The sequence below is a fragment of the Gavia stellata genome, chromosome 21, assembly GCF_030936135.1.
Source record: "Gavia stellata isolate bGavSte3 chromosome 21, bGavSte3.hap2, whole genome shotgun sequence".
NCBI lineage: Eukaryota > Metazoa > Chordata > Aves > Gaviiformes > Gaviidae > Gavia > Gavia stellata.
Window position 1 is genome coordinate 1,474,074 of NC_082614.1, and position 59,180 is coordinate 1,533,253.

The 59,180-nt window shown below is 66.1% G+C and overlaps 7 protein-coding genes across 10 annotated transcripts; 3 read left to right on the forward strand and 4 right to left on the reverse strand.

The window, feature by feature from the left end:
• Nucleotides 1-2,163: 2,163 nt before the first annotated feature.
• SLC35E4 (solute carrier family 35 member E4) lies at nucleotides 2,164-7,228 on the reverse strand. Its single transcript, XM_059827891.1, has 3 exons — nucleotides 6,616-7,228; nucleotides 4,475-4,898; nucleotides 2,164-2,272 (listed from the first exon to the last, which is right to left on the reverse strand). The coding sequence occupies exons 1-3, from the start codon at nucleotides 7,226-7,228 to the stop codon at nucleotides 2,164-2,166; spliced, it is 1,146 nt and encodes a 381-aa protein (XP_059683874.1).
• Nucleotides 7,229-8,342: 1,114 nt separating this feature from the next.
• On the reverse strand, nucleotides 8,343-11,634 carry TCN2 (transcobalamin 2). Its single transcript, XM_059827892.1, has 9 exons — nucleotides 11,512-11,634; nucleotides 10,629-10,815; nucleotides 10,195-10,337; nucleotides 9,926-10,087; nucleotides 9,669-9,844; nucleotides 9,168-9,342; nucleotides 8,861-9,053; nucleotides 8,547-8,668; nucleotides 8,343-8,446 (listed from the first exon to the last, which is right to left on the reverse strand). The coding sequence occupies exons 1-9, from the start codon at nucleotides 11,567-11,569 to the stop codon at nucleotides 8,385-8,387; spliced, it is 1,278 nt and encodes a 425-aa protein (XP_059683875.1). The 5' UTR covers nucleotides 11,570-11,634; the 3' UTR covers nucleotides 8,343-8,384.
• A 2,020-nt stretch (nucleotides 11,635-13,654) lies between these two features.
• Nucleotides 13,655-21,340, forward strand: PES1 (pescadillo ribosomal biogenesis factor 1). Of its 3 annotated transcripts, none has more exons than XM_059827557.1 (15): nucleotides 13,655-13,681; nucleotides 14,213-14,292; nucleotides 14,569-14,722; nucleotides 14,821-14,930; nucleotides 15,942-16,113; nucleotides 16,370-16,459; nucleotides 17,528-17,644; nucleotides 17,809-17,886; nucleotides 18,316-18,405; nucleotides 18,614-18,744; nucleotides 18,911-19,036; nucleotides 19,202-19,404; nucleotides 19,509-19,669; nucleotides 20,025-20,177; nucleotides 20,665-21,340. In XM_059827557.1, exons 1-15 carry the CDS (start codon nucleotides 13,658-13,660, stop codon nucleotides 20,749-20,751), a joined length of 1,776 nt encoding a protein of 591 aa, XP_059683540.1. In that variant the 5' UTR covers nucleotides 13,655-13,657; the 3' UTR covers nucleotides 20,752-21,340. The 3 variants fall into 3 exon arrangements, with proteins under 3 accessions (XP_059683540.1, XP_059683539.1, XP_059683541.1); XM_059827556.1 differs by having other exon boundaries at nucleotides 19,202-19,386; nucleotides 19,509-19,654; nucleotides 20,010-20,177; XM_059827558.1 differs by having other exon boundaries at nucleotides 18,629-18,744.
• An 8,617-nt stretch (nucleotides 21,341-29,957) lies between these two features.
• Nucleotides 29,958-32,668, forward strand: GAL3ST1 (galactose-3-O-sulfotransferase 1). The gene is made up of 2 exons (XM_059827851.1): nucleotides 29,958-30,067; nucleotides 31,498-32,668. The coding sequence occupies exons 1-2, from the start codon at nucleotides 29,958-29,960 to the stop codon at nucleotides 32,666-32,668; spliced, it is 1,281 nt and encodes a 426-aa protein (XP_059683834.1).
• Nucleotides 32,669-39,418: 6,750 nt separating this feature from the next.
• On the reverse strand, nucleotides 39,419-41,655 carry MTFP1 (mitochondrial fission process 1). Its single transcript, XM_059827866.1, has 4 exons — nucleotides 41,603-41,655; nucleotides 40,297-40,424; nucleotides 39,985-40,217; nucleotides 39,419-39,636 (listed from the first exon to the last, which is right to left on the reverse strand). Exons 1-4 carry the CDS (start codon nucleotides 41,652-41,654, stop codon nucleotides 39,561-39,563), a joined length of 489 nt encoding a protein of 162 aa, XP_059683849.1. The 5' UTR covers nucleotide 41,655; the 3' UTR covers nucleotides 39,419-39,560.
• A 1,022-nt stretch (nucleotides 41,656-42,677) lies between these two features.
• SEC14L2 (SEC14 like lipid binding 2) lies at nucleotides 42,678-47,070 on the reverse strand. 2 transcript variants are annotated; one of them, XM_059827687.1, is made up of 12 exons: nucleotides 47,017-47,070; nucleotides 45,582-45,657; nucleotides 45,427-45,470; nucleotides 45,155-45,214; nucleotides 44,865-45,053; nucleotides 44,270-44,365; nucleotides 43,947-44,007; nucleotides 43,786-43,869; nucleotides 43,484-43,590; nucleotides 43,263-43,402; nucleotides 43,000-43,169; nucleotides 42,678-42,911 (listed from the first exon to the last, which is right to left on the reverse strand). In XM_059827687.1, the coding sequence occupies exons 1-12, from the start codon at nucleotides 47,068-47,070 to the stop codon at nucleotides 42,760-42,762; spliced, it is 1,233 nt and encodes a 410-aa protein (XP_059683670.1). In that variant the 3' UTR covers nucleotides 42,678-42,759. The 2 variants fall into 2 exon arrangements, with proteins under 2 accessions (XP_059683670.1, XP_059683671.1); XM_059827688.1 differs by lacking the exons at nucleotides 44,865-45,053; nucleotides 45,155-45,214.
• Nucleotides 47,071-53,000: 5,930 nt separating this feature from the next.
• RNF215 (ring finger protein 215) lies at nucleotides 53,001-57,884 on the forward strand. Its single transcript, XM_059827836.1, has 10 exons — nucleotides 53,001-53,273; nucleotides 54,938-55,066; nucleotides 55,405-55,476; nucleotides 55,554-55,639; nucleotides 56,319-56,373; nucleotides 56,694-56,798; nucleotides 56,948-57,064; nucleotides 57,140-57,277; nucleotides 57,554-57,656; nucleotides 57,793-57,884. The coding sequence occupies exons 1-10, from the start codon at nucleotides 53,001-53,003 to the stop codon at nucleotides 57,813-57,815; spliced, it is 1,101 nt and encodes a 366-aa protein (XP_059683819.1). The 3' UTR covers nucleotides 57,816-57,884.
• Nucleotides 57,885-59,180: the final 1,296 nt, after the last annotated feature.

Below are 59,180 nucleotides of genomic sequence, written 5' to 3' on the forward strand. Positions count from 1 at the left end.
CTACGTGGTTAACCCCGGGCAATGGCATCTCAGGGGTTAATGAGCCCTGGCATGGGGATGCCCCAGCCTGTCTGCGGTTGGGCGTTATTTAGAAAGAGGTGAAAACCCAGAGGATGCTTGGCAGGGGCTGTGGAGAGATGCATGGGCGAGGAAAGGCCCCCACATTTGGGAGCACAAGAGCTGCAGGGGCTTCAGAGGCAGATTCGTGCCCCTTAGACCAGGGCGATAATCCACCTCGGTACCCTCACCACCCCGAAACCAGGCTCGGGGAGGCAGGGCCAGCGAGGGGAACTGGACCCCAGCAGGGACTGGGAAGCTGCTGCCTGCCAGGATGCCGAGGCATGGGGACACACGTGCGGGCTGTCCCTGTCCTTCTCTGCTGCTGCTGGGGCTTGTCCTGCCTCGTGCTGCAGAGACATGTCTGCCACGGAGCAGAGGTGTCCCAGTCTGCTCCCCACCCGCGAAGCAGCCGGGACTGGGATGCCTTTCCCTCATCTGGCTTAGACGGAGCAGCACCGGACCCGGCACATGGGCAGCTGCCCCCGTGGTGCCCCCGTGCCGAGTGGAGCCTTGGGGAAACGCGATCCGACCCGCAGCCGGCGCGGAGGGATGGCCGGAGCAGAGGGATGCCACCGGGCTGAGATCATGGCCTGAAATACCTGGAGAGAGGGCCACCGTGCCAGGCCAGCCCGCCGGCCGCTGCCAGGCCCTTCATGGGCAGCGTCAAAGCCCGCAGCCCCAGCACAAACACTGCCCACGGGACCCCCGTGCCCAGCCCGGCTCCAGCCACCAGCCTGCACAGGGACACCCGGCAGCGGCTGGCCACACTCCCTGGAGCAGCAGGGCACGGCGCCAGCACCATGAAGCACTCAAACCGGGGTGAACGCAGCAAAGCCACGGACGCAGGCAGGATCCGGCTAGACCTTGGCACCAGTAAATGAGTCAGGGGGCCTGGACGGCCGGGCATTCCCCAGGGAAGGGCTCCTCGACCCAGCGATGCCGCAGGTGGGCTGGTTTGCAGGTTCCACTCCTCCAGTCCCCCGGCAGGGAAGATCGCGGGTGGGAGGTCCCCGGAATGCCTGGGAGGGGAGTTTCCCCCAGCCCCCTCCCTGGGGCCACACTGGGACTCGCCTTTTGGAAGGAACTGGAAAACCAAAACCACTTTCAACCCTCCCTATTATGGAAAAGCCTCTGAAATGTGAGCCCGGAAAGCAAACAGGCTTGTGGCTGCCACGCTCTTGGCCAGAGCAGGAGCTGTTTGCTGATAACTCGGGGCCCTTTGAGTCCTTTGCAGGATGGGCACCGCTCCAGCCGAGACCCTGGGGCACCCCGGAGAAGGTGGCACCGGCGGTAGGCACACCGGCACACCGCAGCGGCCCGGCGAGCTGCCCTTTGCTGTGTGCTGGGGAAGGAGCTGTTCCTGGGATGCTTCTGGAAGCGGCCTCAAAACTTACCGCCCTGATGAATGGAAGAAAATTGCTGTATAGGAAAGAGGGCAGGAGCGAGCGGGGAGTTTCCAGGGGGAGCGGGTTGTGCTTGCGGGGTGACGTGAGTCATGGGGCTGGAGAAGGACCAGACGGGTGACACGAGGGGACAGGATGTTCCCCAGTGTCACACTGCCCTGGGGCAGGGCAAAGCCACTCTGCAGGTGGACGGCGCTGGCTCCCAGCAGGATTGGCCCTTCTCTGGAAACGTGTGGCCAGTGACTCCTCTCCCAGTCACCATGTCCCTCCTGTGTCCTGCACGAGGGACCCAGTGCCATCCCTGGGGCTGCTAAACCGCGGCTGTCCCTGCACTGGAGCATGGAGACACCAGCCATGGTGGGCATGGTGGCCCCAGCTTCACCCAAGGAGCTGGGGCTTCCCAAGGCATTTCTGTGCCTCAGTTTCCCATCCCTACACCCAGTGGTTCCTCCCTTCCTGCCACAATGCCAGCGTGAGCTTTGGGTGGGAGATCGCCCCTGGAGTCAAGGGTGGAGTACGACAAAAATAGAGCTTTATTTTGGGACAAGTGCAATCAGAGCTGGGTCCTTCAGCCCCGGCGCGGAGACGGTGAGCGTAGCAGCAGCCACCGTGAACGCCGCGTGCGGTGGTGCCGGTGCGCCCATCAGGGCGTGCACGCTGGTGTGTGCCGGCGTCGGTGCCAGGGCGTGTGCACACTGGGTCATCTCTTTGCCAAGGTGAGCGTATGCCGTGCCACAGCCCGGCACTGTCCTGGAGGGATGGCGGGTGGGTCTGAGCCGTCCCCATCCCCGTCCCCTTCGCTGGGCTCTCTCCATCTCTGCGAGGGAGCCCCGGGGACGGGCAGGCAGCCCTGCCCGCGCCTGCCTGCTCCAGCCATGGCAAGCTGGGAGGGACGGGGCCAGAGCTGGAGCCGTGGTGGCCGGGAGGGCATGGAGGGGACGACAACAAGACCAGCTGCACCACTGGCAGCCCCATGGGATCGGCACGACACAGTGGGGCTGGGGACAGGAGAGGGGACACTCACCTGCCCCATCCCCGGGCGTCTTATTCAGCCAGGAGAACCGTGTATACACACAGCCCTGGGTTTGCTCCAGCCAGCAGAGCTCAGTAGTGATGTACACGCATGTGTACACACATGCATACGTGTGCACACATGCACACGCACACGCACACACACGCTGCTCTGTGTTTCCCCAGGCAGGAAAATAGTCGGCTGCACGGAGTCATGTATCCACAGCCACGTCCCTGAGCGTGCCCAGCCTGCGTGTGCACACGGGGACACGCGTGCAGAGCTGGCACACGCAACTGCACACACCCCCAGGTACCTGCTCACCTGCACAGAGCCTGTGTGCACACCGGTACCTGTCAGCCTGCGCGCGCGCGTGCACACACACTCCCCCCTGAGCACAGAGCTGTGCACGCGCGGAGGTGCATTTGCACACACGGAATCCGTGCCCACGTGCACGCAGAGGCTGTGCACAGCAACACACCTGTGCACACCTGCACGTAAGGCTCTGCACAGAGACACCCTTGTGCACGCAGTACCTGCGCGCAGCAGCACACCCCTGCCCACACGGGTGAGATCTGCTTGCACACGCAGAGCCTGTGCGCACCAACACACGTGTGCTCCCAGGCATAGAGCTGTCCGCAGGGATGCACGCGCAGAGCCTGTGCGCACAAATACACGTGTGCACACCTGCACGTAAGGCTCTGCACACACAGCAACACGCTTGCACACACAGAACCTGCGCACAGCAGCGCATGCGTGCCCACATGCACACCTGTGCACACAAACGTGCTCATACGTACAAAGTCTATACCAATGCACACGTGCCCACATGTGTGAGACCTGCTTGCATACACAGAGCCTTCACACACCAACACACGTGCCCCCATGCACGCATAGCTACACGCAGAGACCCACTCACACTTGCAGAGCCTGCGCACACCCAGACGTGCCCCCACGCACACAGAGCCTGTGCACATCAACACACACGTGTGCACAGAGCTGTGCACACCAAGACACATGTGTGCACACAGAGCTGTGCACACCAGCACACATGTACGCACGGTGCCATGCACATCAGTAGACACGTGCACACAGAGCTGTGCACACCAAGACACACGCGCACACACGGTGCCATGCGCAGCAGCACACACATGTGCACAGAGCTGTGCACACACACGTGTGCACAAAGAGCTTGTGCACACCAGCACATGCATGTGTGCAGTGGTGTGCACACCAGCACACGTCTACACACAGAGCTGTGCAAACCGGCACATGTACACACAGATCTGCGTGCACCAGAAAGCACACGTACGCACAGAGCCGTGCACGCCGGCACACCCGTGTGCACACAGAGCTGTGCAAACCAGCACACATGTGCACACAGGGCCATGCACACCGTCACACCCGTGTGCACACAGAACACATGTGCACACAGGGCCATGCACACCGTCACACCCGTGTGCACACAGAACACATGTGCACACAGGGCCATGCACACCGTCGCACCCGTGTGCACACAGAACACATGTACGCACAGGGCCATGCACACCGTCACACCCATGTGCACACAGAACACATGTACACACAGGGCCATGCACACCGTCACACCCATGTGCACACAGAGCTGTGCAAACCAGCACATATGTGTGCCCACAGGGCCAAGCACCTCAGCACGCCTGTGTGCACAGAGAGCCGTGCAAACCAGCAAATGTGTGCACACAGAGCCGTGCACACCATCATTCCTATGTGCACAGTACTGTGCAACTCAGCACACCCGTGTGCACAGAGCCATGCACACCGGCACACATGCACACAATACCATGCACACATGCACACCCGTGTGCACAATACCATGCACCACAACACGCCTGTGCGCACACAGAGCCGCGCGCACCAGCACACCCATGTGCGCGCTACCATGCACACCAGTCCTCCCGTGCACCCACAGAGCCATGCTCACCCCTGGCTTCCCATCCACCCCTGTCCCTGGTGGGGACCCTACTCCCTCCTGGGGGGGCCCCGGCCCGGCCGTGCCGCCCAGCGTGCCGCGATGAGGTCCGGCTGGTGGTACATGAACATCCCGGCCAGCATCAGCCCGATGCCCAGGTAGCTGAGCCCGCTCAGGTGGCTGCCGAAGAGGAGGCGGGAGAGCAGGAGGTTGCCCACCACGGTGATGTTGCCCAGGACGTGGACGGTGAGGGCGGAGGTGAGGGAGAGGATGCAGAAGGTAGCCAAGTTGTAGAGGACGGAGCCCAGGCAGCTGAGCAGGACGCAGGCCCAGAGGGTGCCATCGTAACGCAGGACACCCTCCCAGGAGGGACCCACCTCCAGCGCCACGGCCGCCCCAAAGAGCAGGCAGAAACTGGGCAGGGAGGTCAGGCAGAGCAGGGAGAGGGCGTCCAGCCGGTCCTCCTGCAGCAGCAGACCTGGGGAGGGGGGACGGGGACACTCAGCAGGACACCCGGACCGTGCCAGCGGTGACACCCAGCACCCACGGGGACACCCACTGACACGAGCCCCCCCGCTCGGTGCCCAAGCGGTTAAGAAATCCCAAACATCACTGGGAAGGGGGAAATGAAGGGGGCAGCCCCTGACATGGGGCTGGGGGGGTGCTCTGGTTCAGGGGCTGTCTCACTTTGGAGGTGCCCCAGTTCAGGGGGTCCCCTGGTTCAGGGGTGCCCTGGTTTAGGGGGTGTCCCGGTTTAGGGGGTGCCCCAGTTTGGGGGTCCAGCGTGCCGCAGGGCAGGGTTGGACAGGGCAGTTTCACCCCTCTGTTTTGGAGCAAACGTGGCTTCCACCCCCCCCACTCCCCCATCCTCTTTTTTCCCCGCTGATTTTGCAGCCAGCGGCAATATTTCTGGGCGTGTGGCCTCTCCCCTCTGTGTCCCCATGTCCCCCCGAGTCATCCAGGGACAGCGGGCACGGCGGGCTCGGCTGGGCCGGCTGCCACGCACAGGCGTGCGTGGGGGGGCCACATGCTGTGTCCCTGGGGGGACAGAGCAGCCTCCAGCCTCCCTGGGGCCACTTTCCGTGTCCCACGGGTGACAAAGGGACCAGGGTGGGTGCTGGCGTCCCTTGGGTGGCCACAGCACCCCTGGTACAGCCACCGGCGGTGCCCCCGGGGACCTTGGGGATGGCACAGGGTGTGCGCCTGGCACTCTGCCCCATGCCAGAGCCCGTCCCTCACGGTGCCCGCCTGAGTCACCGACTCGGGAGGAAACGCTCCGGACGAAAAACAACCCGGCCGGATCCTCTCCGCCGCCTGCCAAGGACATCGCGGCCCGGGCGGCACCGCGGTTGCTGGAGTCCCCGGGGGAAGCAGGGCCTGGCGTGGGGGTGATGCCGCTCGGTGTGTGGGGCCGCCGCCGCTCGGCACGGGGACTCGCAGGGGAGCCGGCCACCCACAGTGCTGGAGCGGGGATCCCACGGGGATGGGGCAGCCTGGGTGTCCCTGTGCCAGGCTAAGGCACTGCCACCCCCCCATGGCCCCAGGACACAGGACAGTGTCACTGGGAGCCAGCAGTGCCTGTGTGCCACTGCAGGGACACCAACATGTTTGCTTGTCACCAACAAACCGGGGTCACCTCAGGGCCAGAACCACGGCACAGCACCGAGGCGGGGCAGCCGGGTGGGCAAGGGTGGCACTGGGGTGCATCAGGGAGAGGGTGGGCAAGAGGTGGCGCTGGGGCTGGGGTGACACTAGGGTGGCACCAGGGACAGGGTGGGGAGGGGGTGGCACTGGGGTGACACTGGGATGGCACCAGGGACAGGGTGGTCAGTGGGTGGCAGTGGGGTGGCTCTGGGGTCACACTAGTGACAGGGTGGGGCTGACACCGGGGTGACACCAGACCCAGGGTGGGCAGCGAGTGATACCAGGGCCAGGGTGGCACCGGGGCTAAAGGGGCATTGGGGTGGCACCAGGGCCAAGGGGGGCAGCGGGTGGCACTGGGCCTGGGGTGGCACTGGGGGCCAGAGTGCCACAAGGGTTGGGTGGCAATGGAGTGGCACTGGTGCCAGGATGGGCAACGGGCAGCACCAGCACGAGGGTGGCACTGGGGTGACACCAGCACCCCTGTGCCCCAGGGACCATGCCAGGGGAGGGAGGGCAGGCGTGCAGGACGGGGACAGGCGGGTGGCACTTACTCTGCTGTATGGACTTGAGGGCGCGGAGGACGGTGGCGGCCAGGAGGAAACCGCAGCCGGGCTGGTGGAAGCGGAGCCCGCCGGCGATGCTGCAGGCAGCCCCGGCGCAGACGGGCCCCATGGCGGCGTACTGCAGCGGGTGGTGCCGCCGGCCCCCCAGCAGCCCCGACAGCAGCAGGGTGACCAGCGGGGTGGTGGTGGCCACCGCCTGCGCCACGTCCAGCTGCACGTAGCTCAAACCCAGGTTGCCCAACGCCACGCTGGTGCAGAAGGTGAGGCTGAGCAGGTAGATCCTGGCGCGGGGCCGGGGGGCCAGCGGCGACGGTCCCCGTGCCCAGCCCAGCGGGTACCCCACGGCCACCCCTGACAGCATGTGCAGGGACGACAGCAGCAGCGGGTAGCGGAAGCCGTGGGTGGCGAAGATCCATTTGTTGAGGCCGGCCATGGTGGTGCCGGTGCCCAGCCAGGCCAGGACGGTGAGGGTCAGGGGCAGCGATGGCCCCGGGGGCGGCCGACCCCCCTCCACCTGCCCCGGGTCGGGTTTCCAGGGCCGGAGGGTCCCCTCTCCGGCCGTCATCGCTGCTTCATCGCCCCGCCGGGACCGCAGGCACATGGGCACCGGCTCCGCTCCCCCCTGCTGCCACTCTCCGCTCTGCCCCGTCCTCCCGCGCCGTGCCGAAAGCCGCTGGCTCTGGGAGTTGGCGGTGGTGACGGTGGTGACGGTGATGGCGGTAGCAGATCCCCGGCTCCTGCCGGCGGTGGCGGTGGCGTCGGTGTCACCTACCCCAGGGGTGGTGGCAGGGCTCAGCCCCAGGGTGCCGGTGCCATGTGCGAGGAAGGCAGCGCCGGCAGCCAGGAGCAAGCGGAAAGTTTGGCGATGGCGGGGAGCGGAGGGAGGGAGGCTCCTCCCCGCGGGGCCGCCACCGCGTCACGGCCGCCTGGGTGCGGGGGTACGGGTGTGCAGGGGTGTACGGGGGGTGCGTGTGGTGGTACACGCCCAGGGATGCCACCCGGCGCAGTGGGGCCTGCTGGGAACCGGCGGCCGTGCATCCCCGGCGGAGCGGCTGGGCCAGCGGCAGCCGGAGCACGGGCAGCCTCCATGGTGACGGCGGCGGTGGGACTACGTCAGAGCCCCCGGCTGACTCACGCCGGGCGGTGGTGTAGGCGCCATCGCTCCCCACCGCCGGGAGCATCACCCGCCCTGGTATCGTCACCCTGACCCCAAACCACAGCAGCACCTGCCACCCCAGGCACCGCCTTCCCCGGCTCCGTTCACTGCCAGCTGCCCCTGGGCGGGTTTTGGGCTTGGATTAAATCCCAGGGGGGGATCACGCAGGTTTGGGACACACCCAGGGGGTCCCCCTCAGGCTGCATGTGGCACTGGGGCCACCGTGGTCCCCGAGCGCTCGGGATGGGTGGGGACTCAATGGGGAGGGCCAGGGGTCCCCCCCAGAGGGTTCACAGAGGAGGGCGGCCCTGGCTGGCAGCTTGCCGGGGACAAGCAGCACTGACTCAGACTCCCCAAAACTGACTGCTTTGGGCACCCCAAAACCGGCCGCTCCCAGCGGCTGCCTGCCCCATCCCCGATCGGGGCCAGGACTGGAGGAGCCGGTGGTCTGGGCGCTCCCATCCCACCGTCGTCCCTCCTCCTCCTCCCCGGGCAGATTTGGGGTGCTGGCACATGAGGCGCAGTGAAAGCAGGAGGCAAGGTGCCGGCAGGTCCTGCACCCAAGGCAGGCGTTTCATTGCCATCAGCCCCCCCACACCCTCTACCACTCGCTCAGGCGCAGGATGAGGGTCTCCCCGTCATGAGGTCTGTAGTCAGCGACACCTGCGGAGAGAGGGACACCAGCCCCGGGTGGGAGAGTGGCCATGGGGACTGCCCGGGACCACCGCCGCCACCTCCTCCGGGACCCCCACCCATCACTCACCCATCTGCAGGCTGGTGCTGGGGGCGGTGAGGAGCTGCCAGTAGCTCCGCTTCTGCTGCCGGGCCTCCAGCCCCATCACCCAGCTCAGAAAGGGACCCTGGGGGGTGTCCTGGGTGTCAAACCTGGCAGGTGGGAGAGGGCGGTGAAGGTCCGGCCCCGGCGCTGCCGGCAGTGGGGCAGGCCTGCTGCCAAGGGAGCCGGGACATGGAGACCGGGATGAGCCCGTGGCGTGGGTGCAGGGCACGTGGCCACCCCGGGTGTGATGCCCAAGGACCCCAAAGGGTCCCCCTGCCCCAGCCCGCGGGGCCACGTACGTGAAGTTGTGGGGTCCCTGCGCGGCGGCTGCCCTGAGCACGTCCAGGAGGGAGGCGCCAGCGGGCGCGAGCACCGGCCGGTCGTAGAGCCGGTGCTGGGGACACCACAGCTTGGGGCACTCCACCACCAGCCGCACCGTCATGTTCCCCAGCATCTCGGGCGGCGGCTCAGGGCCGATGGGCGTCAGCGTGTCTGCAAGAAGGAAGCCACCACGACGCTGACGGACACCAACACACCACCGCGGTGGCATCTGTGCCAACCCCATCCCAGATCCCCCCCATCTCCCCGTGCCGCCCTGGCTCCTACCTGGCTCCTCCTGGCAGCGCATGGAAGCGATGTCCACGTAAGAGCGGCCGTGCAGCACCGGCAGTGCCTGGGCCATGGTCGCGGTGGTGGTGAAGGCGTCCAGGTTCTCCAGCAGCGCAGCCATGGCCCGGTCGTACGCCGGCTCTGTCCGACATGTGTTGGTGGCGATGAAGACCTGGGAGCAGGAGGGAGGAAGGTGGTGTATGTGCCTGCACCTCCATCTGTGCTCATACCCACGCTTGCACCCATGCTCGTGCTTGCACCCAGCATGCACCTGCACCCAGGCCTGCACTCATGGCCGTGCCTGCACCCACAACTGCACCTGCACCCGTGCCCACACCTGAGCACCCACCCAGTCCTGCACCCACGCACCCACTCACACCTGTGTCCCAAAACTCCATCCCTGCCTGCGGCCACACCTGCACCCCCACTCCCACCCATGCCTGCACCTGTGCCTGCACCCACACCCCACCCCGGAGGCCCCCCGCACGTGGCACCCACCTGCATGGCCCACGGGGTGCTGTAGACGTTGCCAAAGAAGCCGTCCTGGCCCTGCGCCTCGACCATCCTCCTCCTCACCCCACTTGTGGCCGTCCGCAGCTGCGCTGCCAGCCTGGCCCCCACCAGCCGCTCCCGCTCCAGGCAGGCAAAGGCCAGCGCCGCCACCGCCTCCGTGTCTGCGAGGACACGGTGTCACCCCAGCTGCCACACGCCTACCCTGCGGTGCCACCACCCTACCTGTCCCCGGGGACCCTTACCCGCGGCGCTACCACCAGCATGCCCGAACCTGCCATGCTGCTCGGCTGCCAGGAGCCGGTGGATCACCTCCTCCCGCACCCGCTTGCGGTGGACACAGAGCGCCAGCACGCCCAGGCTGTACTGGTAGTAACTGGTGAGAGGGTGGCCGTGCTTCCGGGAGCCTGGGGACGAGGTGTCATGTCACCAGGGCAAGCCAGCGGCCCCGCGGCTGGACGTGCCGGCACACGGGTGGGTGCCCGTCGCGGTTGCCCCGTGGGGATGTTCTCACCTGCCCAGTCTTCCTCCAGGTAGTACTTCAGCCATGTCACCAGTGAGCGCTGGGGACCGGGCTCTGGCAGGGGACAAGTGGCCCGCAGCCCCAGCAGGTACAGGGCCAGCCGCCCCGTCTCCGGCCACTGCGCCTCGGCGCTCCTGCAAGCCGCTGCGTCAGCTCTCGCCAGCAGCCAGAGCCCCCACACCGTGCTGGGGGGCTGTCACCCCGCCCATGGAGGGGACCATCCCCGTGGGACACACACGTACATGCTGTGCTTGGCGGCCGCAGCGTCCCGCTGGGGGTGGCTGTGGGGCACACCGTGGGGCCGGCCGGCTGCCTGCAGGCTCCTGTGGGGACTTGGCATCAGCAGGTTGCCAGCGTGGCTTGGGGGACAGGGGACATCCCCCAGAGGCACATGGTGGGGACCCAGGGTCCCCCTTGGGACCTACCGGCCGTAGCGGTGCTGGAAGGCATCCCGCAGCCGTGCCAGGTACCGCTCCTCCCCACGCAGGTCGTGGTCGCTGGCCAGGCGAAGGGCCAGGTAGACGCTGGGGTCGGGGTCCCGCGCCAGGTCCGCTGCCAGCCCCAACAGCCGGGCGCTCAGCGCCCGCACTGCCGCTGCCTCCCCTGGGGCTTCTACCCGCCACGGCCCCGGGGAGAGGGAGCGGAGGGTGAGGGGGGGGCAGGTGGGGGCTGAGCCCACCCCAAGCACCAGCCCCGCAGCGTCTGGGACCCTCAGCACCGGTTGCATTAGGCCACGGTGGTGATGGAGACTCAGCACCCCAACCCTGCCGTGCGCCCCGTGCCCTCTGCGTTCCTCCCTCAAGTCCCAAAACCTCAAGTCTCCCCTCCCAAAAAAGGGGAAGAAACAAAATAAGAGACGTGACACGAGCCAGGAGCAAAGACAGCCCAAAGCCCAGGCACGCCCACCCGCCCACTGCACCCATGGGGCTGGCAGGGTGCTGGGGTGGCAGCCCCATCCCCAGGGGACCCCGTGGGACCCATGCGGTGGGGTGGCTGCACAAGCAGGAGCAGGAGCAGGGCAGGTTGGCCCTCGGAGGGTGCTGGGGAGAGCTCAGCCCTGGAAAACTCATCACCGAAGGAGCTTCACGAGGCCAACGTCCTCCCTGGGGCCGGGGCACGGGGCTGGAGCAGTGAATGGTGCCGGTTCCCCCCAGCCCCACTCCTCCGGGACCTCTCAGCCACCGCAGCCAGCTCAGGGACCTGCTCCGGGCACCATCCCGCACGGGCGAGACCCCTGGCTCCAGCGGGGTCCCCCGGCAGGACGTGGGGGTCTGGGGGCTGCAGGTGGCGGCCGGCTGCCGTACTCACCGCAGAGCTGGGCAGGCAGGACCGCAGCCTGCAGCAGGACAAGGAGCAGCAGCCACATGCCGGAGTTGGGTGGTGGGTGCTGCGGTATGGCTGGCAGCACGGCTGGCAGCCCAGCAGAGGCAGGCAGAGCCCGGCCGAGCCGAGCCGGGACACTGCCGGGGACGGGAAGGCGTTGCAAGAGGCTGTTTCCGCAGACCGGGGCCAAGTCAGCAGAAACGGGAAAGGACTTTGGCTGGAGACGAAGCAAAGGGAAGCAGGGCTGCCCCACAACAGGGCAGAGATAAGGTGCTCACAGCTGCTCTTCCCTCCTGGCTCCCTGACCTGGCACGAACTGTGCGAGCACCAAGGTCTCCCTGCCCTCCGCACCGCAGCCGGGGCAGCGAGACCCAAACTGCCACGTTTGGGTCAAAATCACCCGTCAAATTCAGCCAAAAAAAAAAAGGGGGGATGAAAACCCCAAAAATTCTGCGCCCTCCATCCCCATAGCCTTTGAAAGAAGTAACTGCTGGTCGCCTGGAACTGGATTTTTATTGAAAAGGAGAAAGAGGACTAATCAGCCCAGCTCGGCAGACAAGGGGTGGGTATGGGGTGCTGAACCCCAAAAGGTAAATGCCCGCAGCCAAGGAGAGGGGGGTCCCGGGGCACTGCTGGGGCTCAGGTCTCCATCTGCCAGGGGACACCCGGGCTCAGAACGGGGTGACGGGCAGTGGGGACTCCCTCCTGCCCCCCATCCAACCCCTGGCAGGGGCTGAGGATGGGGCTCCCCACCTCCACCGCCCCCCTGGGACACAGCGGGGACCCTCACTGGGCACAACTCAGCTGGGGCGCACCCATGGGCGTCCCACCGGTGACGCTGGGCATGGAGGTGACCGGTCGCTGACTGCCGCCGAGGTCAGCTGCTCTCTGGAGGGCGCTGGGGATGGATGGGGGATGCAGGAGGGCATGTGGCACCGATCAGCACCCAGAGGCATCGCGGGGTGGATGAAGCACCCAGGGAGGGCAGCGCACGTCACTGCGCCAGCTGCAACGCCGCAGGGGGTCCAAGTCCCACCCGGGAGCAAACAAGGAGCTCCAGCGACCCACCATGGGTCAGGTCCACGCTCACATTACCCGCAGCCCCATGAGGCATCGGACAAACTCACATCCCACCCTTGGGATCCGGTTGGAAACCAACGGCCACGAAACCCTCCGGAGACACCTCACCAACCCCAACCCAGGGGTGCGCGCCCAAAACTCCTGTGAGGGCTCGCTAATGCCGTCACGGCAGCACTGGGGCCAGGGGTCCCCGGTAGGCCGGGACAGACAAACCCCTTCACGCACGTCTGTCACCCTCCGGGAGATGCCCTGGAGCCCAGAGACTCGCCGCGCAGGGACACGGGGTCCGGCTGCCCCCGAGATGGGGGAAACACTGGGGAGAAAGGAGCGGCTGTGGGACGGCCAGGAGCGCCCAGAGCTCGGTGAAGGAGGCCGAGACAGCCGGGCCTTCCCCCCAGGAACCACCCGCCCTCGCCCCACAGGCGGCTGCCAGGCCCCAGGGGACAGGGACCCCCGGGGACAGGGACCCCCGGGGCCCGGCGCTCTGGGCCAGGGGGGCCGGAGCGGGGACTGTGCCCCGGCCCCCGCTGCTGCCTCCAGCTGGGGGGGGGGGGCCACGGGAACCCCCAGTGCCTGAGCAGCGCCAGCCAGGGCCCTGCGAACCCGCTGTCCCTGTGGGTGACCGGGGACCCCGCAGGGCCACCCCAGGGTCCCGTCCCCGCGGCTGGCCGAGTACCCGCGGGCCGCCCCGGCCCCGCCAGGCCCCTGCCTCGCTACATCCCGGCATGCCCCGCGCCGCCCCGCAATATCCCAGCGTACCCCGCGCCGCAGGACCCCCTCCTGCCAGGCCGCGCGGGCTGCCCGCGGCGCGCCTGATCTAGCCTGGCCTCGCCGCCTGCCCGCCCTGCCCGCCCTGCCCGCTCTGCCCGCTCTGCCCGCCCTGCCCACGCTGCCCACGCTGCCCGCTCTGCCCCCATGACCGGCGCGGGGCGGCTCCGGCGGGTGCGGGCCCGGGCCCCCGACCCGGGGCGCAGGCAGGCCGCGGGCAGGCCGGGGGCCTGCGGCGCACCGGAAGCACGCGGGCAGCGGCGGTAGCGGCGGCAGCGGCGCCATGGGCGGGCTGGAGAAGAAGAAGGTATCGCGGGGGGGCCCGGCCGCCTCCATACCCCCCCCCCCGCGCCCCGGCACCGGAGCCTCCCCCTCCTCTTTCCGTGCCCCCCCGCTCGGTGGCCACGTTCACACTCCCCGGTGCCCTCGCCCCGCCCCCCCCCCCCCGCCTCCGGTGCCCTCCGGTGCCGTGCCCCCTCCCCCTCTGGTATCTGTGCCCGCCCGTGTCCTGCCCGCCCCCCCCTTCCACCTCCGGTACCGGTGCCCGCCCGTGTCGTGCCCCTCCACGCCTCCCCCCGGTACCGGTGCTCATTCCCCCTCCTCCGGTGCCGCTGCCCCCCCCCACCCCCGCCTCCCCGGTGCTAGTGCCCATCCATGCCTTGCCACCCGGTGCCCGGTCTCCCCGCCCCCCCCCGGTTGGCCGTGCCCGGTACCCTCCCCCCCCGCCGGTTCCCGGTGGCTCGGGGACTGCCCCTCCCGCCCCTCTCCCGGTCGCGGGGCTCCCCGACCCCCCCGCCGTGCCGAGCTCCCCCCCCCCGACGCCCCCGTCTCTCCCCAGTACGAGCGAGGATCTGCCACCAACTACATCACCCGCAACAGAGCGCGGAAGAAGCTGCAGCTGAGCCTGCCCGACTTCAGGTGTGCCCGGGACCCCCCCCCGGGTGCCCCGGGACCCCCCCCGGACCCCCCCCAGACCCCCGCACCCCGCCCGGGGGAACAGTAGGAGATCGAGCCCATGGGGCAGCCCTTTCCGTAGGGAGCGGGGTGGTGTGTCCTGCCTGTCCTGGGGTTTCGGGCTGCTGAGTTTTGGGGGTTCCCCCTGCCCCAAGGGGTGGCAAAGGGTCCCGGGGTGTTTCACGTTCGGGTACGCGGGTGCTGCGGCCCGGCGTGTCTCACCCTCGTCGCCGTTACCAGGCGACTCTGCATCCTGAAAGGGATTTACCCCCACGAGCCCAAACACAAGAAGAAGGTGAACAAAGGCTCCACCGCCGCCAGGACCTTCTACCTTCTCAAGGATATCAAATTCCTCCTTCACGAGCCCATCGTCAACAAGTTCCGGGAGTATAAGGTAATTCTCCTTCACAAGACCCCCGGGGTGGTACCCGAGGGGCCGCTCGGGACTCGTCCTCTCCCCGCAGAGCCCCCAGCCTCCTCCTCTCCCCGCAGGTGTTTGTCCGGAAGCTCCGGAAGGCGTACGGGAAGAGTGAGTGGAGCACCGTAGAGCGGCTGAAGGACAACAAGCCCAGCTACAAGCTCGACCACATCGTGAAGGAGAGGTGAGCCACCGGCCGAGTCCCAGCAGAGCCGTCCTCTTTTGGGAGGAGCTTTCCCTGTAGTCGCCTGGACCTGCGGAGCCTTCGTCGCGTCTGTCCCTCTTTAGGAATCCACCCCCTACATGTATTCTGGGGGTTTTGCTGGAAGCCGGTGTTTCTGGGCTGGAGGAGAAGGCCGTAGCGTGCTGCACGCTGGCTGTAGCAAAGCACGAGTGAGTGGGGAGTGCCTGGCTGTCCTAGATGGCTCCAGGAAGATGCTGAGAGCTCTTCTTCTCTCCCTGAGTAGTGTTTTCCTTGGAGGGAGGGCTGGTGGAGGGTGAATCACGTCAACAGAGTTGGTGAAGTTGGTGGCAATGAGAGCGGAGAGGACCCAGGAGGGAGGGAACCTGCTCTGGCAGGTCTCTTCGTTGTGCCGGCGGTGCCTGGGACCTCGCTGTGCTGGTGGGGAGAGGGGGGAGAGAAAGGGCAGCAGGAGCCAGACGCTGCCCCGACAGGCTCTGTGCGCGGGCGGGGGGACGGTCTGGGCACCTGGCGGCTGCTCGAGCTGTGGGGCCGCACCACCTCCCTCCAACCGCAGCATTTGAGTCCTGCAGCTTTCATCTGGGCTTTGTCTGTACGGCCGAGGAGTGCCGTGTGCCGCGCAGCAGGCCATGGGCGCGCTTGGTTTTGGTGGGTTCAGGCTGGGGTTCCCCAACGCTCAGTCCTTGCGGGTGCCCTAAAACCTGTTTACCCCCATTCTGTGATCAGGGGTGTTGCCATCCCCTCGCCAGGGAACTTCCTGGCTCCCCAGAGAGCCCTGAACCCCGGGGGTGCTGCTTGGAGGTCCCTGTGTGACCATGGGCTCCTGAGTGCCCAGGAGGGACACCCCATCCCTGTGGGTCACCAGCCTTGGTGGGACACGTAGGAGATGGGTGCTCCACAGTGCCCAGTCCTTTCTCCTGCGAGGTCTCCAGCAGCTTTTGGTGGGCACTGGGGCTGAATGTGATTTCCCCTTCTCCTCCTGCCTGGGCACAGGTACCCAACCTTCGTAGATGCGCTGCGGGACCTGGACGATGCCCTCTCCATGTGCTTCCTCTTCTCTACCTTCCCGCGGACGGGCAAGTGCCACGTGCAGACCATCCAGCTCTGCCGGCGCCTGGCTGTGGAGTTCCTCAACTACGTCATCGCCTCCCGCTCCCTGCGCAAGGTGGGCGATGCGGGGAGGGATGGGGCTGAGACGTTCCCTGCTCCGCGGGGGCCGTGGAGGAGGAGGCGGTGGACTTGTGCCCCGGGAGGGCACAGGGCCAGCTGTGCTGGCAGCTTCAGATGGGGAACGAGTGCTGCCAGTCCACGTGTGGCACTCCCATGATGAACCTGCTGACAGGGGAAGGGTTAACAAGGACAGGGACAAGGGAGCACCCGTGGCCTTCCTCCCCCTGAGCCCTCAAGCTGTTCCCTGCCAGGTCTTCCTCTCCATCAAGGGCATCTACTACCAGGCCGAGGTGCTGGGGCAGCCGGTCACCTGGATCACCCCGTACACCTTCGCCCACGATGTGAGTACCTGGGAAGAGCGCGGCAGGATCCATGCGGGACCCTCGCTGCTCCCTTCCCTGTGGCTGGGGAAGAGTTGAGAGACGGTCCTGTGGCACTCGTGCTGCAGAGTCAGACGAGGCTGTGCCCAGCCTGTGTTGGAGGCCACAAGGCCCAGTTGGGAAGGCGTGTGGGGACACGACCCTCTTCTGCCCTCTGGGATGGCTGTACCCGTGTCCCTTGTGCCTGACTGTACCAGTCTCCCTGGTTCCTTATTTCCTCTTGTCAATTATTAAAACATGCCGTAATCAGCAATTGAAGATTAACCTGCAGGAATGAGGCTGGTGGCACTTAGAGAAGAGCCGAGTCAGATCCTGCACCCTCTGCCAGGGTGGTTCTGCTGCGTCCTTTGTGTGGTCCAGGCACGTGGCAGAGCAAGGGGACAGCTGTGGGTGCCACCATGCCGGGATAGCTGCGTGGCTGTGCTGCGCCTTGCTGAGATCCTCATCAGTCAGGAGTTCACCGTCACAGCAGTGCCCTCTCGTTTCAATCCCGGGCTTCCCAGGGCTTGGCACAGTTGGGTTGAGGCTTTCCAGCCTTGTGGCCTTTGGTACGTCCTGCGCTGGGTCTGGCCTCCCCAGCTCATCCCTGCAGCATCTCCTCGGCCAACCCATGTCCTTCCTGGCCAGCATTGCTTCTCACTCCCTTGAGTTCTGGCTGTTGCGGGGCTGGCTGGGTCCCTGTCAAGTTTTGGCTCCTTGCCCTGCTCTTGTTCTGCTTTGCCATGACCTGCACATCCCACCTGGAAGAGCAGAGTCCCTGGACCAAGGCACCAAGGTCCCCATCCATGATGGGATGGGGTGCTCCATCTGTCCGAGCAGTTCCCTTCATGGAGGGGTGGCAGCAGGGCCCCGTGTAGCAGCCTGGAGAGCTCTCCCTGCCCAGGGTCTGGCGGTGGCCATGGGTTTCCAGCCCTTGCTGTGAAGGGGGCAGGATCCTCCTCCCTGTGCGGGTGGGATAGGACCGTGTCCCTGCAGAGGGGACTCTGGTTCTCTTGTTCTTGGGTCCTCACCCTTCCCGTGTGCCTGCAGCACCCCACAGACGTGGATTACCGTGTGATGGCCACCTTCACCGAGTTTTACACCACCCTCTTGGGCTTCGTCAACTTTCGCCTCTACCAGTCCCTCAACCTGCTCTACCCCCCCAAGGTGAGGCCACTGCCTGCCCCGGGGATGTGCCGCGCTGGCCTGAGCCTGGTGGGACCACCTGGTGTGGGTGGTGGGAAGCGAGGATGTGTTGGAGTGGTGGAGAGGGGGATGTTTGGGGGCTCTGGGTTTGGGAGCTGCCTCCCCACCTTTCTGTTCCTTCCCAGATCGATGGTCAGACTGACATTGAGCTGAAGCCTGCGGAGGGCAAAGAGTACGCCATGGATTCGGAGAGCTACCTGGAGGTGAGGGACATTGCTGTCACCGTGGCCTGTGGGAGGACCCCGCATGGCCTTGATGTCCTGACTGCAGACCCCCTCCTGGCGTGGGGCTCTCGGTGTATGGGGGCGGAGGAGCAGAGCCTGGTCCGTGTGGTTGGAGGGGGCCTGGTCCCAAACTCCTTGCCCCCTCATGCTGACCAAGGGAGGAGCTGTGCTTGGCCTCAGGGCCACTGGCCTCCCCCCTGCATGGCGGGGAACCCTCCGAAGCCCCATGCTGAGGAGTGCAGGGTGGGACAGCACATGGAGGAGGCTGAATGTCTGTCTAGTCCTGGGAGAGGAGGTCCTTTGACCTCTCTGAGAAATTGCCTTCTCCTTCCTCCGTGAGGCTGCCTCTTTTCCCATTCCCAAAGCACGGGCTGGGTGTGACACTTCCTCGGTCTCCTCCCGCTGCAGAAACTGTCGGCTCTGAGCGCCAGCCTGGCCCGTGTGGTGGCACCGACCCACGAGGATGAGGTGGAGATGGATGAGTTCCCAGTGGAGGGGGTAAGAGCCTGGTGGGTGAGCTTAGCCCTGGCCTTGGGTGATCCTGTCTGCAGTATGTCTTGTGGCCGGGCAAAGGCTGGCAGGGCCTGGTGTGGTGCTGGGAGGGACTGGCAGGAGGATGGGGACAGCATCCGAGACCCCTCCTTGCAGAGAGGGGCTTGGCAGGGGCTGTTCGTGGGGAGGAGGCTGAATGCTTTGCTCTGAGCAGGAGACTGCGGAGCAGATGGACGCGAGGAAGAAGGAGCAGGAGGCCCTGGAGAAGCACAAAAAGCTGTTTGAAGGGCTGCGCTTCTTCCTCAACAGGGAGGTGCCTCGAGAGCCGCTGGCTTTCATCATCCGGTACGTGGTGGGGAGGCTGTCAGGGGGCAGGCTGTCCCTCCGCAGCCCTGCTACCCCATGCTGGCCTCCCTCAGCCTCTCTATCGGGACTTCTGAGGCCAATCTGCCTGACGTCCCGTGGGCGAGAGGACCCTCCTGCCTGCCTGACTCCTGGGTTTTGCTGGCAGGTGCTTTGGTGGCCAGGTCTCCTGGGACAAGTCCCTGTGCATCGGTGCCACCTACGATGTGAGCGACCCCTCCATCACCCACCAGATTGTTGATCGGCCCCGGGTGGAGCAGCAGGTTGTTGGCAGGTGGGTGAGGCAGGTGGCCTGTTCCCAGAGTGGCCATCTAGCCTAACGGGTGTCCCTGGCTGTCCCAGAGCTGTCCCACGCTCTGTCTGCTCCCCTGCAGCCCCATGGGCTCCAGAGCCTGGGGTGGGAGGAGAGAGTCTGACCCTGTGTCCCTCTGCCCCACAGGTACTACCTGCAGCCTCAGTGGGTTTTCGACTCCGTCAATGCCAAGCTGTGCCTCCCCGTGGCCGACTATTTCCCTGGCGTGCTGCTGCCCCCACACCTCTCGCCTTTCGTGACGGAGCAGGAAGGAGACTACGTCCCTCCCGAGAAGCTGAAGCTGCTGGCCATGCAGAGGGGCGAGAACCTAGGTGATGCGAGGCTCCGAGGTTGGAGGAGTCGAGGAGCAGGGCAGCGCTGCTGCCTTGGCAGGGCCGTACCTGCTCCGGGGCTGGCGACTGCTCTCCTGTTGGTAACAGTGGTCTCTCTGCAGATGAAGAGAGTGAGGAGGAGGATGAAGAAGAGGGGGAAGAGGAGGACGATAATGACAAAGAAGAGGAGGAGGAGGAAGATGAGTCTGAAAAGGAAGAGGAGATGAAATTAAAGAAGATGGAAGAGCAGAAGACTCAGAGCAACAAGGTACGGTTCCCAGCAGTGGGGTGGGAGCCCCAGGAAGAGGCAGCTCTGGTGAGCTCTGTCCCTCCTGGGGCTCTGCTCACTGTGGGGCGTCCTGGCCGAGTCCCTGTACTGGGACTGCTGTGGATGTGCCGCTCCTGCAGCGGCTGTGCCGCTCCTGCAGCAGCCACCACACTTCTGGATCCTGGACCCATGTTCGTGAGCTGCAGCTCCCATTCATGGTCACAACCTGCCGCCTGGTCTGGAGAGTGCTGCAGCTCTTCCACGGCCACCAGTGAATGGCGTGGAAATGTCTGTCCCTGGGGAAGGGTGGTGGGCTTCCGGTGTCCGGGGTCCTGAGCTCTCCGGCTCCCTGCAGGCGCTTCCCGTGAAGGTGACTGCTGGCAAGCTGCGGCTGGAGGACAGGCAGCGCCTAGAGCAGGAGCAGCAAAGCGAGGAGAAACGTTTGGCTATCATGATGATGAAGAAAAGGGAGAAATATCTCTACAAGAAGATCATGTTTGGCAAGAAGCGCAAAGTCCGAGAGGTACAAGCATAGGGCTGCTTGGGCCAAGGACCTTTGCCTGGATCCTGGTGCTAGTTCTTCCCAAATCGGCTTGCAGCTACGAATCGCTAAAGCTGCGTCTCTCCCCATCTTGGGGGAGAGGGAGCAGCCTCTGCTTCCAATACTGTCCCAGCTCTGGGCTGCTCTTTCCACTTCTCTCTGTACCTGCTGAGGGCATTGAGCGAAGGTGGGTGAGGGTGAGGCTCTACAAGTCTCTTCCCCAGCATCATCAGGCTGCGCTCTCTCAATCCTGGCAGAGCAGAGCTCCTTATGCTCCCTCGGGGCTGTGGCTTGTGCTCAGCAAGTGAAGCTGCCGCCCCTCTCTGTGCCCCACGCCTGGCCCCCGTGCCGGCAGCAGATGGGTCCATCTTCCCCACGTACAGCGGGAGAGTTTGGTGGGACCGAGGGTAGAGCAGCCCTCGGTGTCTGCAGACTGGTCTGACTGTGGCTCTTGGGGGTTTCTCCACAGGCAAACAAACTCGCTGCTAAGAGGAAAGCCCACGACACTGCCGTCAAAGAAGAGAAAAAGAAAAGCAAGAAGGCGCGACGAGCCTGACGGGGCCCAGTGGCTCCCCGCGGGGGCTGGCTGGTGCCCTGCGGACACCATTGCGTTTGGGTGAAAAACCCTCAGCTCTGTTCTTCGGACAGAAATGCTAAATTAAAACATTCTCCATCTGTAAATATACTCCCCGCTGTGCCTTTCCCGCGGCGCTCTCGGTTCCCCTCTGCCAGTGCTGCTGCCTGCCCTGGCCTGGGCTGTGGAATCCGTGTCATGAGGACTGTCCTCTTCATGCTGGTGGCACATCTGCTTCCCGACCCACAGGAGTGGCGAGTGAGGAAGAGGAGGGCAAGGAGAGCTCTGGGCTCTTGCGGGTCCCTCCGTGATTGTTCCTTTTGAATTTGCACAGCCCTGGGCGGAGGAACCCGAGCCCCTGTGGCGGAGCAGGAGCTTCCCCAGGGGCTCCCTGGCTTGGCGGGGCGTTGCGGCGTGTTTTGGAGGCTCGGCACAAAGAGCGGCACTTTGCCCTCAGCCTTGGCGGAGAGGAGTCCGTGGCAGAGGGGAGCCCGTCCTCTGCCCAGCCCAGAGCTGCCCTCCAGCATCCGCGTGGCAGGCCATACTTCCCTTGTATTTTTATTTTTAATTAAAGAAGGTGATGCTTCCCCAGTGGCCTGTGTTGTCTGTTCGCTCCTGGCCATGGTGGGGTGGCGCGACTGTGCTGCGCTCGGGTGTTCTGCCCAGTCCTGGGCATGGCGGAGGATGTGCGGATCAGTTCATCCGAGACATGGCGCGGGGCTGGAGATGGCTCCTCATCCTGCACCGGGTGTAGGTTACGGCTGTCCGGAGGTGGAGCAGAAGGGACAGAGCCTGGTCCCCGCTCCAGGTGCCACGACCCATGGGCACTGTGGCTGTTGGTTTGCTCCTTGTCACCCTCTGCCACGCCTTGTTCCAAGGGACAAGGTTGGGTAGGGTCTGCTCCATACCGCCTGGATGCTGAGAACCGACTCCAAGTCCATTTTGTTCAACCATGGGAAGCACAAAGTCCTGCCCCTGGGGAGGAACAGCACGAGGACATGCTGGGGGCTTCCAGGCTGGAAAGCAGCTCAGCAGAAAAGGACCTGGGGGTCCTGGTGGGCACCACGTTGACCGTGAGCCACCAACACGTGTCCCTGGGACAAAGAGGGCTAATGGTGCTGCATGAGGAGTGCTGGAGGAGGTTGAGGGAGGTGATCCTGCCCCTCAGCCCTGCTGAGGCCACTCATGGAGTGCTGTGTTCAGCGATGGGCTCCCTGGTGCGAGAGAGACACAGACACACTGGAGCATGTCCAGCGAAGGGCCACCGAGATGCCGCAGGGACTGGAGCATCTCTCCTAGGAAGACAGGCTGTGAGAGTTGGGAGTGGAGAAGACAAGGTTCAGGGGGGTCTTACCCATGGGTATAAACACCTGAGGAGAGGGTGTGAAGATGGAGCCAGGTTCTTCTCGGCAGTGTCCAAAGCCACACCATGAGGCAATAGGCACAAACTGAAACCCAGGAGGTTCTTCAGAACATCAAGAAACGCTTCTTCACCGTGAAGGTGACCGAGCACCGGCACAAGGTTGCCCAGAGAGGCAGTGGAGTCTCCATCCATGGAGATACCATGACCAGGGAGGTTGGACCAGCTGACCTTCAGAAATACCTCCAACCCCACTGGGACGCCATCGGGTTGTTTGCAAAGGGACGAGGCAAAGGTTTTTGGGGGGCTCGCTATCCCTCTCCCACCTTCCTCCAGCAAGAGGCCGGGGGGGGCGATTTTTTGGGGGTGAAGGAGGGGTTATTTTGGGTCTCTTGGCTGAGACAAAGCAATGCATGGAGAAACTAGGGCTGCCATGGCCGATGCTGGGACCGCCGACCCCCCGGATGCACTCCGTGCATCCGGGGGGTCGGCGGCCCCTGCATCGGTGGCGTTGTCCCCCCCACCTTTCCCCTAAATCCCATTTTTTTCCCTAAAAGCAGCCACCCCCGCCACCATTTCCTCGCCCGGGCCTACGCACAGCCCTGAGGCCTGTTCATGGCTGTCCTCCTCCTGGGGCGCCGAGGAGGGTAACGCTTGGTTTTGTGCAAGATTTGTGGGGTCTATTTTCACTTTTCTGGCTCGTTTTGGAGGTTGGGAAGGGGCATCCCAAGGAGGGGTGGTTTGCTGTGGGGTTTTTGGTGAGTGCGGCCTCGTTGGGGTGTGAAGGTTGTGTCGTCTCGTGGGGCTTATGTGGACGCCATTGTCTCCAGCCGTGGTGAAGGCTGTGGTATCTCATGGGGCTTTATAGGGACACCCTCACCCGTAGCCGTGACAAAGGTTGCGCCATCAAATGGGATTTTTGTGGGGACACCTTATTCCCAGCCGTGGTGAAGGCTGCACCATCTTATGGGGCCTTTTTGGGGACATGTGGTCTCTGGCTGCGGTGAAGGCTGTGCTGTCTCATGGGGCCTTTTATGTGGACACCGTGGCCCCGTATGTGGCACCTTTTATGTGGAAACCTTTTACGTGGACACCACGGCCCCACATGCAGTCCCAGTCATGGTGAAGACCGGTTGTCTCACGGGACTTTTATGGGGACACTCTTGTCCCCAGCTGCGGTGAAGGCTGCGTCGTCTCATGGGATTTTTGGGGGGATGCCGTGCCTGTGGCCGTGGTGAAGGCTGTGCCATCTCATGGGAGGGTTTTGCCTTTCTGTTTCTTTTTTTTTTTTTGCTTCCTTTTTTCCCCCTTCCTTGAATTCACCTCTCGGAAAAGGAGGAGGTTCAACCACTCGGGAGCTCCTGGGGCTGCACCCAGAGCTGGGCTTCCACCATGGGACAGGAGAACCCGAATGGAGCTTCCCAACCCCACCGGAGCCGCTGGGCACCCACTCCCGGGCACCCACAGGCACCGTGCCAGGGCGGCAGATAAGGAAAGGGCCGTGGGACCAGCAGGCAGAGCCGTCCGCAGGCAGCAGCCCTGCTGCGGAGCTGCCCGGCCAGGTGACCACAAACCGGTTGTGCCACCCCAACGGCCACTGGTTCCCCCTCTTTTGCCAGCGCTAATGACAGCTTTTCTGCGTGATAAAGGTGCCTGACGCCACACTTGGCCAACGAGTGTCCGATGGGGCCAAGCCCTGGCCCGGACGGGGTGTGCCACCACAGTGCTGCTGCCCGCCCCTCCAACCAGCCGCTTGGGCTCCTCACCAAATCCCTCGGGATCCCCAGCTCCAGCGCGCGCTTCCCCGGCGGTCACGGTTTTCAGCGTGAGTGCTTTCTTTGTACCCCCAAATCTGGGGGGCATGTGCTCTGCCCGCTCCCAGGTGGGGGGACAGGGGGTGGTGGAGCCCTCCTGGGGGTGGTTTGTACCCCATGGGGTGTGGGAGATGGGGCGTCGCGGCTCCCTGGCTTGTTTACATCGCATCCCGGGGCCGCAAGCATCCCATAGTTGAGCTGCCGCATTCTGGCCGCCGTGGTCCTCTTCCAGCTGGAAACCCTTCGCATCTCCATTCCCCAAAAAAGGGGGAAACCTGGAATTAAGAGAGGTGCCCTGTGGATTGGGGTGGGATGGCTGCTTGCCCCCCATGCCACTGTTTCCGGGGTGAATCAGGAAAGGGGATGGAAAAGCAAGTGGCCGGACCCGGAGCAGGTGGCAGTACCGGGGGTGTTATTTAACCGGGTGCCATGGTTATTTCACACAGCGGCCGTTACCTGTGACAAATGGGCCTGGGGCGTAGGGGGAAGAGATGGGCAATAGATCCTGGCATGACCCCAGCCAGGGCTGGGCGCAACTGGAAACATGTCGGATAAGGACTTGGGGTGCGAGGGGGACTGCACGCTTGCCGCACGCTTGGGTGTTAACATTGCCTCTGAGTAGGGACAAGTCTCCTGTCCCCATCCCAGCAGCCCCCTCTGCCTCCCCTGGGGCAGGCGGGTCGTCCCAGCATTGAATTTTGGGGAGCGAGTGCTTGCGCTTGCTTGTGCTCGCTTGCGCACTTGCTTGCTCCTCTCCATTGCCAGGAGGTGCCCGTCCCTCTCCCCTGCCCACGGCCAGCCCGGCGTGGCCGGCACGGGCTCGGGCTTTAATTTTGAAGAGCTGGATGGGATCCCTCATCCGTGGCTGGCGATGCCGGGAGGTGTCTGTCCCGGGAGAGCAGCGACATGCCAGGGGGGTCAGTGCCTGCAGGGAGGTGGCGGCTCCTCATCCCTCTTCATGCGGTGGCGGAGGATATTCTGGCTTTTCTTGTCCCCCAGCACCAGCTGGGGCTGCCCGGGGGTTGCGCAGGTTCACACCGGGGTGAGAACCGGTCCCGCCGAGGCAGGGCAGGATGTGGCAACTGCCTGCGATGGGGTAATAGCTGCCTGCCCGCCCAGGGCTCGGCAGGGTGACCCCAAGCCCTGTGAGGACGAGCTCTGAACCCCAAACACCTCTGTCATGGATGGAGATTCGAGTGGGTACCGCGCATGGCTGAGGGGTGCTCTGGGGTTACGCCGCTGGCTGAGCCCCGGGGCACCGCACGCTGGCGGGGCCACCGCTCGCTTGGCTGTCCGAGCAAGCGCGCTGGGCTGTCACCGCCTTTAGCAGCAGAGAGCCGGCTTTGAGGGTGGTGGGAAGTGCCAGGGCCGGATCCGGGCACACAATGGCCCCTTTGCTGCCCTGCCACAGGGTGATGCATGAGCAGGGTGCTGGATGGTGCTGAGCCCTCCCCAGTGTGGCTGCAGCACCCGCTCGCCCCGCTGGGCACAGCCATGTCATGGCAGGAGGGGATCCTACGGGCAGCAGCACCCCTTGACCCCCCAAGGTGGGGTGCCTGGGGACCACCAAAGTCCCGGCGCAACCGGTGGGACCGGGGAAAGGGGGAAAGGCCAGCGGGAGCGCAGCGGCTCCGTGGTTATCGTGCTGAGGGTGGGGAGTGCAAATATTGCTGCCATTAAGGCCATAAAAGCCATTTAGATACGCAGGCAGCGGGGAGGGAGGGCAGGGAGAGGCCGCGGGAAGGATGGAGAGGAGCCGACAGAGTGCCGCCGGGACGCCCTGGGGAGCAGACGGCTGGGTCAGGGGTGCGGGGCCGCTCCCCACCCTAAGGTGAGCTCCGGCTGTGGGAGGTGACAGCCGGGCCGTGAGCCATCCCAATGGAGGAGGACGGTGGCTGGTGAGAGCTGGCCCCGCGGGGAGGAGAGGAGCTGGGTGCGACCGCCGAGGGACAGCCATCGTCAGCCGGCAGCACCCCGCCACCCTGGCTCCCACAGCGGCGGGTGCCGGCTCGCGGGGCCAAGCCGGGCTGGGGGCTGACGGTGGCGTGGCGGTGCGGGGGAGCGGAGGGGCCGGGCACGGAGCCGGCGGTGACAATGTCCCCGTTGATGCCGGCGCCGCAGATGGAGACAAATGGCCCCCTTGTTTTCGGCGTTGGCAGGCAGCAGGCAGGCAGCGAGCAGGCAGCGGGCTGAATGCCTCCTCTGTGCCGCCAAGAGTGGGTGGGGAGACGGGAGGCTCGGGGTGGCAGCGGGCACCCAGGGCCTGGCCCGGCTGTGCCGGGGGAGCCGGGCAGTGCCCGGCCGCAGCCCCGCATCCCTCTCGGCAGCGGCTCTCATTTCTCTCTCTCTTTTTCCCCCTTCCCAGGCCAACAACACGGGGCTGGGCCCCCGGCGATGCCATAAAGACCACGGCTGGTGGGGAGGCTTTGGAAAAGCCAGCGTTTGCGGGGAGCTGCCTGGGACGAGCTTATTCCATGTCGGAGCAGCATCAGCACCCCTATCCCACACCAGCCCAGGAGAGGAGAGGGACGGCTCACCGAGAGCAGCTTAAGCAAAGGAAAAGGTGATGCTTGGGGGGTGGTGGAGCACTTGGGGGGCAGCTCTATGGGGCAGGGTGCCGGGGGCAGGTGGGGATGGGTGTTTGCACCCACGCGGGGTGTGCAAGTGGGACGGGATGGGTAGGAAGGACTGTGTCTACGTGAAATCAGGCACGTGGAAAAAAGAGCGTGCCCGTGGGCTTGTAGGGGCAGGAGGAGCAAGTGGCCGGCGGATGCATCTCGTGTATGGCAACTATAGGGGTTTGACCAAAAAGGAAATGGCTCCTATGGGGAAAACCCAGGAGAGGGCTCAGGGATGTCCCCAGGGACCAGGACGCTGGGACATAGGGACAGGGCTGCGGAGCCGTGTGGCCCGGGCCATCCCGTGGAGAAATGGCGGGTGCAGCTGCGTCCTCCGGCTGGGAATTTCAACCAGCTGGCTGAGACCTTGTACCACGGCTGCCCCGCGCTAGTGGGAGCCCCAGGAAAAACACCTCGATTGCTGCATTTCTCCCCGCGAGCTATTAATAATTAAGCCACTCATTTAAGGCAAAGTCAATAGAGCAGCTGGGTTGGGAACTGTTTGCTAGAACCACCCCAGGGGAGCCAGCCTGGGTAGAGCGAGACATCCTCTTGGCATCCCAGTGTGTGGGGTCGGGGGGCTGCCACTGCCCTGGGGGAACGGCGGGGTCCCCCGCCGGACCAGGAGCCGAGCGGCGGGTTAGTGGTGCCGGCTTGCTCGCTTCAGCGGGGTTGGTGCCAGCGCCGGCAGCGCTGTGCCCCGTGGCGCGGTGGCAAAGACAGCCTGCAAGCTGGTGGGATGCAGATTTGCTCCCGGCTGGCAGCACCCGTGTAGGCAGGGGTTCCCTCCGGCGCTGCCCGGCTTTTGCCAGCAGCTCTTCCAGGTGGTGCCAATGCCAGCGCTGCGGATGGTGACCGTGGCACCATCACGGCCACAGTGTAAGACCAAACCCTGTCTGCTCCCGGGCGTGCGAAACCCTCTCTCTTGGCTTCACACCCGTGCTGCAATTTTGGGGTAGAGTCAGAGCCACTCGCTCCCCCTGCGGTTACACCGTACACACCCCGTATCCCCGCCGTTCCTGCCGCACTTGTCAGCGGCTCAGAAAACCAGCCGGGAAGAGGCTGGATGCAGCCAGTCCTGCCTGACCCGGCGATCCCTGCTGTAGGGCCGGAGGGGGAGAGCTTGGGAGAGCTTGGGCGCACTTGTGGGGTGCCACCAGGTGCCCCCACCCCATCGGCATCTCCCGGCTGCCGCGCTGGGTGCCAGGACGAGCTGTGCCCAGCACCTGGCCACAGCCCCGGGCTCCGGTTGCATTTTCCATTCATTATTCATCGAGTTGGAAATCTCAGCGGCAGGAGATGACCGGGGTGGGGGCCGGAGAAAGGGGGAGGCAGGCAGGAACAGCCAGCCGAGCTCGCCGTGCCCTGGGCACCCTTCGCGCCGGCCGGGTAACCTTTCTGCTTGGGGTTTAGCTTAGGAATGTTGGGGGGGTTCTTTGCTACGTGGGGTCTAAAATGTGGCTGGCTGAAAACCACGGCTCTCTCAGCCGGGATTTCATCTCTCTGAATTATCTGCTCTAAGGGGACTCTAAGGGGGCGATGCCGCCGGAGGCACGGGGGGCTGGTGGTTCATTTGTAGGGGGTGTTATTCAGCGGGCAGCCGGGAGCGCGGCCAGCCTTGGGCGAAGGTGTCGGGCGAAGGATGCCTGGGAGCCAGAACAGTGCCGGGGCAGCCGGAGCGAGCGGGAGCACGGAGAGGCGATGCGGCTCCCGCAGCCGCTAAATGGGGGTGCAAGGCTGGGGGGGGGCCACACAGGGCTTTGGCCTCCAGCTTGGGGGGTGCTCCCGGCCGCTGGGCTCTGCTCACAGCCCCCCGGGCAGAGGGTGCTGCGGTCACGGGTGGCTCGTCCCCTTGTCCTGCCGCAGAGGACAGCCCTGCTGCAATGCGGTCGCTGGCGTGACGGAGTTGGTGGTGCTCCCCGCGTCCCGGGCCTGCGGCGAGCGGCGGTGGCGTGCGGCTGGGCAGGTGCTGCTGGGGGACGAGGGCTGCGGGGGGAGAGCGGCAGCGGGGAGGGGGCGGCCTGGGGGGCAGCGGGGCTGGGCACGGGGACGGGGCTGCCTGCTGCAGGGTCTGTGGGGATGCGTGCATGTGTGTGTGCATGCGTGCACATGTGTGCGTGCATGCATGAGTCTACATGTGTGTGCACGCATGAGCATGCATAGACATGCGTGTATGTCTGTGTCCTTGTGCACACATGGGCGTGCATGAGGATGTGTAGGTGTGTGTGCGTGTACATATGTGTGTCCCTGTGCGTGCACGAGTGTGCATAGATGTGTGTGTGTGCTTGTGTGTGCATGCACGTGTGTGTCTGTGTCCTTGGGGGGGTCATGAGTGCATATGTGTGTGTGCATGTGTGTGTGTCCCCGTGCACGCATGTGCATGCATGAACATGCACAGATGTGTGTGCTTGTGCGTGCCCCTGTGTGTGCATGCACACGCATGAACATACACAGACGTGTGCCTGTGTCCCAGTGTGTGTGTGTGCATGCCCAGGTGTGTATGGATGTGTGCATGCCTGTGCATATGCACATGCGTGCATGTATGCGTGTGCATGGATGTTTGTGTGCATGCGTGTGCCTGTGCCCTCTGGCTGTGTGCATGCACGTGTGCACGCATGCACATGTGCACGTGTGTAATTGTACATGCGCTTACGTGTATGTTTGTGCAATTGTGCGGGGGGGGGGGGGTGCCATCCTGCCCCCGACCCCCGTTGTCCAGCAGGTCTGCGTCCCCCCGGCCCCACCCTGAGCCACCCAAAGGTGTGGGTGCCATGGCCAGAGGGGAGCCACGAGCCCCCTTACAGCCGGTGCTGCTGGAGGGGCCGGGAGACGCCGGCCTGGCTGCACTGGGTGGATATCGCAGCACCCAACACGACCCAAGCTGACGTAGCTCCTGATCCAGCCTGGAGATTTTCTTGGGAAAAGGGATCCCAGCCACCCTTGGAAGGCTCCTGACAGTGTCGGTGATTTTTTGGTGCCGAGGGAGCTGCTGGTGCAGCCTGGCAGAGGATGCCCGCTCTGCAGCCGGGCTGCCCCATGGTGCAGCTCCTTTCTCCCCACCATTTCCAGCCCCGCAGCCTCTCTGATTGCGCTTGCGTTGGGCCAGGGAGTAGCTCTGGATTTTCTCAAGGCGAGCAGAGGGTGTGCAGGGTGGGCAGAGCCGCTGCTCTTTGGCCACGAATATGTTGTGCCTGCGGCCGGGGACACACCTGGCACTGGCTCGCCTCTCTCCTGGCAGTGCCAGGGCCGGTGAGATGCTTCCCAGGACTTTCCACGCCCATGAGATGCCCCCATGCCTTATTTGCTTGTGATTTGAATCACACGGTCCCCCCAGTCCCCGTTTCCCTGTTCCCGGGTGCTAACGGCTCTCCTCTCCGCCTGCCGCAGGTGACCACGATGCTGCACCATGGGAAGCGCTGGAGGTCCATGTGCAAGGGGCTCATCCTGGGGACCCTCCTGACCAGCTTCATGCTGCTGCTCTACTCCTACGCCGTCCCCCCGCTGCAAGTCAGCGTGACAGAGTGAGTGTGGGGTCCCCATGTCCCCCCCCAGCAGCTCAGTCACCCTGTTTCACACCAGGCACCCCCAACCAGAGATGGTCCCAGGGCTTTCAGGCTCCGGTGGCTTCACACCAAGATGTCCCCTTCCTACAACGTCCTGTTGCAGACTGCGCCCTGTCCCATGGGTGGAGAGGGAAGGTGAACACTGACCCCCTGAGGGGCTGGGGACGCTCACCCCGGGGGGGCCCACTGCAAAATGACAGCCAGCGCTCAACTCCTGGGTGATGGAGGGGACAAGGAGGTGCAGGAGACCCCCTGCCTGCTGTGGCTTCATGTCCCCTGGGAGAAAGAAGAGCACCATGAGAGAGACATTCCCCGGCAGCCAGGAGCAGTGGGCAGAGCCGAGGCAGTTATTCCAGCGCTCTTTATCAAGGGCTTGTCCCTCCAGAGCAACGAGAGCACTGCCGTGTGTAAACTCCCACCCACAGAGATGGGCACGGGTAGGTTCAAAGCTCTCTGCTGCCCGTCACAGCGAAAGCCGGTGCTCGGTAAAGCCATCCCTCCTGGCATTAAATTTATCTCTAGGCTTATAAAAGAGATCCGCCTGCGGGCTTTTCATAACCTATGTGCCAACCCGTGCTCCCCTGCGCTGCTGAATGGGAGCGTTATCAAGGATCAGCTTTACAACTTCATTAACGGTGTCTAAAGTCATTTGACACTGTGGTCTCTGTTCCCCGCTGCGGACGTCTCAGATAACACACAAGTTATTCTTGGTGCTCCCCGAGGGCCCACGAGCTTGTCTGTGGGGCCATGCATTAGAATTATTTCCCTCTTTGCTTGGGTGCTGGATCCTCCACAACTCCTACATGGGCTTGAGAGCTTCCAGACCTCGCAAGAACGTTACCAGCTCCTGTCCCTGGAGTTACAGCCATGGAGCACTCACCTCAATGCACATCTCAACACCACCTGCACCAGGGCCACCACAGCCGTGCCCGTGGCGAGGGACGGGGACCCCCCACTCAGGCTGCACCAATGCCAATGGGGGCTGAACACCGTCTAGACCCCCATAGCAGCACGTTCTCAGCGGCTGGGTCTGTCCAGGGGGTGAACGAGCTTGGTTTGATGGCTTGGAGTTGTACCTGATGTCGGGGGGCTCATGGGGGGGTGGGCTCTGCCCTGCTCGCCTAGGGTCTCCTGCCGGGTGGGTGCCCCGGTCCTGCTGGGCACAGGGCTGGGTGTGAAGGGGACTCTGCCCGAAGCCAGGCTTGTCTCCGCTGGGGAGCCTGGGTGGTGCTGGGGGTGAACACCCGTCCCCAGGTCCAGCACCCGTCCCCAGGTCCAGCTCCTGTCCCCAGGTCCAGCTCCTCCAGGAAGGAAAATGGCTGAGCCCTCGTGGTGGCTGGGCCGCGTTGGCCAAGCTGTCCTCACCGTGGCATCCTGTCTCTTCTCCCCACCAGGATCCCTGTCCCCTCCTCCTGCTCCTCCTATCCAGCCCCCGGCAAGGCGCCAGCAGCGGCCAACGGCACGGGCAGCCCCTCGGGACAAAGCTGCCAGCCCAAGGTGAACATCATGTTCATGAAGACGCACAAGACAGCCAGCAGCACCATCCTCAACATCCTCTTCCGCTTTGGGGAGAAGCATCACTTGAAATTCGCCTTCCCCAATGGCCGCAACGACTTCTACTACCCCTCCTTCTTCGAGCGCAGCCAGGTGCAGCACTACCAGCCGGGCGCATGCTTCAACATCATCTGCAACCACATGCGCTTCCACTATGAGGAGGTGCGCAAGCTCCTGCCGGCGGACGCCACCTTCGTGACAGTGCTGCGGGACCCTGCCTACCTCTTCGAGTCCTCTTTCCACTACTTCGGGCGCATCATCCCCCTCACCTGGAAGCTGACGGGGGAGGACAAGCTGGCGGAGTTCCTCCGGGACCCCTGGCACTACTACGACCCCAACGGGTTCAACGCTCACTACCTCCAAAACCTCCTCTTCTTCGACTTGGGCTACGACAACAACATGAACGCCAACAGCCCGCTGGTGGAGGAGCACATCCAGGAGATAGACCGCCGTTTCCACCTCGTCATGTTGCTCGAGTACTTTGATGAGTCCCTGGTGCTGCTGAAGGACCTGCTGTGCTGGCAGCTGGAGGAAGTCCTCTACTTCAAGCTCAACGCCCGGAAGGGCTCCACCGTCTCCCGGCTGACACCTGAGCTCTATGAGAAGGCCACCTCCTGGAACCTCATCGACGCTAAGCTCTACCGCTATTTTAATGCCACCTTCTGGCGTAAGGTGGAGGCCTACGGGAGGGAGCGGATGGCCAAGGATGTGGCCGAGCTGCAGCGGGAGAATGAGAAGATGAAGAGCATCTGCATCGACGGGGGACACCCCGTGGACGCCAGTGCCATCCAAGAGTCCTCCATGCAACCCTGGCAGCCGCTGGGGGAGAAGTCCATCCTGGGCTACAACTTGAAGAAGAAGATCAACAAACAGCACCAGAAGCTGTGCCGCAAGATGCTGACACCCGAAATCCAGTACCTGACCGACCTGGGGGTCAACCTCTGGATCACCAAACTGTGGAGCCGCGTGCGGGACTTCTTGAAGTGGTAGGGGACGATGGGCACCCCGCTCCCCCCGGGGAAGAACCAGGTGCTTTCCTTTTTCCTACTCATGGTGTCTTTTGGTTGGACGTGAGCAGAACCAGCTGGAGGCTCCAGCACCTGGGAACAGTCAGGGGGACCCTCCATCACCTTCCTGCCAAGCCCCAGCTTGGGCAGGAGTCTGCGGGGGGCTGCCGTCACGCACTGGCAAGGAGAGCAGAGCCTCTGCCTCCACCCCTGCCTCCGAGAGGTCAAGGACTGGGGGCTTGGGGGTGTTTTTTTCCAGCAGGATCCACTTCTTCCTTCCCCACGGAAAGGCCAGAGGAGGTATTCGTGAAGGATGTGGCCTCGTCACAGCGGGAGCAGAACATCCATCACCACGTCGCTGGAGGCATGCCATGGGTCAGGCAGTGCGGGCAGGGACGTGCCCAACCAGCAGCGGCAGTGCGTCCTCCTTGCCCGGGGTGGGCAGAGCTGCTGGCAGGGAACCCAAACCTCGAAGGGCTCCTCAAATCACCCCATTTCCCTTGAGCCCTGGTTTTGGGGCTGCATGTCGGAGCCTGCTGCACCACTCCAGCTGGTTCCAGCCCATGGGTGTGATGAGCGCAGCACATTCTCAGCCCACCCACAGCCATCAGTCCATGGCAGGCTGTGACCTGGAGCCAACCGGAGCCATTTGGAGAATAGAAAACCCACCCCAAACGCCCCAGCATTTATCAACGGACTCATGGTCCCTGCGGGTGAAGGGCATCCGTGCAGCAGGTCCCCTCCCAGCCCCACATCGTCCCGGTTAGAGGGCCCCGTGGCCCTAGCCCCTACAGGGGACATCCCAGGAGGCCCACGGGGTCTGGTGAGAACTGGCTTGGCGAGGAGGTGGGGAGCAGGGTCCGGCGGCCACCGTCCCGGTGATGCCATGCCCCAGGCGCGGGGGGGATGCTGAGGTTGGGGTCTGTCCCTCACCCCCGTTGTGGGGGACAGCCCTCAGGCGTCCTGGCCGGGCTGGATGACACCGGCAATGCCACGTCCTGCCGAGAGCGGCCCTGGCCAGGCACGGAGGTGGCACCCGCAGCTGAACCTCCCCGGCAGCGAAGGGACCCCCGCCAGCCCCCCAGCCCATGTTCTGCTCCCTTTGTAAAGACCGGAAATAAAAAAGCAATTCTACTTTTGTAAGATAATTGTATATTTGGCAGTTTTTGATATAAGGATGGTCCAACCGGTCTCCATCCACCTCCTTTTCTCCAGGGGATGGGAGGGATGGGGACCTCCTCGTGCTGACCCCGGCGTGGGGCCGTGTAGCCGCAGCAGGATGCTCTGCCAGTCCCCACTCCTCCCGGGGGGCCAGATCCTGCTCTGCCTGGGGGGATGGCCCGGCAGCCCCTCGGAGTCCCAGCTCTGCTCTCCCCGTCAGTCCTGGGGGTGCGGACCCCCGTGTCCCCTGGGCATTACTGAGGAACAAGACCCCCAGTGCAAGTGGAGAGCCTGGATCTGTCCCCGCTATCCCTGCAGAGCCGCCTGCGCTGCTGGCTGCTGGCATGGGACTCCCACGGTGTGCAGATGCCACCAGGAAGGTCTGCTGGTTTTGCAGGGACACCAGACCCATGGGACAGCCGTCACGGGTGACACAAGTCACTTGTGCCAGCAGGTCTCTGCTCCACTGCTAGCAGGTGCACCCCATTTTCAAGGGTGGCCCCGATATTTGCACCAGTGCTTCTCCAGCCAAAGCACCAGCACCAGCAGTACCGGGGTGAACGCTAGCCCTGATGGCTAATCTGAAGCTACCGCTGGGGCCACCAACTCAACTGTGCGTGATGCTGCCCATGGACACTGGGATGGGTGCTGGGGACACGGAGCCTGAAGCACCTCCCTGAGGTCCACAGGTGTCTCCCATGACATGCTGACGTCCCCTGCAGGGGCCAAATCCCACCCCGGCCACCAGTTCTCTCTGCAGATGGGGGGATGGAAAAGCCTAGTTGGGAGGTTGGCTGCGCAGCCCACTCGGGATGCTGTCCCTGTGGGGACGTGCTCCGTGTCCCTCTGCGCCCAGGCCACCAGGTCAACGCACGCAGAGGGGGCTGCGATGGGGTTTTGGGGCCGTCTGAGACAGGCAGGAGCCACAGACATGTACGCTTCACCGGGTCTCTGCCCTGGCCATGGCCGTACTGCTGCCCCTGACCGGGCTGCCTGTCCCGGAGAGCGGCTGGCAGCAAGCCCCAGCATGGGGAACAGCAGCTCTGCGCTTGCCTGGGGCCGAGGGGTGGAAAGAAAGTCCTCCTGCTGAAGTCCCCCCCGTCCCAGCACCCAGCAACCTCCTCTTACAGGCTTTTGTTCTCAATAAGTGGGACCAAGCTGGGACTATGGGTCCAGGATCATGTGGTGGGACTGTGCCTGGAGCTGCAAGCAGGACCATAATGGGACAAGGATGGTGCAGTGGGGACCAGGACTGTGTGGTGGGAGCAGGATCATGCAGGGGACCGTGACCGAGTGGTGGGATCAGATCTGTGTGGTACGACTAGGACCCCTGAGACAGGGACCGTGACGGGACCAGGGCCATGAGGTGGGACCATACCATGAGATGGGACCAGGAGCATCCATGGGACCAAGACTGAGTGGTAGGATCAGACCATGTGGTGCAACTGGGACCAGGGCAAAGTGGTTGGACCAGGACCAAAACTACATAGTGGGACCAGCACCGTGCATGGGACCAGGACTAAGTGGTGGGTCTGGGACCATGCAGCGGGATCTGGACTTTGTTCAGGACCAGGACTGTGTGCAGGACTGGACTGAATGGTGGGACTGGGACTACGTGATGGGACAGGGACTGAGCGATGGGACCGGGACAGTGTGTAGGACCAGCCCCATGCATGGGACTGCTGATTGCCTGCAGAGAAAATCAAGCAAATCCCCAAAACCCGGCAGCACCAGCTGGGGCCCGTTGGCACCCAACCCTGGTCTTTAAAGGCCCCCAGGTGCTGGGGCTGCTGCTTGTTGAGGTTTTGCTGCTTGTTGGGGATGGGGCTGGGCTGGTGGGTGCTGGTGTGTGAGGCTGTGCTGGGGGTGGCAGGTGAGTGGGGCTGGGACCCCCTGGCTGCTCTCCTCAGTCCCCCCACTGGTTGTACTGGGGGGAGGTGGGTGGTGGTACCCTTGTCTGGGTGCAGGAGGGTGGTGGGTGTCCCTTGGTTTTGCCTGATGCTGGTTCCTGGTGCTCTCCTGGACCTGCTGGTGCAGATCCTCTTGGTGGAGAGGAGTCTTCCTAAAATGGCCCTGTGCTCTGGGGATGTGGGGTTGGAGCAAGGGGGCTTGCCAGGAGCTCCTAGGTCCCAGCAGGTCTGTAAGGACCTGGTTTGGGTGGGGGGACTAGAGCCGTGGTCTCCTATCCCATGAGCAGCTCCTGGTCCCTCCCCAGCCCTGGCTGGGGTCCCGGTGCTGGGGGATGCTCCCAGGTGTGCCTGGTGCTGGGGTGGCTGGAGGCACTTAAGTTTGTATTTTGGGGGGGATTGTGGAGCACCCCCTCCTCCAGCACCCACCACCACAGTGGTCCTGTGCCAGGGCCTGGTACCAAGACCAGGGCAGGTCCTGGCTGGGGGAGCTGGGGTTGTGCAGCACCCCAATGTGCCCGAACCCAGCTGAGTTCCTGGGTGCTCTCCCCTCCTTGTGCTGCGGCCACCTGCCCTCCACGAGTCATGGGGGCATCTGAGGACCTGGATGTCCTTGCTGTTCCTGGGGCATGCTGCTGCACACTCAGCCCCACTGGCTAAACCCTCCCCTTGCTGCAGGGACCACCATGGCTCCAGCTGCTTCAGTGTCTTCTGGTCACACACTGGTGGCTTCAGTGGTGTCCCTAGGCATGGGGACGAGGTCTACGGTCCCGGTGCTTACTGCTGCCACCGTGCCTAGTGGGGCTCATGCTCACCCCCACTCCGAGGAGCCCAGCATGAACTTCACCTTGAGGCTCCTGGATGGTGAGTGCTCTGGGTCTTGTGTTGGGTGCCAACTTTGGGGGATGAGACCACAGGATGGGTCCAGCCAAGACCCCCGGGCTTGACCAGCAGCACCCAGCGCTTTCTCCTGAGTGGCCTCAGCACTAGGACCTACCAGGAGAGGTTGGCCAACCCTGTAGGACCTCCCCTCCCAGTCTTGCAGAGGGCGTAGGGCTTTGAATGGTGGTGCTTTGAGATGTTCCCCATTCTGTGCTTGGCTCCGTGATCAGCTTTTTGGGGGTCAGCTGCCCCTTGTTATTCTGATGGATGATGTGGTCCCTCCTGGTTCCATGGGCAGGGGGGCTAGGGAGGTGCCGTAGCTCTGGAGAGCAGGTGGGGAACGCAGAGCAGCGTGACAGAGCCAGGACAGCTCTTGGCTTCCAGGGACAGGGGATGGGCTCTGAAATGGGGGAGCTGCAGGCAGGCATTTGCCTCGCAGGGGTGGAGGCAAAGAGACCTATGGGTGGTGGTCTGGGACACGTCTGATGTCCATATCTGCGGTGGCACAGGCTCGGGGATGTCACGCTGAGTCCACCCTCCGTTCTCCTTCAGGGGACCCCAGTGCCATGAAGAAGCTGCTGGTGCTCAGCCCTGGCTCTGCCATCCGCCTGGAGGCCAGGGTCGACTTCAGTCCTGGCATCTCCCTGAAGATCTATGTGGACCAGTGCTACGGGACCAGTTCGGAGCAGCCAGGACACTCCAAGAGGGTCTTCATGGTGGTGAACAGCCATGGGTCAGTGCCTGTGGGGTGGGAAGTGGGGACCGCTGCTCCAGGCATCCTAAGGTCCTGCAAGACCTCCTGATGGGGAAGGATCTCCAGGGCCTGGAGGCAGCCTGGGAATGTCCCTGTGTTGCTCTCCTGCCTCAGGTGCCTGCATGGGCAGAAGCTGGAGATCATGTCTATCCAGCACCGGAGAGGGGTGTCTGCGCTCCAGCTCACCATCCCGGCCCCAGTGCTGGAGGATGAGCTTGAGGAAGAGGAGGTGAGGTTGGGGTGATGTCCTTGGTGGTGGGAGGGAGGTCCTACTGGGGATGACCTGCGGATCCCAAAGCACCATCCTTCCTGGGGCATCCTGCTCCCCGCCGGGGTGGCCTGAGCCCACGGGGGCAGGTGGGAGGAGAGCAGGGTCCCAAGGAAGGACGTGGTGGTGGCACGCCCCGCCCGGGGCTGGTGTCTTGGCAGGTCTACGTGCACTGCCTGCTGACGGCGTGGGGCCCTGCCGGCACCCGGGGGCACGGTACCAGGTCCTGCTTCTACAGCCAAGCCACGGCCAGGTAAGCTTGGCCCCGGTGCGGGCTCCCTGCCGGTGCCCCAGCACATGAGCACCCATGTGTGCTTTGGGAGCAGAAGCCACTGGGTGAGGGGACCCATCTGTGGGACCAAGCCACCCCACCGTGATCTGGGTGCCACCTCTTCTCCCGTGGTAGCCAAGGTGGCATCACCGCAGATCCCAGCTCAGTTCCCTCTGGGTGCAAATGAATCGGGGAGGTGCTTGGTGTCCCCCGGGGGACATCTCGGGGTGGGGGGCTGAGACCTGAAGGGACCTGCTGGCATGGCACTTGTGTGGGTCTTGAGGTGGAGGCTGGGGAACGCCAGATCCCTCCCCCAGCTCCGTCCTCTCCTCCCAGCTGGCACAATGCAGAGGACCCTTCCCAGAGTGCCCAGTGCAACTGCTGTGACACCGGCTGTCCCCCTGGTGACACCCTCCCTGGAGAGCTGCCAGGTACTGGGGGTGGGCTGTGGTGGCCCCACATGGCTTTGGGGTCTTGGGGGGAGAGCTCCTGGGGCCAGGACAGGCTGTACGGGCCACATCCTCCCGCAGGGTTCCCAGGAGAGGGGACACTCCACCTGGAGACGGTTGGACCATTGCTGGTGCAGGAGAAGGTGCCATGGTATGAAGGTGAGCGGACACCCCCAACCCTCTCCCCACAGCCCCAAACCCCCCATCCCAGGTGCCAAAGCAAGCCCTGAGCCCCCTATTTTATTTTTTTCTGCCGTCCCCAGCGCCGTGCCGCACGGTGAAGACGTTCCTCCTGGCCGGGCTGGCGCTGGTGGGCAGCGCCTTGGTGGCAGCCACGCTGGTGGGGGGTCTGCTGGGGTTGGCCTTGGCTGCCTGGCACCTGGGCGGGCGCCGGCGGGGACGGCGGCGGCCGAGGCGGCAGTCTCCCTTCCATGCCGAGCTGCAGAGCGTGGTGGGGGCCCTGGTCCCCAGGGAGCCGGAGAAAAGGGGTGAGGTGGGTCCAGACTACCGCAGCCTGGTGCAGGGCTCGGCGTGAGCCGCTGACACCCTTTTCCCAATAAAAGGTGGTTTTCTTTTCTCTAAAGCTTCTCCTGGTGGTACCGTGTGGATGCCACCATGGGCTGAGGACATGCCACCACGCCTGGAAGCCACATGTCCTGGTGGCACCAGGACATGTGGCTTCCAGGTGCGGTGGCATGTCCCCAGCCTGTGGTTCTGGAGGTGGTGGTGGTTCCTGGCTGGAGGGGATTTAGGTCCCAAAGGCACCACTGAAGATCTTGGACATGGTGGCAGCTCCGTGGGGCCGGTCGCGTGAGGCTGGTGGTGGTTGTGGATGGATGGAGGGGTTCCAGCTAGGACCTGGGGGTGCTGGTGGGGTGATCAGGGCTGCTCTGGGCACGAAGGGTGGAGGTACCCATAGGGTGCGGAGCTTGGGGCTTGGGACACAGCTGGACCCATACGTCCCCCCCAGGAGGGGATGTGGCAGTGGGTCCCCATCAGCTCCAGCGCCACCGTGGTACCTCAGCATCACCCAGCACAGGGTCAGGCTTGAAATGGTTTATTAGGACCAGCCGTGGGGCAGGGTGGCCGCTCCGGGGCTGTCACCGGAGGGAGGGTTCACAGTAGATGGGTCACAGCACCCCAAAATCAGCAGCTTGCCTCAGTTTCCCCAGACCGGACAGGCTCAGTGTGGGGCCGGGGGCTCTCCTGGCGCCCCGTAGAGCTTGCGGAGACTGGAGTCCATGAGGAAATCCACGGTCCTGTGGTGGGAAAAGGGGTCACTGGCATCTGGGGTGGCCATGATGAGGTGGGGGGGTGGCTGGGCTGTCCCTAATGTCACCCAGGCCCCAGCCTTACCTCGCTAATCCGTGGCTCAGCACCCAGCTCCCGCTAATCTCCATCCCTGCGGAGCCGTGTCCCGGGCGGACCCTGGCAAAGCCCCTTTGCGGGGGTGACACCCCCCCCCCCCCCGTCACCCCGTGCTTCCCCCCACCTAGCCCTGAGCCCATACTGGGACCAGTTCCCTGGGGAGAAGCGCTCCAGCCTGGGATGGAGTGGTGGTACCCGCTTGCCTCCGAGGGGGTGTCCCCATGTGTCCCCCCCCTTACCTGTCGATGGGGGTGATGATGAGGGGGATGGCGGCCAGCCCCAGGGCGGTGGTGGTCCACCGGCGGACGGGCAGGGGCCAGCGGGTGAGGGCACCCAGCAGGGCCAGCGAGGCGGCACAGAGGCGGTTGATGGTGAAGCCGGGGATGGCCACCGAGGCCAGGCTCTGCCAGACGAAGGTGTCCACCACGGCCGTCCCCACCCGCGTGGCCTGTGCGGGGTCCTGGGCGTGGGCCTGGGGGGGACGGGGACGGGGTCAGTGGGTGGGGTGGGGGGAGCAGCCAGGGGGAGGGCGGGGAGGGGGTGACACTCACGGTGGCAGCTCTCCGGCCCTTGTCGATGGCGTCGGCGGTCACGTAGGCGGTGGCCACGCCGTAGCTGGCCCACACCACCGGCACTGGCACCAGCGGGCGGAAGGACTCACCCACCTCATTGGCGTAACCTGGGGGTCGGGGAGGTCAGTGGGGCCGGGGACTGGCCATGTCCCCCCCAGGGGGGCCCGGTGCCCCCGGGAGCAGGGAGGGCCGGCGGCAGGGCCGGATCCTGCACGGGGGAGTTCGGAGCAGCCGGGTCACCTTGGACCCCTGCTGCCACCGGGATGGCTGGGCTGGTGGTGACCGTTCCGGTACCAGTATCAGTGACCGTGCCCGGTGTCTGCGACCAGTACCCAGTGCCGGTACGGGTGTCTGTGACCAGTACCCAGTGCCGGTACCGGTGTCTGTGACCAGTACCCAGTGCTGGTACCGGTGTCTGTGACCAGCACCCAGTGCCGGTACCGGTGACAGCGACCAGTACCCAGTGCCGGTACCGGTGTCTGTGACCAGCACCCAGTGCTGGTACTGGTGTCTGTGACCAGCACCCAGTGCCGGTACCGGTGTCTGTGACCAGTACCCAGTGCCGGTACCGGTGACAGCGACCAGCCCCGGTGCATGGTGCCAGTACCCAGTATCGGTGTGTGGTGCTGGTACCCGGTGCAGTGTGCGGTACCAGTGCCAGGTCTGCACTACCGGTACCCAGTGTCAGTGCCCAGTGTGCGGTGCTGGTATCCGGTACCCGGTGTCGGTGCCCAAGGATAGGTGTCAGTGCGCGGTACCGGTACCCGGTGTCGGTGCCCAAGGACGGGCGTCAGTGCGCGGTATCGGTACCCGGTGTCGGTGCCCAAGGACGGGCGTCAGTGCGCGGTATCGGTACCCGGTGTCGGTGCCCAAGGACGGGCGTCAGTGCGCGGTACCGGTACCCGGTGTCGGTGCCCAAGGACGGGGGTCAGTGCGCGGTACCGGTACCCGGTGTCGGTGCCCAAGGACGGGGGTCAGTGCGCGGTACCGGTGCCCGGTGTCGGTGCCCAAGGACAAGTGTCAGTGCGCGGTACCGGTACCCGGTGTCGGTGCCCAAGGACGGGCGTCAGTGCGCGGTACCGGTACCCGGTGTCGGTGCCCAAGGACGGGGGTCAGTGCGCGGTACCGGTGCCCGGTGTCAGGTACCCCGTACACGGTGCAGTACCTGGTGCCGGGTGTCAGTGCCCGGCGCAGTTCCCGGTGTCAAATGCCCGGTGCAGTGTACGGCACCGGCGCTGGGTGCCGGTGCCCGGTGCCCGACGCGGTGCCCGGTGCCGGTGCTCACCCAGGTAGCGGACCCACGTGTCCCGGTAGAGGTCGCGCTCCGCCGCCCCCATAGCGCGCGCGCGCGCTCCCGCCACCGTCGTACGCGCCCGCCGCGCCCCGCCCCCGAGGGCGCGTCACCAAACCCCGCCCCGCCTCACGCGCCGGCGCAGGGAGGGAGTGGCCGGGCGCGGCCTCCGCCCGGCTGCGAGATGGCGGCGGGAGGGCGGGGCCTGGCTGCACACGTGACCCCGCGGCGGGGGCGGACCGCGTGGTCCGGCGTCATCGGCGGTCACGTGGGCGGGATGTGAGGGCGGGGTGGGGGCGAAAGGAGCAGTTATGGGGCTGAGGGGGCAGCAGGGCCCGGTTATGGGGCTGAGGGGGCAGCAAGGAGCAGTTATGGGGCTGAGGGGGCAGCAGGGCCCGGTTATGGGGCTGAGGGGGCAGCAAGGAGCAGTTATGGGGCTGAGGGGGCAGCAGGGCCTGTTATGAGGCTGAGGGGGTAGCAAGGAGCAGTTATGGGGCTGAGGGGACAGCAAGGAGCAGTTATGGGGCTGAGGGGACAGCAGGGCCTGTTATGGGGCTGAGAGGGCAGCAAGGAGCAGTTATGGGGCTGAGGGGGCAGCAGGGCCCGGTTATGGGGCTGAGGGGGCAGCAAGGAGCAGTTATGGGACTGAGGGGGCAACAAGGGCCTGGTTATGGGGCTGAGGGAGCAGCAAGGAGCAGTTGTGGGGCTGAGGGGGTAGCAAGGAGCAGTTGTGGGGCTGAGGGGGTAGCAAGGAGCAGTTGTGGGGCTGAGGGGGCAGCAGGCCCCGGTTGTGGGGCTGGGGGGGCACCAGGGCCCGGTTATGGGGCTGGGGGACAAAAACCAGAGGAGAGCCAGCTCAGTCCATCCCTTTACTCCCCCCACACAGCAGCAGGTGGGCGCGGGACCCACATAAGGCACAGAGAGGGGGGACCCCGGGCCCTCTGGGTCCCTCCGGCCCCGCTCAGCCCCCTGCCTTGGTCCATGAGCTCTGGGGGCTCAGCCCCCTTTCTCCATCCTCCCGGCAGCCACATTGCGAGGGGGGGGTATGCATCTGGCCATCCTGGGGGTACAGAGCAGCCGCCTGCCCAGCCATGGGACCTCGGGGTCCCCTGTGATGTGGGGGGAACCCCAGGCTTTGGGGGGGGCCGTTGCTAGGGGCTGTGGTTGAGGGCCACCTCGCTGAGCTTGTCCCCCAGCTTCTGGATCTGCTGGGCGGAGGCGGCGTCAGGCAGCAGCACCTCCACGCTGTAGCTCACTTTCTTGGCATGGAGGTAGCTGTAGGTGTTGTCGAAGCGCAGGACGTCTGCGGGAAGGAAGGGGGGGGGTGTCAGGGACACGGGGAGCACCCCCGGGGGTCCCCCCAGCACCCTGGGGAAGGGGGAGGCACTCACAGATGCCGGGCGTGGAGCAGGTGAGGGAGCCGTCCTCGGGCACCATGTGGGAGTTGTAGCGTTGGTTGGGGTAGACCTCGGTCATCTCGCCCGCCCGCTGCCGCTCCCCGATCTTCGTCTTCAGGTACACCCCGAAACCCACGTCGGCTCCCTCTGACCTGAACTGCCACCTGTGCCGGAAAGAGCCGGCGGGGTCCCACAGCGGGGCTGAGGACACCTGCTGTTGTCCCCCCCTGCCCCGTGGCATGGAGCCCCTTCCTCACCTGAGGACGCAGCCGGGGAAGAGGATCTCGTACTCGACCTGGTGGGACGAGCCGCGGTTGACCACCACCGTGTGCTCGTACTGCTGCGCCAGCTGGTCCCTCACGTAGTAGTGCTGGGGCACGTCCCCCCCGTAGTTGATCTGGAAGGGGATAGAGGTGGACGTGGGTACAAGGGGACCACCCGTGCACCACCGAGGAACCCGTGGGGGGGCTCCTCCTACCTTGCTCGTACACTTGGGGTCCCCGTCGGGGTCCGTCAGGGTGCCCCCGTACTCCACCGGGATCTGCTCGGGGTCAATGTAATTCTGCAGGACCTCCTTCCAGTTGGCTGGTGGGGTGGAGGACAGCAGGGTTTGGGGGGGCTGTGACACCTGCGGGGAGCCCCAGCCCAGCCCCGGATCCCCCCCAGGGTTGGGGTTTCACCCCTGTGTGGGACGAAAGCAAAGGGGGACAAGGCACCGTTTTCAGCTTCCACCGCACTCCCCCCAGCCGGGGACACCCCAGGGAGGGGGTCAGGACTCACATCCCAGGACCACAACCTTCTTGCGGGTGTCCTCGCTCAGGAAGTGCTTGATGAGGTTGTAGGCCACGGGGAAGATCTTGGGGGCTGGGGAGCAGATGGGGGGCATTAGGGTGGGGGTCAGTACCCGGCTGGGGGGAGCAGGACCCCGGGACCAAACTCACCTTTCACAATAAACAGGCGCTTGAGAGACTCGGGGTAATTCTCCTCAAACATGGACAGAAGCTGCAGGACGGGGAGAGCTTCAGGTCACCCTCCTGTCCCTCGTACCCACCAGGGCACGGGGGGAGCACAGCGGGGCACGGGCCAGGACCCCCATCCCAAAATATCAGGGGGGTGCGGGGCACCGGCAGGGACCTGCTCTTGCATCATCCCTCGGGGCCATGAGTCAGCCCAGATCCCTGTGTCACCATGTCACCGCTGCAGCCCGGGCACGGCTGCAGTCCCCGGCCGGGGAAGAGGGGGGGTCAGGCAGGGAGCCCCTCACCTCCCCGTACGTGTCCACGGCTGGCTTCCAGAGGTGCTTCAAGCCCAGGCCCTCGCAGTCGTAGACCATCAGCACCACCTCGACCTTCTTGCCCAGCTGGGACAGGAGGATGGGAGGGGGGGGCTCAGGCAGTGCCCGGCCCCTGTGGGGACCCGCGGGAGGGGGTGCTCCCAGCCAGCCCCAGGGACAGGGTGATCCCGGACGGACTGGTCCCCCCTGGCCAGAGCCTCCTCCCAAGTGTTGGTGTGGGGAGAAGGGGTATGGCGGTGTGGGTGCTGGGACAGAGACGTGGGCTGGGGACAGCGGGGACGTGGGCTGGGGGGGTGGACTGGACGTGGACTTATGGGGCTGGAAGGGACATGGGCTGTGGGGGGGGTGGACAGGGTATGGACCTATAGGGCTGGGGAGGATGTTGTGTGGTGGGGATGGACCAGACGTGGACTTATGGGGCTGGCAGGAACATGGTCCTGTGGGGCTGGTGGGGACCGAGATTGGTGGGGACGGTGGGGAGAGGGGCTGGTGGGGCTGGCAGGGTGTGGGCAGGCAGGGCACGGGCAGGCAGGGCACGGGCAGGGTGCGGGCAGCAGGCGCCCACCTTCTGGCTCTGCCGCTCGCACTCTAGCCGCAGCAGCTCGCAGTCGCGGAACTTGTTCTTGAGCAGGTCCTGCTTGGAGGCGGAGAAGAGCAGCCCCTTGGCGTCCAGCGGCCCGATGATCTCGTACCAGACGGGGTTGCCCTCCCGGTCGTAGCCGCACATCCCCCCCGACATGTACTTCCTGATCACCTACGGGAGCACGGGGGGCTCAGGGGGACCACGCACCCCCCGCCCGGGGCGGGGACACGGTCCCCTCCAGGGACACGCACCCCAGGGCTGGGGACACCCACCTCGGGGGCCTCCCAGGCCATGATGTTGTTGGCGTCCATGTGCTTGCGGACCTCAACGTGCTGCGAGGGGCGGGGGGCAGAGCAAGCCAGGCTGAGCGGTTTTGGGGACCCCCCATCCCATGGGATGGGGTGCACCCCATGGGCAGGTCACTCTTGTGGGGAGAGAGGGGCTGGGCTGGTGGCCCATAGCACGCTGTCCCATCCCAGGTGACAAACGGGGGCTTGACAGCAGTATGGCGGGGTCCCCCCCAAAAAGCGGGGTGCCCTCTCACCTTGCGGAGCATCGCCTCCGACTTGGGCAGGTCGAAGCAGCGTGCTGCAAGAGAGGAGAGAGCTCAGCCCCGCCGCCAGCAGCCCCGGCTCCGCAGCCCCGCCATGGGGCCTTCCAGCCCCCCCCCCCATGTGTGTCCCCCCACCCTGGGGTTACCTCGGAGCCATTTCAGGAGGAAATAGTCATCTTGGGAGGGCAGGGAGGGCAGCACGTCCTGCAGGTTCTCCCGAAACTGCGGGGAGAAGAGGGACCGTTGGCGGAGGGTCCCCGCTCCCACCCCAAAAGCCCCCGGGCTGGAGGTTTGTCCCCTCCCTGTCCCCCCCAAAAAAAGTCCCAGCCAGGACTGGGACTGTCCCAGGAGAGAATGGACACCCCGTGCCCCGTCCCTGCCACCACGTGCAACCGTGACGAGCAGCCGGTCTCCTCTCTCCTCCCTGGCAGGGGACCGTCCCCATGCCAGCCACCAAGCACCGAGTGTCCCCAAGCCGGTCCCCTTGCGCAAGGGTGTGAGTGGGGGCTGCCGCCCGCCCGGCTCCCCCCAGGGAGGGTCCAACTGGCCCCCCTCGTCCCGCAGGGACCAGGCAGACCAGTCCCCTCCTCTGCCATCACCGGTGGCATCCTTTGGGATGGAGCTGGTCACCGGATGGTCACCGCGTGTCCCCCTGCTCCAGAGACACCCCAGCGAGTCCCAGCCCCCCTGGCCAGCCCGGAGCGGGCAGGAGGGTGACAGCATGCAGAACGGGGAGGGGGGTTTGGGGGAGCCAGGGCACCCTCGGCACGCGGCCCCGCTCACCCCGACCAGGCTACGGCCCAAATCTCCGTACCAGTCCGGGACCTCCCCTTAATGAGGCTGATTAGATTATCTCCTGCTGAATTTAGGTGTAATTAAACCGGGGATTAGCTTCTTCACCCTAAGAAAAACAAGGTGCCGGCGGACGGGTTTCGCAGCTCGCCTTTCTCACCCACCCGTCGCTGTCTTGGCACCGGGAGGATTTCGGCTCCGTGCCCTGGCCTGTCCCCGGCCTCCGGAGCCCGCTGGGGTCATTGCCCACGGTTGGAGTTTGGTTGGGTTGGAAAAGCAGCGATAAAAGAAAAGTCGCCGGCGTTGCCCTCTCGGCAGGGTGGGATAAACCCGGATAAAGCCCGACACCCCGGCGAGGTGCCGGTGAAGGCGTCGGAGGTGGCTTTGGCTGCCACGGTGGGTGACCACCGGCCGCTTCGGCCGGGCATCCTCGGCCCCGGGAGCCCCGCAGCGGGACGGGATGTTTCCCAGCCATTCGGGGGACCAGTGGGAAGGATGGGAGAGGGATGGGGGGCCCACCGGTGCCTGGGGGAGCCACCGGTGGGATGGTCCAGCTGGCGGGGACCCACCCAGGACAGTCCTTCCCCAGTGGGCAGCGCCACGGGGGGGGCTCAGCCCGTGGCCTTGGGCTCTGGTGGGGGGTGGCGGCGGCGGGATGGGGCAGCGGGACCCCCCGCCCCGGGGCCAGGACCGGGAGAGGGGTGGGGGGGGGGGGGTGATGCCCATCGCCGCGGAGGGCAGCGGGTGCGGGAGCCCGGTCCCGCTCCCCCCCCCCCCCCCCCCGCTCACCTGGGCCAGTGCCTCCGCCTGCCGCGGGCTGAGGTCCCCGACGCGGCCGCTCATGGTGCCCCGGCCCCGGCTGGGGGATGCACCGCCTCTGACGACCGGCCGGGGCGGCGGCAGGTTGCGGAGGCTCCGCAGCACCGCCCCCCGGTCCGCCCCGCCCGGCCCGGCCCGCCCCGGCCGGCCTTGGACCCTGCCCACCGCCCCCTGCCCGCCCGGTCAGCGCCCGCCGCCGCCCCGGGGGCTGCCGGGGGGGACGGGGGGTATGGGGCGGGACGGGGGTGTGGGGGCTAGAGGGGGTGTGGGGGCTATAGGGGGTGTGGGGGCTAGAGGGGGCGTGGGGGCACGGGGGGGCTTGGGGGGTATGGGGGCGGGATGGGGGGTGTGGGGGCTATAGGGGGTATGGGGGCGGGATGGGGGGTATGGGGCACGGGGGGGCTTGGGGGTTATGGGGGCGGGATGGGGGGTATGGGGGCTATAGGAGGAATGGGGGCTATAGGGGGTATGGGGCACGGGGGGGCTTGGGGGGTATGGGGGCGGGACGGGGGTGTGGGGGCTAGAGGGGGTGTGGGGGCTATAGGGGGTGTGGGGCACGGGGGGGCTTGGGGGGTATGGGGGCGGGACGGGGGTGTGGGGGCTAGAGGGGGTGTGGGGGCTATAGGGGGTATGGGGCACGGGGGGGCTTGAGGGGTATGGGGGCGGGATGGGGGGTGTGGGGGCTATATGGGGCGTGGGGGCACAGGGGGGCTTGGGGGGTATGGGGCGGGACGGGGGTATGGGGGCTATAGGGGGTATGGGGGCTAGAGGGGGTATGGGGGCTATAGGGGGTATGGGGCACGGGGGGGCTTGGGGGGTATGGGGGCGGGATGGGGGGTATGGGGGCTAGAGGGGGTATGGGGGCTATAGGGGGTATGGGGCACGGGGGGGCTTGGGGGGTATGGGGGCGGGACGGGGGTATGGGGGCTATAGGGGGTATGGGGGCGGGATGGGGGGTGTGGGGGCACGAGGGGGCTTGGGGGGTATGGGGGCGGGATGGGGCGTACAGGGGCTATAGGGGGTATGGGGGCTATAGGGGGTATGGGGCACGGGGGGGCTTGGGGGTTATGGGGGCGGGATGGGGGGTATGGGGGCTATAGGGGGAATGGGGGCTATAGGGGGTATGGGGCACGGGGGGGCTTGGGGAGTATGGGGGCGGGATGGGGGTGTGGGGGCTATAGGGGGTATGGGGGCTAGAGGGGGTATGGGGCACGGGGGGGCTTGGGGGGTATGGGGGCGGGACGGGGGTGTGGGGGCTATAGGGGGTATGGGGGCTAGAGGGGGTATGGGGCACGGGGGGACTTGGGGGGTATGGGGGCGGGATGGGGGGTATGGGGGCTATAGGGGGAATGGGGGCTATAGGGGGTATGGGGCACGGGGGGGCTTGGGGGGTATGGGGGCGGGACGGGGGTGTGGGGGCTATAGGGGGTATGGGGGCTAGAGGGGGTATGGGGCACGGGGGGACTTGGGGGGTATGGGGGCGGGACGGGGGTGTGGGGGCTAGAGGGGGTGTGGGGGCTATAGGGGGTGTGGGGCACGGGGGGGCTTGGGGGGTATAGGGGCGGGATGGGGGGTATGGGGGCTATAGGGGATATGCGGCACAGGGGGGCTTGGGGGGTATGGGGGCGGGATGAGGGGTATGGGGGCTAGAGGGGGTATGGGGGCTATAGGGGGTATGGGGCACGGGGGGGCTTGGGGGGTATGGGGGCGGGATGGGGGGTATGGAGTCTATAGGGGGTATGGGGGCTATAGGGGATATGGGGCACGGGGGGGCTTGCGGGGTGTGGGGGTGGGATGGGGGTATGGAGTCTATAGGGGGTATGGGGGCACGGGGAGGCTTGGAGGGTATGGGGGAGTATAGGAGCAGGATGGGGGGGTATGGGGGCACAGGGGGATTTGGGGTGTATGAGGAGGTGTAGGGGCGGTATGGGGCGGTATGGGGGCACGGGGGGACTTGGGGGGTATGGGTGGGCATGAGGGGTATAGGGGCACAATGGGGGGTATGGGGACTATAGGGCGTATGGGGGCATGGGGGAACTTAGGGAGTATGGGGGGGGTGTAGGGGGGGTATGGGGGCACAGGGGGACTTGGGGGGTATGGGGGGGCATGGGGGGGTTGGGGTGGGATGGGGGGTATGGGGGCACGGGGGAACTTAGGCGATATGGGGGGGTATAGGCACAGTATGGGGGCTATAGGGGGTATGGGGGCACAGGGGAACTTGGGGGGTATGGGGGGTATGGGAGTATGGGGGGGCATAGGGGGTGGGGAGGCAGGGAGGTTATGGGGGTATAGGGAGGCATGTGGAGTATGGGGGGACATGGGTGGTATGGAGGACATAGGGGGCATGGGGGGACTATGGGGGTATAGATGGGCATGGGGGGTATGGAGGCGTAGGGGGGGTACATGGAGTATGGGGGAGCATGGAGGGTTATGGGGCGTGTGGGGAGCATGGGGGACACGGAGGGTATGGGGGGGCACGGAGCCATGGGGCAGGGGTGGGAAATGATGATATGGGGGCAGGTGGCAGGGAGAGGGGACGGAGAAGGGGACAGTGACAGGGATGGGAGGTGGGGACAGGGGACAGATGTGGGAACGGGGATGGCGAGTGGGGCAGGGGACAGAGGTGGGGACAGGGTGACAGCTGAGGACAGGGGTAAGGGACTGGGGCTGGGGCAGGGCGCCGGGGAGAGGGGACGGGGACAGGGGGGCCTGGCCAGGAGAAGGGGTCCCTGCAGGGGTCCCACAGCCCCGGCCCTGGCACCCACAGACCTGCTCTGGTCGAGGTCCCGAGCAGGGGAAGGTTCCCCCGTCCCCACTGTCCCCTCCCAGGAGTGCTGCGTGTCCCCCGTGGGGCTCTGCATGTCCCATGGATGTCCCATGGAGCTCTGCACATCCTATGGAGCCATGTGTCCCCCACGGACCCATGAATGTCCCATGAAGCTACTCGTGTCCCATGGAGCTGTGCATGTCCCGTGGAGCCATCCGTGTCCCATGGAGCCATCCGTGTCCCATGGAGCTATACATGTCCCATGCAGGCCTCCGTGTCCCATGGAGGCATCTGTGTCCCATGGCCCTATGGATGTCCCATGGAACCATACGTGACCCTTGGAGCTGTGGGTGGCCCATGGAGCCATGGATGTCCCACAGAGCCATGTGTCCCCCATGGACCCATGGATATCGCGTGGAGCTCTGTGTGTCCCACAGAGCCATCCGTGTCCCAGTGGACCTATGGATGTCCCAAGGATCCATGCATGTCCCATGGAGCCATATGTGTCCCTTAAAGCTGTGGCTGTCCCATGGAGCTGTGCATGTCCCATGGACCCATGGATGTCCCAAGGAGCCATCCATCTTCCATGGAACTATAAGTGTCCCATGGAGCCACATGTGTCCCTTGGAGATGGAGATGTCTCATGAAGCCATCCGTATCCCATGTATCCACAGAGCCATTCACATCCCGTGAGTGTCCCACGATGCAGGTCCCACATTCACGTCCCCTCCGTGGGGCAGTGCTCATGGCAGCAGCCCCCCCGGGCTCCCATTTTGGGCTCCGAAGCCACGCAGGACCCCACATCGGTGACGACCTTTCCTGGCCTGGCTCCGGAGCCGGCCGGGCTTCCAGGCTGTTTTTTATGGCACAGTCAAACCCATGGCAATAGGGATGTTTTGCCGTGCGGTTAAACCGGCTCCGGTTGCCGTCCGTGGGTGGAAGGGCCCTGCCCGCCCTGCGATTAAACCCCCGCAGTTGCAACAGGGTTGGGGACACAGGGGACACAGGGGACACACCCGGACCCATCCCACGGGCATCCAGCAGCTGTGGGAGCTGGGATGTTACAGCGCCGAGTCCCCGGCCCCGGCGTGGCCCCTGCCAAAAGCAGGTCAGCACTGGGGCCTGTGCGGCGGCTAATCCTCCCGGCAAATCCCCGCACCGGCACATGTGCCGGGCACACGTGGCCGGAGCGGGGCTGGGACCGTGGCACCGGTGGGGCTGCCTGGCACCCGCCGGGATGGGGACGGTCGGGGTGTGTTGGGTGGGGGGAGCAGCTGGATTTTGGGGTACTCGGGTGTTGGCGTGTGCCCGTGTCACCCAGGCGTGTTCCCACGCGTGTGCCGTGGCCGGCCGTGGCCGTGGGGTGCGCGGATGGGGGTGCCCATGTGTGCCAGGGTGCGCGTGTCCCTGTGCACCAGTGGCTGTGTCCCCGTGTGTGCACGTGTCCGTGTGTCCCCATGGTACCCCCGTGTGCCCCTATGTCCGTGGGGAAGCGGGGCTGTGGGGGGCCATGGGGGGCCATGCCCCCATGGCTGTCCCTGTCCCTTTCCTTGTCCCTTTCATGGTGCGAGTGGCTTTCCCGATCCCGGTGCCCACCCAGTCCCTCTCCCGGTGCCCGCCCCAGTCTCGGTACCTGTCCCTGTCCCTGTCCCACTGCCCGTCCTGGTCCCTGTCCCTCTCCCGGTCCCTGTCCCCCTCCCGCTCCCTGTCCCAGTCCCCATCGCCATTCCTGTCCCTGTCCCGGTGCCCGTCCCGGCCTCGGCCCTTGTCCCTGTCTCGGCCCCGGTCCTCACTCCCCGTCCCTGTCCCCCTCCCGGTCCCCGCTCCCTGTCCCCCTCCCGGTCCCCGCTCCCTGTCCCTCTCCCGGTGCCTCTCCCGGTCCCTGTCCCCATCCCGCTCCCCGTCCCAGTCCCCATCGCCACTCCTGTCCCTGTCCCACTGCCCGTCCTGGTCCCCCTCCCTCTCCCGGTGCCTCCCCTGGTCCCTGTCCTCCCGCTCCCCGTCCCTGTCCCCACTCCCTGTCCCTCTCCCGGTGCCTCTCCCGGTCCCTGTCCCCCTCCCGGTCCCTGTCCCTGTCCCCATCGCCATTCCTGTCCCTGTCCCGGTGCCCGTCCCGGCCTCGGCCCTTGTCCCTGTCTCGGCCCCGGTCCCAGTCCCCCATCCCTGTCCCCATCCCTGTCCCCGTCCCCGTCCCTGTCCCCTCTCCCGGTGCCTCTCCCGGTCCCTGTCCTCCTCCCGGTCCCCGTCCCTGTCCCCAGCCCCATTCCGGTCCCTGTCCCTGCCCCTATCCCTGTCCCGGTGCCGGGTCCCGGTGCCCGGTCCCGGCCCTTGTCCCCGTCCCCGTCCCCGTCCCTGTCCCCCTCCCGGTCCCCCCTCCCTGTCCCCTCTCCCGGTGCCTCTCCCGGTCCCTGTCCTCCTCCCGGTCCCCGTCCCTGTCCCCAGCCCCATCCCGGTCCCTGTCCCTGCCCCTATCCCTGTCCCGGTGCCCGGTCCCGGCCCTTGTCCCCGTCCCCGTCCCCGTCCCTGTCCCCCTCCCGGTCCCCCCTCCCTGTCCCCTCTCCCGGTGCCTCTCCCGGTCCCTGTCCTCCTCCCGGTCCCCGTCCCTGTCCCCAGCCCCATCCCGGTCCCTGTCCCTGCCCCTATCCCTGTCCCGGTGCCCGGTCCCGGCCCTTGACCCCGTCCCCGTCCCCGTCCCTGTCCCCCTCCCGGTCCCCCCTCCCTGTCCCCTCTCCCGGTGCCTCTCCCGGTCCCTGTCCTCCTCCCGGTCCCCGTCCCTGTCCCCAGCCCCATCCCGGTCCCTGTCCCTGCCCCTATCCCTGTCCCGGTGCCCGGTCCCGGCCCTTGACCCCGTCCCCGTCCCCGTCCCTGTCCCCCTCCCGGTCCCCCCTCCCTGTCCCCTCTCCCCGTGCCTCTCCCGGTCCCTGTCCTCCTCCCGGTCCCCGTCCCTGTCCCCAGCCCCATTCCGGCCCCTGTCCCTGCCCCTATCCCTGTCCCGGTGCCGGGTCCCGGTGCCCGGTCCCGGCCCTTGTCCCCGTCCCAGTCCCCGTCCCCGTCCCCGTCCCCGTCCCCGTCCCCGTCCCCGTCCCCGCTGCTCTCGGGCGCCCCCTTGTTGCGGTCGGCGGCGCGGCGGGTCCTCCGCGGCGGCAGGGGGCGCTGCGGGGCGGGGCGCTGGGCGGAGAGCGCGGCGATGGCGGCGGTGCGGGCCGCGCTCCTGGCGCCGCTGCTGGCGCTCTGCCGGGGCGGGCCGGGGCTGGTGCCCGCCGCCCGCGTCGAGGTGGCGGTGGCCGGGCCCGGGCCGGGGGACGGGGCCGGGGCCGGGGACGGGCCCGGGGCGGCCGCGGGGCCCGGCGGCTCCTACACGCTGCGCGGCGCCGTGCTGGGCGCGGGGGGCGGCCGGGGCGGGCCGGGGCGAGGGGCCCCGCGGGAGGAGGAGGAGGAGATCCGCGGGCGCCTGCTGCTGGTGAGCACCGGCCCCGGGGGGCACGGGGGGGAGCCGGGCCCCGGGGGGCTGTGGGCGCGGGGGGGGGGGCTGTGGGCCCCGGGGGGAACCGGGCGTCGGGGGGCTGGGGGGGGTGGGCACTGGAGAGGGAATGGGAGGGGGGGCCGTGGGCACTGGGGGGCACTGGGGGGGTCCGTGGGCACTGGGTGGCACTGGGGGGGCCGTGGGCACTGGGGGGTCCATGGGCACTGGGTGGCACTGGGGTGGCCATGGGCACTGGGGGGTCCATGGGCACTGGGTGGCACTGGGGGGGCCATGGGCACTGGGGGGTCCATGGGCACTGGGTGGCACTGGGGGGGCCGTGGGCACTGGGGGGGCCGTGGGCACTGGGCAGCACTGGGGGACATGGGCACTGGGGGGTCCGTGGGCACTGGGGGGTCCGTGGGCACTGGGGGATCCGTGGGCACTGGGTGGCACTGGGGGGCCTGTGGGCACTGGGGGGTCCATGGGCACTGGGTGGCACTGGGGGGGCCATGGGCACTGGGGGGGCTGTTGGCACTGGGCAGCACTGGGGGACATGGGCACTGGGGGGTCCGTGGGCACTGGGGGATCCGTGGGCACTGGGTGGCACTGGGGGGCCTGTGGGCACTGGGGGGCTGTGGGCACTGGGGGTCCATGGGCACTGGGGGGTCCATGGGCACTGGGCGGCACTGGGGGGGCCATGGGCATGGGGGATCCATGGGCACTGGGTGGTACTGGGGGGTTCGGGGGCAATGGGGGGACCTAGGGGGGGCCGTGGGCACTGGGGGGCCGTGGGCACTGGGTGGCACTGGTTGGTCCGTGGGCGCTGGGAGTCTGTGGGCACTGGGCGGCACTGGGGGGTCCATGGGAACTGGGGGGGTCTGTGGGCAATGGAGGGCCATGGGCACTGGGGGGTCCATGGGCACTGGGTGGCACTTGGGGGGTCCATGGGCGCTGGGGGTCCGTGGGCACTGGGGGGGCTATGGGCACTGGGTGGCACTGGGGTGGCCGTGGGCACTGGGGGGTCTGTGGGCACTGGGTGGCACTGGGGTGGCCGTGGGCACTGGGGGGTCCATGGGCACTGGGGGGGCCGTGGGCACTGGGCGGCACTGGGGGGGCCGTGGGCACTGGGGGTCCATGGGCACTGGGGGGTCCGTGGGCACTGGGCGGCACTGGGGGGCCATGGGCACTGGGGGGTCCATGGGCACTGGGTGGCACTGGGGTGGCCGTGGGCACTGGGGGGTCCATGGGCACTGGGGGGAGCTGTGGGCAATGGGGGAGGGAGTGGGGGGGCTGTGAGCACTGGGGGGAAGTGGGGAGGCAGAAGCAGTGGGAACTGGGGGGCACTGGGGGTTGGTGGGGAGGCCAGGGGCACTGGGGGACATGGGGTGTCAGTGGGCTCCAGGAGGCAGTGGGCGCTGGGGGCAGGCAGCGAGGGGGTGCCGCTGGCCGGGGGTGCCCGGCAGCAGAGGGGAGGCGCAGGCAGGGATGGGGATAGCAGGGGCCCGGTCCTGTCCCCTGTGCCACCCCGGCTGCTGTCCCCATCCTTGCACAGTGCCCAGCTCCCCAGGGCACCTGGGGTCTTGGGGAGTGCTTTGGGGGTGCCCTGAGCCTCGGACGTCTGTCCCGGCTTTAACCTGCACTGACGCTGCCGTGCCCCCCAGGTGGGAGACGTGGAGCCTGAGCTGGGCGCTGCCGACAGCTGGATCGGCGTGGTGCCCGTGGGCGAGGAGCCAGCCGAGGTCCCCCGGGGCGCCAAGGAGGAGTCCTTCACTGCCGCCGTCGTCAGCAAGGTGACTCTCCGCCCAGCCCGGGGTCCTCTCTGCCTAGCCCAGGGGCTGCCGTGGCGTTTGCTGGTCATGAGCCCGCAGGGCACCTCTTGGGGTGTCTCCTCACCAGATGTGGGGGACCCTGGCCAGTGCTTGGTGGCGGGGGGGGGGGGGTGGTCCCTGACAGGGCTCCCAGGCAGTACCAGTCCCTCTTGGGTCCCTTGTGATACTTCAGCCAGGGCGAAAAGCCACCGGGTGCTGCCTGCTCCCTGCAGTGGGACGGGAGCTGAACGGTGGCACGGCCCAGCTGCCCGTCCTCCTGCCTGTCCTGCCCTCTGAGCCTGTGCCCTCTGTCTCCGCAGATGAAGCGAGCCCTGGTGCTGGGGGCGTCAGCCCTGCTCATCCTGGCGCTGAACCAAAACGCCATCCGGGAGGTAGGAGAGTCCCGGCGGCGGGTCCCCGAGCCGGTCTCGTGCCCCGCTGACAGCTGTTGCTTTCCTCTCCGGTGCAGCTGGATGTTTCCCAGCTTCTTGCCAAGCCTGTGATCGTGATCCAGTCCTCAGACAATGTCACCAAGCTGCTGGGAGCGCTGCTGCGGTACGGGCTGGGGGAGTGGGAGGGAGCTGGGTGGGACTGTAGCTCTGCGTCTGGTCCCCTGCCTGGTCCCCTGCCTGGCTGTGACAGCCACGGGCTGCCCTGGGGGGCCCTGTCCCACAGCACGTGTCATTTGTTGGGCTGGTTTTGAGCTCATGCAGTACTGAGACGTGTTTCCACAGAGGGGGTGAGTCAGATCCAGCCCTTCCTCAGGGCCTGAGCCCTTCCACGAGTCCCCAGCAGGGACTGGCGGTGGCCTTGGCCAAGCCCTTTAGGACTCTCGGAACAAATTAGCCGGACCGGCTGGCTATCAGCACAATGCTGACATCCCCACCATCTTTCCTGGTGTTAGTCCCCACCGCCTACAGCGTTAGGACACCCTCAGCCCTCCTTCCACGTGGTAAATCAGTATCGCTCTCGTGGTGTCATAGATGGGGAAACTGAGGCACGGTGCTGGGAGGAAGAGACCTGTGTCACTCGGAGGGCTGGGCACAGCTGGGAAGGAGAACATTCGCTTTCACCTCCCCTGCGTATTCCTCTGTCCACGGTGGCTCTCTCGCCTGTGGCTCAGCGTGGGCTGCCTGGCCCCATGGGGAAGGGGGTGCTCCCTGGCACTGGGGTGCTGCGGGCCGGATTCTGCTGTGCCCAAGGGATTGATGCTCTTCTCGTCTTTTGCTCACAGGGGACTCCGGGCCACGGCGAAGATCACGTACCAGGCGGTGCTGCTGGAGAACCTGGTATGTAGGTCTCCCTCTTCCTCCTCCTCCTCCTCTCTCTGCTGGTGGGAGGGCAGGGGCATAGCTGTGCCCAGCCGAACTTCCCAACCGATGCGGAAGCTGAGCTGCAGGGAGCAGGAGCCAGATCCCCGAAGGCTGTTGAAGCTGCCTGTGCCTCGGTTTCCCTAGAGACTCTCTCCATGGGAGCAGGGCAGCTGGCAGCCGCCAGCGGTTCGTCCTCCCCTCGAGACATGTGATCTGCTCAGTGCGGACCCCCCCCCGGGCTTGGGCAGTGCCATGAGCCGTGGCGGCCGTTGGCAATGCCGTATCCTGCCTTGCAGGGAGTGACCCTCACCCTGTGGTCGACCTGCGGCCTCTCCCGAGGGGGCCTCTACGGGGAGTGGCAGGGGGTCATCTGCACGGGGGAGAACAGCTCGCAGGTCCAGGTACGCGCGCCAGCACCGACGAGGGCTCCCCATGTAGCCGGGGCTCGTGGCGGGGGGGCAGCGGTGATGGTGGGGCCGGGAGTGGAGCGGGGGTCTCCGGTTTACCCCCTGCCCCGATCCCTGACCGCCCGCTGGCGCTGTTCCTGCAGAAGTACCTCCAGCAGCTGTGGAACACCATCCTGCTGATCGCCCTGCTCCTCTGCACCGGTGTGATTGTGCAGGCCCAGCGGCAGTCGCGGCAAGACCTGTCAGAGCAGGATGCCGAGGTGGGAACGTCTCCGCTCTGCTCCTTGCGGGGGAGATTGGCGGCTGTAGTCTGACCCTCTGCTCTGCCTTCGCAGCTGGACCTGAAGCAGCACATTCGGCGGCGGCTGTCGGCGCTGAAAACCCGGCGGTACCATCCTGGCAAACCGCTCCGGAGCCGGGCCTGTGAGATCGATAGCTGCGCCGTCTGCTTGGACCAGTTCCACAAGAGCCAGGTAGGGATGGGGGGGACTGGTGCTGCGCTGGGAGGCCTGGAGCCCGTCCTGGTCACCGCTTGGGTCCACCCGTGCTCGTCTCATCCCTTTGCTGCCCGGGGCTGAGCCTCCCCTCGCTTGCCGGGGCCGGGGTGTCCCTCCCAGGGAGTTGTGTGGCGGAGGATCGTCACCCTCCCTCGGGCAGCACGATGGAGGCAGGGCTGTGGCCCAGCCATCGCCGTCACGGTACCCCCGCCCGGCTCCACTCACGTCTGCCGTCCCCTTCCCTCCCCGCAGTGGCTGCGGGTGCTGCCCTGTTCCCACGAGTTTCACCGGGACTGCGTGGACCCCTGGCTCCTCCTGCAGCAGACCTGCCCTCTCTGCAAGCGCAACATCCTGGGTGAGAGCCGCACCGGTGCCCCGCCGTGCCCCCGGCGCTGACCAGGGAGCGTGTTTGTGCCGGGGCGAGGGCTGGGGAGGAATCGGAGCCCCCCCAGGCTCCCCGTGCGATGGCCCTCCATCCTTCTCCCTTCCAGGGAACTGCTGCACAGAGAGCTAGCTGGCCCGATGGACACGCTCCAGGGGACAGACCCATCGCCGCTCCGGGGAGAGGGAGGGGGGCAGGGGGTGCTCGGCAAGCGGCGCTCGCTGCCGGAGCGGGTTCGGCGCGGCTGTGCCCATCGCAGCGCCTGGCCCTTCGGAGAGTGAAGGATCTCGGGGCTCTCCCTGCTGGGTGTGAGTAGAGGGGTGGGGGGGTCCGGACAGCCAGTGCCGGGGGGCTGGGGGAATGGGTGCTGGGAGAAGAAGCTGCGGGGGCACCCATGGGTGTAACGGGGTGGGGGCACGAAGGCTGGAGGCAGGGAGAGCCCTGGCCTGGCTGCACCCTCTCCCCGCTTGTAGTCATTTTTCTAAGTCTTTTTTTCTATTTGCCGGTGGCCGCAGCAGGGTGGGCAGAGCCCGGCTCGGGGCCGTGCTGCGCCCGAGGCCTGGCTGCGGCGGGAGCTCCTCCGCACCGCGGGCGTGTCGGGTGGCAGCTCTGCCAGGGCTGGGGACGGAGCTGGCAGGGCTGCTGGGCGACCCGACGCCTCGCTGTGGGAGGGCAGGGGGCTTGAACGCTTTATTTATACTAACTTATTAGAAAGGACAGCACGAATCAGCTGCAGAGACTGAACACAGGGCTTCTTTGACCGAACACGGGTGTGCCGCGATGGCCAGGGACTCACCGTGAGCCCTGACCAGCTCCTGTTCCACACGGCAGCCAGAGGCTGCCGGGCTGCAGCATCGCACGTGTCTGTCTCTATTAAATACAGAGCAAGGAGAGGCTGCCGTGTCTTCTGTTGGGGTCGTGCGGCTCCCGCCGTCCTCTGAGGCTTGCGAGGGGGGTTTGGGGCCAGCCTGCGCGGGTGGCTTGGTGGTCCCCAGCCCCTCTGGGTGCTCGTGGCTGCCAGCAGCACCGGGAGAGCTGCCTTCCCAGGCTGCGGCTGTGTTGGTGAGCTAAGGGCGGCTGAGACTCCTCTCATCCCCAGCCCAGCTCTGCCTTCCTCTTCCTCTTCAAAGCGGCGTGGCCACATCCCAGTCGTCTCTCCAGTTTGTGGTCTGAGCTAACTTGAGCTGTGCCCAGGCGTTGTCCGGGTGACGCCAGCAGCAGTTTAGCCACGGGCGACTGAGCTCCAGCGCCCAGGAACGTTCCTGGCCCTGCTCAGCTGACTGTGCAGGGGCCACTCCTCCTGCCCAGGGAGTGTTTCCCCTGCCACGGGCTCCTCGCCTGCCTGCAGGTCAGTCCCCTGGTTGCCAGATGGGGAAAGCCAGCCCCAGCCCGGACCCTGCAGCGGGGCTTCTCCCGGGGCCGCTGTGTAGAGGGAGAAGAGAAGGGGACGCACCAGCCCAGCTCTCTGTGCCGTCACCCTCAGTTTTACCACAAACC

Bases quoted from the DNA above. Each gene is read 5' to 3' on its own strand.
- TCN2 (XM_059827892.1), bottom strand. From the start codon at position 11,569: ATGTGGCTGCTGCTCCTTGTCCTGCTGCAGGCTGCGGTCCTGCCTGCC. The intron at 9,845-9,925 runs GTAAGGGTCCCC...GTGTCCTCGCAG, and splicing joins TGCTGGTGGTAGCGCCGCGG to ACACGGAGGCGGTGGCGGCG. The intron at 9,343-9,668 runs GTGGGTGCCACG...TCCTGCTCCCAG, and splicing joins GCACCCCGTGGGCCATGCAG to GTCTTCATCGCCACCAACAC.
- MTFP1 (XM_059827866.1), bottom strand. From the start codon at position 41,654: ATGGGGGCGGCGGAGCGCGACCTCTACCGGGACACGTGGGTCCGCTAC. The intron at 40,425-41,602 runs GTGAGCACCGGC...CCCGACCCCCAG, and splicing joins CACGTGGGTCCGCTACCTGG to GTTACGCCAATGAGGTGGGT. The intron at 40,218-40,296 runs GTGAGTGTCACC...CGTCCCCCCCAG, and splicing joins AGGGCCGGAGAGCTGCCACC to GCCCACGCCCAGGACCCCGC.
- RNF215 (XM_059827836.1), top strand. From the start codon at position 53,001: ATGGCGGCGGTGCGGGCCGCGCTCCTGGCGCCGCTGCTGGCGCTCTGC. The intron at 55,067-55,404 runs GTGACTCTCCGC...CTGTCTCCGCAG, and splicing joins CTGCCGCCGTCGTCAGCAAG to ATGAAGCGAGCCCTGGTGCT. The intron at 56,799-56,947 runs GTACGCGCGCCA...CTGTTCCTGCAG, and splicing joins AGAACAGCTCGCAGGTCCAG to AAGTACCTCCAGCAGCTGTG.
- SEC14L2 (XM_059827687.1), bottom strand. From the start codon at position 47,070: ATGAGCGGCCGCGTCGGGGACCTCAGCCCGCGGCAGGCGGAGGCACTG. The intron at 43,870-43,946 runs GTGAGTTTGGTC...TCTGCTCCCCAG, and splicing joins GCGCCTGTTTATTGTGAAAG to CCCCCAAGATCTTCCCCGTG. The intron at 42,912-42,999 runs GTGAGTGCCTCC...TCCTTCCCGCAG, and splicing joins CTGCTCCACGCCCGGCATCT to ACGTCCTGCGCTTCGACAAC.
- PES1 (XM_059827557.1), top strand. From the start codon at position 13,658: ATGGGCGGGCTGGAGAAGAAGAAG. The intron at 14,293-14,568 runs GTGTGCCCGGGA...CGCCGTTACCAG, and splicing joins CTGAGCCTGCCCGACTTCAG to GCGACTCTGCATCCTGAAAG. The intron at 19,405-19,508 runs GTTGGAGGAGTC...GTCTCTCTGCAG, and splicing joins AGGTGATGCGAGGCTCCGAG to ATGAAGAGAGTGAGGAGGAG.
- SLC35E4 (XM_059827891.1), bottom strand. From the start codon at position 7,228: ATGTGCCTGCGGTCCCGGCGGGGCGATGAAGCAGCGATGACGGCCGGA. The intron at 4,899-6,615 runs GTAAGTGCCACC...CCCCCTCCCCAG, and splicing joins CCTCAAGTCCATACAGCAGA to GTCTGCTGCTGCAGGAGGAC. The intron at 2,273-4,474 runs GTAGGGTCCCCA...GCAGAGATGGAG, and splicing joins CGGGGCCCCCCCAGGAGGGA to AGAGCCCAGCGAAGGGGACG.
- GAL3ST1 (XM_059827851.1), top strand. From the start codon at position 29,958: ATGCTGCACCATGGGAAGCGCTGGAGGTCCATGTGCAAGGGGCTCATC. The intron at 30,068-31,497 runs AGTCAGCGTGAC...TCACCGTGGCAT, and splicing joins TACGCCGTCCCCCCGCTGCA to CCTGTCTCTTCTCCCCACCA.